Raw genomic sequence first — 55562 nt, forward strand, 5'->3', positions numbered from 1 at the left:
TTTTTCTATGATCCGCATATAAAAATCATGCACAAGTTATGCATATAAAATCAGTACAAGTTTATAATCTTTATGCAAGAAATAATATATGCGTGCATAATATAAGATAAACATAACATATCATGTCTACTCGCCTGGAAAACGATGACTCAAGTCCGTGATAGAATTGAACTTATATGACACACACCAAGAGGGGGGGGTGAATTGGTATAAAAAAAAAATTCTTTTGAGAAGCAAAGATACTTTCAAATGGTGAGAAGTAAAAATGGAATTTTATCAATAAACATTCTAAGTCAGTAGAAACAGAAATGCAAAGAAAGCAAAACAAAAAAATGGAAAACAGTGAAGACACGTATTTATAGTGGTTCAGCTTTCCAAGCTTAGTCCACTACCTTAGCTATCAACTAAGGATTTTTAAAACCAATCTTTACTCTCAAACCCCCTACTCAAAACAAGCAGGTACTCTAGTCCTTGACTAGGGAATTTACAACCTCCCAACTCAATGGGCCCTCTAGCTACCTCTAGGTAAAATACAGAGAATGAAATAGAGATTCTAAGAGTACAACTCTTAGTTACAAGCTCTCTCTTTAAATGTAAGATCGAGGCTTAAAAGTAATATAACAGTAAAATATCAAAGCCTCTTAAATGAAGATACAGAGAGAAAAGTTAAAGCTAGATGTAACAGTGAAGGCACGATCGTTCAAGATATTCAATATGTTTCCAGCAGCCTTCAATGCGACTTCAACCACCTATTTATAGTTGATGGTGAGTAAGTTGAATTTTGGACCGTTGTGGGTGGTTGGGCGAGCATTTAATGCGCCAAAAACTAGCCATTATAAGTTTCTGTGAAACACATAGTCGACAGAGAAAATAGGTTAGTCGACTATTTCATCAAATAAAACTAAACATAGTCGACAGACAGAAAGCCATAGTCGACTATCTTATAACACAAAAAACCCATAGTCGACAGATCCTGTTACATAGTCGACTATTGTAAAAATGTGAAGAAATTTTTGAATTCTAAGAACAAAAATAGTCGACAGATGAAAAGCCATAGTCAACTATCCTTACTTGATAGTCGACAGATGCCTCACATAGTCGACAGATCCAATCAGTATAGTCGACTATTCTTATACATAGTCGACTATCCTTAACAGCATAGTCGACTATTCTAAGGCATAGTCAACAGAATAAAAACACATAGTCGACTATCCTTTTGAAAATATAGAAAACTTTAACATTTCCTCATTTTGATCTTTTTGAAGGCAAGTTGAGATTATCACAAGTTTATTTTGAAAACAAATCACTCTCAAAACTTAGCCATTTATCATTCATATAGTTTTTCATATCTTGCTTCCAAACATATATACATAAAAATTCATTTTCTCATTCACATCATCCTCATAGCAATATTGATTTTCATATAGTCATTTATCAAAACCATTTCATTACAAGAGTGAAAATATCAGTCCGAGTCTGGGGAGAAGATCGAACAAAATCTTGGGAATCTAAGCCTACAATAAATAGAATAGAATGGTCACATTTGGGTAACAAAAGTAACGGCGAAATAAAATTACCGAAAATCCTAATCACTGCCTAACATCTTGAATCGGTTATTTTATACATTGGCCCGCGCAATATTCGAATTTTGTGTTATGGAATTCATCGAGCTTAGCCATCGACTACGTCATCATGTCTCGCATTGCATGCTACGCGTAAGTGTATAGTGGAACTACACACCCACTTATAGGCTGCAACGAAATAATATATATATATATATTTCTATATTCACCTAAAAACTAGTTTTCTTTTAATATAGATAATATATTTTTATTTAAATTTCTCTTTTTTTTCAAAAATACATATATATTTATATTTATAACTCAATTGATAAATTTTTAAAACATAATAATTAATTAATTAATAAATAATTTAATAAATGGCTTAAAAGAAATAGATTACAATATGTTGAGTTGAGAGTTAGAGTTTGGAAATCTTACAATTTTTGGAGAAAAAGTCATGTTGGTGCCTATGTAGAAAGCAATGTAAATCTCCCTCCTCTTTGGTTTATTTTTGTTGGTTTCAATTGGATTGTGGGATTGAGGTTGTTTTACTTCATAACATGTAAAGATTTGATGTATTTAGAGTTAGGATGAAGTATTTGAGGGTTTGGAAAGGTCTTGGGATGATTTTGGGGTGTGTTCGGATGGTTCTGTGCATTTTTGGGTTCATTAGTCGACTATTGGTGATCAAAAGTCAACTATTTAGTGGGTTTCGGAAGTTAAGCTCAGTTCAGTCGACTAATGAGCTTCCATTAGTCGACTATGTGTAAGTCAACTCTACATTGCGCACCCTATAGTATTTCGGCCATAATGTTTTGTGTAGATATCTGATTGACGAACCGTTTGAAGTGTTGTAAACTAGACTCGATAAGATTTGATTTGATATATTATTTTGGGTATTTTGACAAAAACTAGATGAGTTGAAGCCCTATGGACTAGCAGTTAGAAATCTAAATTTTTATTTTCTAATCCAACAATGCTTTGGTGCTTGGGGCATAACTACTTGTGGTGATAGCCAAATTTAAATCCATCTTTGGTGTCCTAATCTAGATGTTACAGACTAGGTTTTGATAAGCTAATTGAGTAATTTAGGCATGAGTTGAGTCCATAGCAACCCTATCAAACTCCATTTAGATACTGGAATTTTTCTACTGTGGGCGGTTTTCCTTGCACCGATTTTATGGAATAAATATCTTTCTTTGGGATATGATGAGGGTTATTGAGGGCTAAGTGGTGATGATTCTAGTTGTGATTTCCTAAATGGTTGGAAGGGTCTTATTTGGCATTTCTTGACGTGTCTTGTTTGTAATGGCCGAGTAGGGCTTGATCTCCCTACGTTTCTTTGTGGAATGATGCCATACCCTTGAGTGATAAGGTCCAAATGGTTTCTATTTGGGGTGGTGTTGTATTTCAATTTATTTGCTATTACACATTGCATGGTGATGCATTGGGACATTGAGCTATGGGTTACATACATCTGGGATCATGCTTTGTATTCAGTGGAGGCGTGAGCATTGGCATGGCACGGTTGGCTTGTGAGTTTCGACCTGTGTATTAAAGATGTGTATAGATGCATGGAGCACTCGTATGTGTGAATTCTTATTTGGGCGTAGCATGGCCTGATGCTTGGCTTATGGGGGCCTTGACATCACGTTTATGCTGCATGAGCCATGCATTTCTTTATTTGTTGCATTGAATGTTGAGGATATGGGACTCTGGGGAATGATCTGGTGTATACCTCGGGAGTCTTTGGATGTGGAAGTTATCTGGGACCGGTGGGGAATGATCTGGTGTATACTCCACGGGTGTACTTTTAGATTTCGGGGAATGATCTGGTGTATACCTCGGAAGTCTATGGTAGACTATATTGGGTTACAACAGGTTTGTGTGCGGGACTTGGGCGCCCGTGTGTGGCTTGTCTTATGTGGGCCCCAAGGACTATTTGTGTGCATTGGTGCATTTACGTTATGATTTGGCATCGTGGTACATGACATGACTTGATATGCAATCCCTATCATGTGTGGGTATATTTATGGGTCAGTCAGCTATCAGCCCTTTTGTTTTTATATATACACCTGCTGAGTCTTATGACTCACTCTTGCTTTACATTATTCCAGGTAAGCGTGGGAAAGGCGGTCGAGGGTGGGACCAAGCTTAGTTCTCCCTATGATAGATGTTGTGTACAGAGGCTCCCTAACTAGAAGATTCTTAGACGTTTTGTCTTGTTTTGAGTCCAGGAAGGATATTGTCTTGCTATACTAGACATGGTGTTTTTGTGTGTACGAGCATGTGATCCCTAATGTTGTCACCCAAGAATGTATATTATAAGATTTCTGCTTATGTTGTGTATATTAATGAAAAACTCCTTTGAGATGTTTTGTTGAAGTTCGCATCCGTATCCATTTCCGTGAGAGCTTCCTCTTGAAACTCCTGTGTTTACGAGACTTTCGGGAGCGGGTCCTTACAATGACATCTTTCATGTATTTTTCATGTTGTCAAACACACCCTAAATACTTCATTTAGGCTATAAAATATTTTACACAAAAAAATATTTTTTATCTTATTTTTTGATATTTGTTTGTATTGCAAAATATTTTTAAAATATTAATTACGTATATAAACATATATAGGTGTGAATATGTATGTGTATGTATGTATGTATGGATGTGTGTATATATATATGGGTGTGCACACATACATGTGTGCGTGTGTATATTTCTGTGTGTGCATGTACATAGGCTAAAAGCATATTTATGTTTCGCTTCTTAACCTTTGTGTCTTTTTCTTATGGAATTCTAAACTTTTTATGGTTTTAAATGTGTCCCTAAACTTAGTCCAAAAGCAAATTTTTGTCTCTAAATTTTTAAGTTTTTTCTTGTGGAACCCTAAACTTTTCGTGGTTCTAAATGTGCCTCTGAATTACGCAAAATCACTCATTTAAACACTTGGCTAGCAAGTAATATACATGTGTGCTAAGGTGAAAGTTTTTTGGCATCTCCTCATCTCTCCCTCTTTCTTTCTCTCTCTCTGACACATTTTCTTTCTCTAGCATCTCCTTAGCTCTCTCTCTTTCTCTCTCTATAATAACATCTCCTCACCCTTATTTCTCTCTCTAGTGTCTCCTTAACTCTTTCTCTCTCTCCGACTACATTTCCTCTCTTTCCAACTTTTTTTGTGTCTCTTCTAGTTTCGTTTCCTTCAACTTCGTCTCCTATAAGAAATGCTACCCCCAAACTGGCCACATCTTCGATCCCCTCAAACGATTGGGTGATCATCGACTCGGGCATGTCAGTGACCTGTTTAACCCAACTGACCCATGTAACCCACCCAAAAGAGACTTAGGAGACTCCGAAAAAAGATGAGATGTAACTGGATAGAGAAATAGAGTTGAGGAGACACCAAAAAATAGTCATGTTAGTACGTGTGCGTATCACTTGCTAGCCATGTGTTAAAATGAGTGATTTTGCACAATTCATAAGCATATTTGGAACCAAGAAAAGTTCAAGGGCATAAATATGTTTTTGGCATCAATTTAGGGTCACATTTGAAATCACAAAAAATTTAGAATTCCACAAAAAAAAAAGAAAAAGAAAAAGAAAAAGTTCAGGGGGGTATAAATATGCTTTTGGCCCATTTCATTATATGTGTGCGTAAATGGAGCCATGTAAATGAGGCCAAAAGCATATATTATGCCCCTGAACTTTTACGGGTTTTTTTGTGGGATGCTAAACTTTTTGTGGTTTCAAATATACTCTTGAACTTAGGCCAAAAGTATATTTATGTCCCTGAACCTTTTGTGGTTCCAAATGTGCCATTGAACTATGCAAAATCACTTATTTAAACACTTAGCCAAGCAAGTGATATGCACGCATACTAACATAGCAATTTTTTGGCGTTTCCTCAACTAATACTTTCTCTTCGGCTACGTCTCTTCTCTATCCAACGTCTCCTACATCTCTTCTAATTGGGCTACGTAGGTTAGTTGGTCTAGACAAGTCATTAACATGCTCGAATCAATGATCACCTCACCGTTTGAGGGGATAAAAAATAGGCCCAATTTGGGGGTAGCATTTATTGTAGGAGAAGCAGTCGAAGAAGACACAGCTGGAGGAGATGTGGAAGACACTGAAGAGAGATGAGACACAACCGAAAAGAAATAGAGAGTTGATGAGATGTTAGAGGGAAATAAAGAGAGGGAGCTGAGAAGATGTTGTCAGAGAAAGAGAAGAAGCTGAGGAAATGCAGAAAAACTACTATTTCAGTGTGGGTGCATATCACTTGCTAGCCATCTGTTTAAATGAGTGATTTTGCATGATTCATGGGCACATTTGGAACCATGAAAAGTTTAGGGTTCCATAAGAAAAAAACTTAAAATTAGGTTTGGGGGCATAAATATGTTTTTGGCCTAAGTTTAGGGACACATTTAGAACCATGAAAAATTTAGGGTTTTACAAGAAAAAAAGGCAAAAGCTTAGGGGTATAAATATACTTTTACCCTGTGTGCATGTGCATATGCATATGCATGTGTACTTTTATGTATGCATGTATGTATATATGTATGAATGAGTAATCATATATATGTATGTATACATATGTACATTAATGTATATATGTATATATATTATGGGGAGGAATTCATAATTATCCTGGGTCAAATGTACAAAACCGTTTTTATTCTTTTCACAAAAAAAAAAATATTTTTGACTATTCAAACAAACTAATTGCACTCTATAGTCACTTTTATGTAAGATATCAAAAATACCCTTAATGAGATTTTAAAATAGAAAGTCCACATTGCCCTTAGCCTCATTTATCAAAATACCATTGTCTCTTGCATGTAACATTTCCTCTCCCTCTCTCTCATCTTCCAACATTCACGTTACTCTCTTTGTTTTTATTGTCAAACTATCCAAACGCAGCCATTCTTCATACATTCAATCTTTTTGCTTGTTAGGTCATTCAATCTTCTTCATCACTCGCAGGGACCTTATTGAAGTCCCATTCAACAAGTTTCTTTCTCTTCATCAAATAATTTCACTCAATTTCAAGCTATTGATTTGATTTCTATTTGTTTTATTTTTTTAAAAAAATTATGTTCACATTGCTGATTAAAGTTATGTAGAATGATTGTGGTTGTAAACAGAACATATTTTGTTAGATATCATTCTAAATATGTACTAATTTGCGTTAATTTTTTTTTTCAAAACTGCACATTGTTATCGGGCTTTGTAGGCCACAAAATCCGCCTAGGTTTATTTCCTTGGTTTTGTGACCCACGAAACCCGAATCAAGTTTTGTGGCCCACAAAACCCGATATAGTTATATATATTATTTTTAAAATAATGAGTATTTTGTTAAATAATTTGATGTATATAATATATGAGTAAAATAATATAAAATATTTAATACAATATATTTAATTTTACATATTATTTAACAAAATTTGATTTCTTAAGCATTTGTGCCTAAATATGTAATGTTAAAATCCTCCAATAGATAAAAAAAAAAAAACCTAAAATTTAAAATTGGGTTTAGTGGGCAACCAAACCTGGTGACCGGGTTTTGTTTACCACTAAACTTGATTTTAATTTTTTTTATTTTTGTTATAAATTAGTGGGTTCCATTAGCACTAAAATGATTTCTTTTTACGATTCTCAGGTTAATTGAATGTATAAATCACAACAAACAACAATATCTTTGACTTGGTGTGTGTGGCCAATATAAACACAATCAATGCATGATCAAGTGTTCTAATTAATAACAACACCAAGATGATGCAAAGACAATAATAATAAATTTATTCAAAAAAAAAGTATAATTTTTAAATAATAATCTCTTTTTTGGACTATCGCGTAACTTGAAAAAAATCAATGAAAAAAAAGCCTAAAATATAGACAAAAAAAAGCCTAAAATTTAAAATTGGGTTTAGTGGGCAATAAAACCCTCCCGGTCATAGGGTTTGGTTGCCCACCAAACCTGGTGACTGAGTTTTGTTGCCTATTAAACCCAATTTTAAATTTTTTAAATTTTTTTCTATAAATTAGTGGATTCCATTAGCCCTAAAATGATGTCATTTTATGATTCTCGGTTTAATTGAATGTATAAATCACAACAAACAACAATATATTTGACTTGGTGTGTGTGGCCAATATCAACATAACCAATGCATGATCAAGTGTTCTAACTAACAACACCACCAAGATAATGTAAAGAAAATAATAATAAATTTATCCAAAAATAAAAGTATAATTTTTAAAGAGTAATCTCTTTTTGGGGCTATCGCGTAACTTCAAAAAAAATCAATGAAAAAAAAAAAACCTAAAATTTAAAATCGGGTTTAGTAGGGAACAAAACCCGGTCATCGGCCCAGGTTAAATGGGAAACCAAACCTAGTGACTGGGTTTTGTTTCCCACTAAACTCGGTTTTAAATTTTTTTAATTTTTTGTATAAATTAGTGGGTTCCATTAGCACTAAAATGATGTCTTTTTACGATTTGTTATGAGTATTTCCCACTCTACTCCATGTGGGCTGGACTTAATTCAGTGGGCCGGCCCAACCGCTTAAGATCCAATAGATGTCAAGTTGAGCTCGTTAAAGCAAGCTCGCACGGTGCTAGGGCCCAGGCTCAAATGGTGGGACCGAGTGAGCTCCCGGCAATGCGCCTAACGTATCAGCGTATTCGCGCGAGCTCTCAGCTACGTTTCGAGCGAGCTCCCAGTGATCCTTATAGTTCGCCGGCTCAGCCGATCAGCTCGCATAACAGAAGGGATGTATGCCGTAGTATATCAACAGGCTGGGGGCCGCCCCAGCTGGACCATTCAGGCCCATTTCCTCGGCCCATGCTGATCCCATCCTGGCCCATTCGCTACAACATCATTATAGCCGTGTCTGGGTTTTCGCACATTCATCTCAGATCCCATCCACATTAATGAGAGTCTCGTCGACGCCTTGCCGCTGCATGAACATCCTCGCCGATGCCGACTATTCTATCCCATCGTCTGTATACGTACAACGCACGCAAGAGGACATGCCCTCTTATATATATCAGCTAGCTCTTTTGAGAGCCGTGGTATGTTTTTCTTTAGTCCACAAAAGAATACCTTGCACACTTACTTGCTCGCTCACTGACTTGGGCATCAGAGTACTTTGCAGAGAATGGCCAGTGGGTCAAGGCGTTGGACCAAGCATCCTGTTTTCTCTCCCTCGAATCCACCGCACCAGAACGGGCTAACAGATCACCATCGAACAATTCCGAACGTCGACATGATTCTTAGGTTAATTGAATGTATAAATCACAACAAACAATCATATCTTTGACTTGGTGTGTGTGGCCAATTGATCAAGTGTTCTAACTACTAACAACACCAAGATGATGTAATGATAATAATAATAAATTTATCCAAAAATAAAAGTATAATTTTTAAACAATAATCTCCTTTTGGGACTATTGCATAACTTGAAAAAATTCACTAGACAAAAAAAAAAAAAAAAGCCTAAAATTTAAAATTAGGTTTGGTGGGCAAACTCGAACTGTTGTTATTGTGCCCTTCGTGTTATTGGTTTGAGTTGTTGAAGATGAAATCACAAATTTGCTTTACTTAGGCTGGTAATAACCAAAACTTTAATGCCAATTGAACTTCTTGTTGATAGGTGCTAATCTGTTGTCATTATTAATAATTTGATTGCAGAATGACTCTAGTTTGGGAATTGAGATTTAACCGTGGTAGCTATTGTATGTGAGTGTATGTGTGCTGAGTGTGTGGGAGTATATGTTGTTCGACACTACTTGGTGAAGAGGATTCCTAGTGAAAACAGGAATCGTGATTGGATATTAAAAAATAATAATATATAAGTTTAAATAAATTTTTAACAAAAAATATATTATTTTATTCCGATCCGATCAAACAGCGGCAACGGCGGAAGTGGTGTCGGTGTGAGTGGTGTCGACGGTTGGCTGCGTTGGCGATCGGCTGTGGCGGTTGGCGGTCGCAATAGGCAGGTTGGGCTTCGAGTCTTCTTCCTTCTTCAAAGAGAGAGATCGGGTTTGGTGGGTTGGGGTTTGTTGGGATTTGGGTTTAGTGTTTTCAATTTGTAAAGGCTATTTTGGTCTTTTAATGTTTTATTTTTAGTTTGATTTTTTAAATAAAGAGTGAATTTGACAGATTAGATGGTGGGTCATAAGTAGTAAAGTAGGTACAACATGCAATTAATTTGTTTGGGAATGACAAAAATGATTTTGTTTCAAAAAAAGGGTTAAAATGAATTTTCTATTTGATGGGTGGTTAGTTTGTGCAATTTCCACTATATTATGTATATTCATTATATATATATGTGTGTGTGTGTGTGTGTGTAAAGATGTTTTGATGAAAGAAAAAAAGACATTCTATTTGTTTTTGTGTAAATAAGAAAATAACTTATGGATTTTGAATTGGTATGTTATTTTACATCATTTGGTGTAAAATATTTTCATTATAAAAATATTTTTTATAATGAATATCAATTTTGTATCTCTTTACCTTTGAGGTTCATTCATGTGTTACCTCTAATTTGTCCCAAAATTTCTTGGTTGTTTTGCAAGCTGAAATCCAGTTGTATTCTTTTGCATTCAATGCACACTACAACATATTCATTGCAAATGCATTCAACTTGATTCTTTTTATGTCTTGCTCACTTCAATCTTTTTTTGGTTTTGGCATGACTTCATTGTTAAGAGAGACTATAAGCATGCTGAAACAAAATATGATGATCCTCCATGCTTCTACATCTCTTGATAGAATGAATATCTTTATTTTATTCTTTTAGTAGGCGTAGTTGTTGCCATTGAAGAATGGTTTGTTGTAGGATTGACTCTCCTAGAAAATCCCATTGGGTACTTGTGCCATCTTGATCTTGTCTCTTAGGATGTTAAACTTGTACTTTAGAGACCTACTATGACACCACTTGAAAAACAGTTAGGTTAAGGGGGGGGTGAATTAGCTTACCCTAAAATTAAAAACCCGTTGAATTAAAATCAAGGTAAAGAATGCAGCATACAAGATGTATAGTGGTTCGACCTCAATTGCCTACATCCACTATTTTAACTCCCCGTTAAGAAAATTTCAAACACTTACCATTTAGCTTTTATTAGGCTAAGCTAGAACCTTTTACATAAATTTTCACAAGCATAGTTGGAACCTTTACAATGTGTTTTTTATGACTCAAGCACCTAACCCTTAAACCTTAAACAAGCTAGAAAATGATACAAGTGAATGCTCAGAAAAACTAATATTGTTTAACACTCAACTAAAAAAAGCTTCTTATAAAGGATTAGAGATTTGAATGATATCACAAATGAATACAAGAACACTCTCTCTTTGATAATAGTGAATAAAAATGTGGTTATTAGTGTTGTGTGCCCTAATGCTAGATTTGGATAACATTTAGCGGGCGTGTAACTGGTCACATTTATTGTATCTTTATATATATTTATAAAAGACAAGTTTTCATCATTCATGAGCTCTCCAGTTTAACACATGAATGAGTCTCTAAACATTCTGTTTGGGAATCTTATTCTCAAGGTGTTGAGACTGTGTGACAAGATTCTCTAGTAACAGGATTTCTTAAACTATTCCTAGTCCTTAGATTCTTTGAATGGGGACTCCGGTTAGTTGAGTATGGACTAGCATAAGGGTTACTACCTTGTTCAGTATGAGATACTGATGAGAATGTGGTGTGTCACATGCCACGTGACATGAGATGTCGCTGGTAGACTTGTGGGTGGTTGTTGGGGAATAACTAGTCGAATGTGAAACCCGATGATAGACCACATGGCATGGTGGATAATGGTCTTGTTGTTAGGCACCAATAGTGTGTTGATCTTTGGACTTGAACCATCACAGTTGTTTTGTATATTGGTGTGTGAGATTTGCTAATGAGCTGAACCATCTAATTGAGAGATGAAAAGGTTCATCTATGTGGTTCCATATTACTTATATATGGAGATAGGTGTTGGGAATAGAATCCGTCACCGATAGTTCTCCAAGGGATTGTTAAACTTAAGAGCGAGATGAGCTTCCTACGCCACCAACAAGATGAGATATATGCTCAGCTTACCTAGCCTATTACACTCGTGACCACTATCCTAGTTAGGCTTCCTTTATTTGCTCCATTCTCTCCACCACACGATCCTTAGTGTTTTTGATATATTCAAATGTCGTTCACATATATTGTTTGATATGGTTTTCAGGACCCTTTCTGAGATTTGCTTTTGATGGATTTGTTTTAATGAACATGTGATGTGAAAATTATGAATGAGTTATATATGGTTGATATCTCATTATGTTCTTGTTGGATCTATGATTTTCATGTCTATTATTGTTGGATACATTGCCATATTTCTATTTGCCTTATGATTATAATGAATGCTTAATTCCTTCTATGTTTAAGGGGGAGTGTCTAAATTAAGGAGGTGGGGTCGAAGTAAGAGGGAGTGTTAAATCTTTTTGCAAATAAAACTATTGTTTTGCCCTACTTTTGCAAATGAAAAATTCTTTTAAATCCTTCAAACTTTTCCTAAATGCTCTTTTTGGATAATGACAAAAAAAAGGAGAATTTTGGGTTTCTCATAAAAGTTGTCATCGTTAAAAACTGAGACTGTTGATTTGCTTTTATTGATATTTTGATGATAAAAAACTATGTATTCTTAGAAATTGAAAATGAAGAATCAAAATCATGCCAAAGGATAAAATTATTCCAAATGTGCTTTAAATGGAAACAAAATATTTTGTGGCATGAATTTTCAATTGAAAGACAATATTATATTCTTAATGAAAGACAATATTATGTTCTTAATCGAAATCATAACAAAATCTTTTGTGGTATGAATTTTTACTTTTTATGAAAGGTAAAAAAAAGTACACTTACCGTAAGTGTTGAGGTTTTGCCTGATCTTTTAAAAGGCAATGGTTGCGTGTTGAGCCTTGAAAAACCATTATAACGTGATTATAGTTAAACTCTTAAAAGTTAATCTTTTTAGTGGATGTTTTAAGTTCTTTAGAGAAGAGTTAAGGGAGTGCAGCAGGGCGGTTGAGCCGAACCACTATATAAATCTTGTGTGTGCTGCATTTTTCTATCTTGTCTTTTATTTCAACAAGATTTAATATCTTTACATTTACTGTTTGGAATTACAGTAGCATATTTGAAACAATAAAAAACTTATTTTCCAATCAGCAGTTACAATACTATTTTAAAGACATAAACTCATTCAAATTATATTTACAGCACTGTCTTTCAAAGTAATAAATTTGGTTTAGACAACAACAAAAGCATAAATATTTAAAGTGGTTTACATCAGATTTTGTGGTCTAAATTAAAATATTTTAATTTAAAAAAATACATTTAATTCACCCTCACTTAGATGTACAATATTCCTCAATAATGAAGAAATATGCCAATGCTCCAAATTTAAAAGAACTAAAAATATTTGCTACAATCACATCCCCTTTATGCAATTCCACACCAATAAATCTTATGGAAAAGTTGAACAAATCAAAATTGTAGAAATTAAGGTTGTATCCATGTCAAAAAATTTCCTTTTTGACAAAATCTAGATTTTAGTTAGAAGAAATATGGGATCTAAAATAACAAAAGACTATAGAATTTTTGGATTCATAATCTAGGTTGGTCTACATGGTATTTATAGAATAGTCAAAATAAAAATAAAATCTAAACAAGATAATAATAATCACAATCTTATCTATCTAAATTATATTTGATCATATATAATCTAATATAAATCATGTTTGATTGTATCTAATATAATTTGTATAAAATCTTTAGTATCCCTTCTCAAACTCAAGTCGGTTTGATAGAACAACTTTAGTTTGTTAACAATAATAATAATAATAATAATAATAATATAAAATATAAAATATGAAGTTTGCAGTCCTTAAGTATTGAAGGTTTGAAGTTTGAAAAGTTTACCAATGGTGCTAAAATACCATGAAGCGAGATATCAGTATGGGGAATTCCAATGGTATTAAATTACAATGTGTTCAAAACAGGGATTAAATGAGTACTTCCAATGGTATCAAAATACCATGAAGTCAGAATAGAGATTAAAGTAAACCAACAAATTAAGGTAATTGATCAACGTTGACATGAGGAACAATAAGGAGCAACTGCGGAGGCCCAAAGCAAAAACTAGAGATTGATAGAAATCAAGGCCACAATATGAGAGAATGAACATGGACGCCAAACCTAGCTAGGTAGAGGAACAAGAGAAGTGACGACAATATATGATGATGGCAAAGGCAGTAATGGAAGTGGTGGTAATACCGATAATGATAGCTAGCTAGGGATGGTTGGTAGCGGTTGAGAAGAATGACAGTGCAGTGAAATTAAGGAGGGAAATTCTATTTGCAGCCAACGTTTTACTCTTCGCAGTCATAATTAAAATAAATTTAATAATTACTATTCGCAGCCATACTTATTACTCCTTGCAACCAACTATATTCCAAATTTACCCTCCTATACCCATACACCTCTCCGCCGCGACTCACTGCCGTTCTCAACCTCCACTTGCCTTTGACAGTTACCTACACCGCACTCCAGTCGTCGCCTTCTCTACAGAGCCGCGTCTCTTTGCTGTGCGCTCTTGAGGTGAGTTTTACTTACATTTTTTATTATTTGGGTTGTATCCGTGATTTTGGGTTGGATCTAATGTGAACAACTGTAATTTTTTTGGGTTCGATGGGCTGTTCGGAGGCGGCCTCGCCTCCGAAAGCCGAGTTTCGGAGGCGGCCCTCGCCTCCAAAAGCCAGCTTTCGGAAGGGGGCAGCCGCCTCCGAACCCTAGCTTTTGGAGGCGGCTACCCGCCTCCGAAACCTAGGTTTCAGAGGGTTGGGCCGCTCCCGAAACCTGGGTTTCAGGAGCGGCCCAACTTTCATTTTTTTAATTTTTTCTTTTTTTATTTTATATATTATTTTTTATAAAAATATTTAAAAAAACTTAATTTTTTAATTAAATTGTCCTAATTAATATTTTTTATACTTAATTTTTATTTTATTTTTTATACAAATATTTGAAAAAACTAAATTTTTTAATTAAATAGTGATAATTTTTTAATTAAATAGGGATAATTTTTTAATTAAATAGTGCTAATATATGCTAATTAATATTTTTAATTAAATAGTGCTAATTAATATTTTTGTATACTTATTTTTTTATTAAAACTTAATTTTTTAATTAAATAGTGTTCATTAATATTTTTTATACTTAATTTTTTATTTAGGTACTGGAGTTGAATAATTTAATTTTTAATACAAGTAAATATATATTTTTTTAATTAATTTTTTATATCCAATAATGGATTTTCCCAACTAACATATTTTATATTTTAATAATTATCATATTAACTTATATTATACATGTCCCGAACTCTACGTTTCGCGACAAATTGATTTTCCCGAACTCCAGAGTTCGAAAACGTTGGTGTTTCCCGAACTCTGGAGTTCGGGAAACACCAGCTTTCCCGAACTTTGGAGTTCAGGAACATTCGTGTTTCTCGAACTACAGAGTTCAGGAAACATGGTATTTCCTGAACTCTGGAGTTCGGGAAACACCAGCTTTCCCGAACTCAACACCAACGTTCCCGGAGTTTGGGAAACTTAAATTTTTCGGATGTTTAATAATTTTTTTATCGTAATTTTTTGTTTAATATTTTGTATTTTTGTATTATTTTTATGATATGATACGTGATATATTTGTCTGTTATTTTGTAGTTAATTGCTATTGTTTATTTTTGTGTTATTTTGTAGATATGGTACGTGGTAGAAGAGGTGATGCTTCCTCATCTCGACAGCCTTCTTCTCGCCAGCCTTCTTCTTCTCGAGAGCGTCCTACTGCATCAACTAGAAGAAGAAGGAGGATTAAGAGTTCCAATGAACCGCCTATTTTAGAACGAGTAGAAGAGCCAGTGACAGATTATGTGATACCAGTTGAGGAGCATCCCAACTCTAATGAAGGGGAAGCAACTGCTCAACCATCTTACTCTCATCACGAGTCTCACCACGAAGATGATATTTCTGAACCACTACCTGACGGACCTACTGATACATCTATTCTAAAAAGTTTTAAAAATCATGTTGCATTTGCAATATGGGCAGGAGAGGTAAGTAATATTACTTTTTTTAGTATTTATCTTTATAATTTAAATAATTAGCTATTGTAATTTTTTATAATTTAAATAATTAAGTATTTGAATTTTTTAACAAGAAATAGGCATATTAAAATGTAGAAATCATGGCCTCAAAATTCCTGAATGGCCATTGAATAATCAGCCTCGTGTTCGTGATATTGTTATGAGTTCTAGCTTATCACCCTTGCTAGAATGTACTTATCGAAATATAAATCATGCTCTAGTTTCAGCATTTACAGAGAGATGGCAACCTGAGACTAATACATTTCATTTGCCATTTGGAGAGTTAAGTATAATATTATATGATGTTGCTGCTATTTTGAAGATTCTAGTAACAGGAAGATCTGTATCTGTGCCTCATCATCTGACACCTAGTGAAGCTAGTGATTTATTATGTAGGTTACTTGGGGTTTCATTAGATGTAGCATCACAACAAATTAGAGAGAATTGAGGAGCATTTGTAAAATTAGATTGGTTAAAAAAAACATTTATGCATCTACCAAATGAGGTTTCTAATGAAGAGATTGAACATATTAGTAGAGCATATCTGTTATTTTTATTAGGTTGTACTTTATTTGTGGACAAGAGTGGGACATTAGTTTCAGTAGCATATTTGACATTATTAGAAGATTTAAGTATGATCAGTAATTATGCATGGGGAGCTGGGTGTCTTGCATATTTATATCGACAGCTCGGCATTGCTACTAGACGAGAGGTGAAGAGTATTGCTAGATATCTTACCTTACTTGAGGTAATTATTTTAATTTCATAATTTTATATCATATATTTATATATATTTAACATAATTATTCATATTAAATTTACAGGCATGGGTGTATGAGCATTTCCCTTTTACTAGAATTAGATGTAACTTGTTATATAGTGAAGATCAGCCACGAGCTCTCCGTTGGATACCTGTTCGCAATACTGATTCTTTACAATCTATTAGGGAGCAGCTTGATGATTTATCACCGGACGAGGTATTTATCATATATATGATTTGTAAGTTAATTAATATATTATAAAATTAAATTTTAAACTAAATAATATTTACAGTTGATTTGGACGCCGTATCGGAGGGTTCAGGCACACCATCCATTTCCAGAAATTACATTTTTCTCAGGTTGTCTAAAATGTGGAAATATTATAGAACCATATCATCCCGAGAGAGTTTTACGACAATTTGGGTATGTACAAACTATTCCTCCACCCCCATTATCACCTGTGGAAGCTAAGCGGGGTCCGGCTACGACTTTATATCAGGTAATTTATACATTTGTTGATGATATGTGGAATCGATGGGATATGCATTTATTACCACCACGTAGACGTGGTAAATATTCTAAATTTCCATGGCATTTTACACCTGAATATTTAACATGGTATGGAACTATTACACATCCGATTATATAAAATCCTGTACATCGATCCAGTTTTGATAGAGGTGTAGAAGATATGCTCTTGCTTGCTGAATCAGTAAGTTTTTAAATTATATTTAAGTTATTATTGAATTTAATTTATTTAAATTAAAAAAATTAATATAATTATTTTTATTTTTATTTCAGCATAATCGACTAGCATTATATGCTATCCAGTAGACGATTTCAAGTAGTGAGCCTGTATCTGCTGATGTATGGAGAGAGACATGTCTTGAGGTGAATCGCATTCTAGGCTCTCGGCATCCTTCTGATGATAATATTGAAGCGTCCACGTCTCGTACATCTCCGCAAAGATAGTTTACTTCGTACTATAGCTTGTTTATAGTTTATTTATAACATCAAGTTGCTTGTAGTTGTTATTTATAGTTGTAATTCGTAAACTATAATTTTGAATTATGTATAACTTGTGATAATATTTTATTTTAATATTTATTAGTAAATTTTATTATGATTTATGTAATTTTAATACCATTTACACAAAAATTAACAGAATAAATTAATAAAAGAAAAAAATATAACTTTGTACAATTTTCACACTTTTAACAACATAAAGAAATATTACAAACATATAATATAAAACATACATATTCGTCATTCATAGGTAAATCAAAAATATATAATGTAAAGCATACATATTGATCATTGCTAATTCATCATTCATCAGTTAAATCAAAAACATCTTTTGTAATAACATTTTTGTTAATAAGAGACATAAATACTTGAATTCGAGTTATATATGGTGTTTCTCATTCACGTGCAATATCATATCGATATTTATGCCAATTGCGTGTAACAGGAGGAATTGGTGAACCTGATTAAGAAATACTTGAAAAAAATATAATACCATATTATTAGTAACAAATTTATATTAACATAATTATAGAAACATATAAATAAATTATTAAATAATAATACCTGTACAAAATGACAATCATCCACAAATCCAATAGTAATAATTCTATGTTGTATAACTGAAGGTGCAGTTTATCTCAATGGAAGGTAAGTAAGACACTGCATTCGAGATAAATGAACCAACACAACATTATATTTTGAAGCAATCAAATGACCCATGTCAGGTAAAGTCATCCAATGTTGAGGAGGTGCAACACACTCAAAGCAAGAAAGTGCATGCATTAACTCATCTACACGCATAGCAGATTCATATAACTCTATATATTCATCACGAAAGGTATGCAACTCTCCAATCAGATTCATACGAATATCCCTCCAGTTCTCACTTATTCCAAGTAACGCAGCAATAGCACGAAATCCACAATGTCCATCCGACTCCACATTAACAATATTATGTATAAAATGACGTATTTTTGATGGGAATGAAGCATCATAGCCTAGCAATTTCTGTTTGACACTGGTACGATAAAGTTTACCTTCATTCAGTGTCTTAACTGAGTTTTGTATTGTTGGAGATATGCTATCATGAATAGACTGTACTATTTCAAAATATGATGGATCACGTCGAGTGGATGTATCAACTTGAATTTTATTTTTTGATGATGGCTTACCTTTTGTCCGAACATTCACACTTGGTGGGATCAATGAAGTCGTAGCTGGATCTATTAATTCTCTCAACTTCTGTTTTAATACGATTTTACCTCCTTTTGGTTCTGATTGAAATATATTATAAAGACTTTCCAACTCTGGATCAATTGTTAACACTGAGGACACATCAACAATATTCACTAAATCTAATTTTGTCCAATAAGGGTGCACAAATGATAAAGGAATTGGTCTTCCCTCCATCATTAATTCTGCAATTTCATGTGCACAAGGTAAACCATGTGTACTTCTTATCACACATCTACATGCAACTTTATCCACTCCAATTTTTTGTGCCATCTCTGTTTGCTTTAATACCATATTCATTGCATTTCTTGATATAATACCTCTCAATTCTCTAAAAATTTCTGATCTGAAATTGTGTTGTACCAACATTAAACTCTTCTCAAAAGACCCCTTTATCTCAGTATGTTGTAACTCAATAAGAGAATTGATAATTTTCCATGATGATTCAAAGTCACCTTGTGATGATCCCAGATATCTCTTCAGCTCCGCATGTGCACTCTCAGCCCTTTCAATAAAAACATAAACAGTATTAGATTAATAAGAGATTAATTAGAGTTATTATAATAAAAATAATAAAAACAACATTTGAGTTTACTAAAGAATACCTGTTAGTAGTAACATTGCCAAAATGTAATACTTTATTTGTCCACGCTGGAATAAATTTTTCTTTGTAATCATTCAGCCATGTATTTCTCACATAATCAAGTGCTCCTTCATATGCATGATACTCAACCATTAAGTCAGAAAGTAGACTTTGATACTCAATCTCAGTAGAGGCAAAAACAAGAAGATTCCATTGTAACATGAACTTCTCCCATGTCTCCTTTCTATCAAAGAATTTCTTACACTTAGCAAGTACATTTTTAGATATATGCCATCTACATAATAAGGTTGTGGTACTTGGAAAGACTTTATATATTGCATTCATCAATGCTAATTCTCTATCAGTCACAATTACTCCAGGACATGCATTAGATCCTATCACATTCTTTAATCTCTCCATAGCCCATGTATAGTTATCCTCGTATTCATGGTTCATAAATACAAATGCAACAGGAAAAGTTAACTCAGTGGATGTCACACCAACAATCTCAAGAAGTGGATATCTATATCTGTTAGTTTTGTATGTACAATCCATTATCAAGACATGTGGAAATATTTTTAATAAATCTATAGACATCGGATGCGCCCAAAATAAGTCTGCAATACAATTTGATCCATCAGTTCTGTGCCACTCCACATAATTACATTCTCTTAATTTCTTCATCAACTGTTGCATCTGTGATCTACCACCTTTCTCAATAAGTTTATATCTTTGACGCGCATTATATATAGTTTTGATAGTAGTAACATTATTCTCATCATCTGCCTTGAGACTCATCAAAATATTTCTAGGTTTCACCAGATTCTCAGACATAGTTTTCAAAATTCCTTTCTCTTTTTCTGTAAGTCTCCCTGCATATGAATGACCCTCCAATTGAACTGCTAGTGGATGATTGTGCACTCCACATATAACTTTCAACTCCCACTGCTCAAATTTCATACCAAGTAATTCAAACGGACAATCACACTTTTTTGAACCTGTGGATTTCCTTTTTAATTCTCCTATTATTTCTTCCTTCTTCTTGGATGGTCTATACTTTCCACTACGTTCACAAGAAAGACGAACTCTAGGTCTTTTTCCAGGACCCCCAGATTCTGAACTCTTGATCACAATCACAATTCCATTTTGTTTTCCAATTTTCTTAACCCATCCAATGAGTGCTTCTCTAGTATCAAATAGCCAATACAACAAAAAAAAAATAAAAATTTAGATATACTTTTTTCAATAATTCAAATAAAATTATTAAAAATCTATCATACCTCATTCGTAGTAAATTGTTGAATAAGATCAAATTGTTGGATTCTACAATTCGACTCCTATAAAAAAATTAATAAAATAAAATATAGATTAGAACTTGAAAATAAAATATTCCCCTAAACCTAAAATTCGGGAGAGTTGCTCAATGTGCGAATCCTAGCATTCGGGACACTAGCTTTTTCCCCGAATTCTAGCATTCGAGGAAGGTCGGCCTCCCCGAATGTGAGCCTTCGGGGAAAGCCATCTTTTCCGAATTCCAGCATTCAGAGAAGACTTGCCTTCCTGAATTCCAGCATTCGGGGAAGATCGGCCTCCCCGAAGGCTGGCCTTCGGGGAGGCCGATCTTCCCCGAAGGCTAGAATTTGGGAAAGCCGCCCTTCCCCGAATGCTGGCATTCGGGGAGGCCATAATTCCCCGAATGCCAGCATTCGGGGAAGGCTGCCTTCCCCGAAGGCTGAAATTCGGAGAAGGCCAGCCCTCCCGAATTCCAACTTTCGGAGAGGCAAGTAACCTTCCCCTAAAGGCATTCTTCCTTACATTATCTCTATATTTATTTATAAATACTCTTGCATTTCAATACAACTCATATTACATTTTTATAAACACATATTTTAAAACAAATATTTACAGATTATTTACCTGTGTCTGTGCGTCATATTCTTTTTCTAAATAGCTATCCTGTTCTTCCTCAAACTCGTCCCAGTTCTCCGTCAATAGTTTAGTGTAGTAATCCATAATCGATCATAAAATGTATGAATCGTTGATGAGAGAAAATAGATTTGTATGAGTGTGAGCTGAAAGTGAGTCTTTAAGTCTCTAAAAGAAAGAGATACAGATTTTAGGAGAAAAGATTTGATTGGGATATGAGCCACTGTGAAGAAAGAAAATTTTTTCGGCGAAAGACGTATGTGAAGTGGTGGTGGTTGAGTATTGAAGATAAGGGTAAAATTGAATTTTTATTTAAGGATATTTTAGGTATATTAAAAAGTAATTGCAATGAGTAAAACGTTTGCTGCGAATAGAATTTCCCAATCAAGGATTGACTCGCCTCAGGCCCTCAAATTTGAGGTACCACACTGGTCATTCCCAATAACTAGCAAGTTTAATCGTTTGTTAAATAATTTAAGAAATTATAATACATATTTTTAAAAGTTTCTCCTTGACGCAGTCCATCCAACTCCCTCCATATGGATTCCATGAACAGCCAATGAATGCCAAATTGTCATGGGCTTCCTCACTGACTTTTCTTTGCGTCGGATTGTGCTAAGGAAAATCAAACGGAGATTACAGTCAAAGCAAGCAGGCATCGTTGCTAACAACTACTGCATAAACTCCATTGCAATCGAGCTCACCACTTGATTTTTGGCACATTCATGAGTCCAATCGACTGATAGTTGGTGATCATGGTAATGGAGGGACTTTGCAGTATTGCATCGCTTATCACGTTAGAGAAGACGAATGGAAATTTTTTGGTGTGAGTGTCAACTACAAATCCCTGCTGACTTCTTCTAACAATTCTTCTTCACAGTTCCAGAGAGACACACACCAAAGGTACGATCCAATCTCACAAACCCTAATGATTCCTTACGACTCCTAGGTTTATCTTTCAAATGATGGCTGCAGAAATTCTCAGTGGCACCGTCCTTTTAATTTAATCATGGGTACTTGTGGCTTTCCTGCTTTGCATCCGGTTCATTTTGTTAAGCTGTTAATGTAGTATTGATTAGCATTTGATGTTGATTTAGTTTACTAATTTTCAGGACGATATCTATTTGTCGGAAATAAGGGATTGAGCACACTGAATTAGAACTTTGTCTTCAACATGACTGCGGTTGGATTTGATTTTGGCAATGAGAATTGTGCTGTTGCCTTTGCAAGGAAAACTGGAATCGAGGTTGTACTATGTAACGCCTCGTTTTCCCAAAACACGCATTATTGTAATCATAGACAAGAACCTACGAAAACTAAACATAACAGCTACATCTCGACGACATCCTTTCCCTTGGCGCCACTGCTTTCACCCGGAACGTTTGAATATTTCAGGGATATAGTCCAAATTAAATGCTGAATCATCTAAATGAGAGTTCAAAAACATTTTTATGAAGATATGCAAAATCATATATAAAACCAACAAATCCTGACATACCTCAACCTAAGAGAATCTCACACAGCATTTAGCCATAACCGGGGAAAATGCAATCTCTCTAAAGGCGACGCGACCATATCGACCCATTGGCAAACCCAATCCTGCTTAAGAGGGACAACCTCGATATATGAATCCGGGAATCACCCCATTGTCATTGTTAGGCATTACGCTCCTACTCAAAAGCATTCTGAAACCTGATACAACCCTAGCCCCAAGAGTATCACATCAGCACTATCGTCGGAATCAATGACACCTCGGTATTAATGCTATTGCTCAAAGGAACCTGGAGTGGTGTCCACTCTCAACCCCGCCACTTGAGCCAACAACCGGGGTGGTGTCCACTCCCAGCCCTGCTACTTGAGTACCGTAGGGTGAAATCCGTCTCAACCCCGTCCCAAGTAGGTCACATAATATTAATTCTTGGCACGTATCCCGAGTGCTATCACTCAGGGGCCACATCACAAGATTACAACCCACGTCCCACATGGGAAACACATAACATGACAATGCCAAAAATTATAACATGCATGACATAAAATCAATATCTCAATGTATGCAATTTACTGTACGAAATTTAATACGTGTGTACGAAATTTAATGTGAATTGAACAACTCACAGGAAACCATTCACATGCCACAAACAAGTTTTTTTCGGTAGAACCATTCACATTGGGCTAAATGCAAGATTCCTAGAAATGCGTGCCCGACCTCGATTCTCGTGCTAGGCGCCATATAGTTCTACTTTGAACTTCAACAATACCCTAGACATCATATACATTCAAAGGAAAGTAAATACCTAATTTCCTAATTTTCTCATAATTTTCTTTAATTTCTTCCTTTTTTTTCTCTTAATAATTTTCAAATAAATACATATTCAAGCATTTTTCCAACTTTTTCTCCATAAGAATTCATAAAATAATATTTATAAGCCTCTGGAATTTTCTGAAAATTTTCCAGATTTTCTCATATTTTCATAATTACTTTTCCTTGAGAAAATTTATTTCTCCTTGATTTCCTTCGAATATCCTCCAAGAAAAATCACCAAAACTCATAAAATAAATTCCCTATCCTTCTAGAATTTTCTCATAATTTTATAAAAAGCACTCATATTTATTTTCCATTTACATTTCCTTTCAAAAATCCAAAATAATTATCTCCTCAAGAAATTTTCAAGATAAAAATTCTTCAAAATAAAATATTCCTCTTTCTTGAATTTATGGATATTTTTTCAGAATTTTATTTCCATTAATTATATTTTTTCTCTAATTTCCTATATTTTCAGTATTTAAAAAATACAAAAAATACCTCTGGTCATCTTCTCCGGCGACGGCACACCGGAAAATCGAAGCGACGACACCAGGCTGCTTCCCTCTCTTAGTCGATCCAAATGGTACCCTTCTTTGTCGAAAAAAACCACCGAAAACCTCCGATTTGGCCGAAAACAACCCGCCCAAGTCACCCGCCACCGAATTCCGGCGAATCAAATTAACCTTCGATTTGAATTCTGATTGACACGAAAATTTCCAGATTAGCTGCCCATAGCCTCACGACTAAAAGCCCCTTATTAGATCCTTCGATCGATCACTCTACAACTCGATTTCAACCTTCCCTGAATATTATATATATATACATATATATATATGGCCGAATGCGAAAACACCCCTTATACCACTCCAAAAACTCTCAAAATCTCCAGAACTATTTCTCACAACCTAGGAAACAAAAGCCCCTTATCAAAACGCTCCAATTCTTTTCCAAACTCTCGATCTAAGTTTATAAACTTTGATAAAAATCTTCAACCAAAACTCGGCTATTTATAGCCAAATCCGAGCCTCTCTTAACCAATCACAAGGGGTAGCGTGAGCTAGAGACCCCCCATGTCAATGCCAGGCTCAGCCATGCCCTAGTCGCTGATTTGACAGCAACGATGGCAGCGCCATGCCTCACGCTGTAATTTTTTGATATTTTTTTTTTAAACCATAAGATCCTTTATATATATATATAAATAACTATAATCTAATATATCATTTCTTTTAAATATCTAAATTCCGAGACACTACCTACCGACAATTCAATTTTCGGCCCGAACTGAAACTGTATCGAAAATTAAATTCAATCCAATTTATTTCGATACTAAAAATCCTATCTCGGGAGACTTAGCAATGACATATTATTTTCTTTTGAAATCTTAGTCTCGGGACATTCCCTGCAGCTAATTTGGTAATTTATTTTACTTTTAAATCTAATTTTTGGTATTTTAAATTTATCTAAATTACGCGATCACCTCACACAAATATGGGGTATTACATACTAGATGACGAATTGAGGCTAGAAATTCCTTCTGTTGTATGCTTTGGCAACAAACAGTGATTCCTTGGAACAGCGGGAGCGGCATTAAGAATGACGAATCCAGAAAATACAATTTCACAGATAAAGAGACTAATTGGGCGGCAGTTTTCAGATCCTGAGCTGCAACAAGATCTGAAGGTATTGCCATTTACTGTCAGCGAAGGCCCTGATGGATACCCATTGATACACGCACAATATTTGGGAGAACCCAGGAGGTTTACACCAACCGAAGTATTGGGAATGGTGTTCTCAAATCTGAAGAGCATAGCGGAGAGGAATTTGAGTGCAGCAGTTGTTGATTGCTGTATTGGTATACCTATTTATTTCACTGATCTCCAAAGACAAGTTGTCATCGATGCAGCTACCATTGCTGGTTTGCGCCCTCTCCGGTTGTTTCACGAAACCACTGCAACTGCTTTGGCATATGGAATTTATAAGACGGACTTACCTGAGAATGACCAACTAAATGTTGCATTTGTTGACATTGGTCACGCTAGTATGCAAGTTTGCATCGCTGGCTTCAAGAAGGGCCAGCTGAAGATATTGGCACATTCATTTGACCAATCTTTAGGCGGCAGAGATTTTGATGAAGTTCTATTCCAGCATTTTGCAGGAAAGTTCAAGGAAAAATATGAGATTGACATCTTCCACAATGCTAGGGCCTGCCTCCGGCTTCGTGCTGCTTGTGAAATACTGAAGAAAGTTCTTAGTGAATGCTCGGAGGCGCCTTTGTCTATAGAGTGCTTGATGGAAGGGAAGGATGTTAGGGGCTTCATAACGAGAGAAGAGTTTGAGCGAATTAGCTCCCACATCTTGCAACGTGTATGGAAGATATTGGAGGAGGCTCTTTCAGAAGCTGGTTTGGGGGTGGGTAACATTCAGGTGGTTGAGGTTGTTGGTTCAGGCTCTCGCATGCCTGCCATAATCCAGGATACTGACAGAATTCTTTGGCAAAGAGCCTAGGCATTCAATGAATGAGAGTGTGTTGCTGAAGGCTGCACTTCGAAGTGCACAATTCTCAGCCCCGCATTTAAAGTGCCGGAATACCAGGTAAATATACTGTACCATTTGCGTTTGTTGTTCTGTAGATACATCTAATTCATATGGTTCCCCAATATCATATATCTAAAATACAGAAAATACCTAAAAAGCAGCTTTTCATTAGACTGGTTCTTTTTATGTTTAAACTCTACTGGTTGTGGGATGTCATTGTTTGATGACCAGCCATTTTTCCTTCTGTTCTGACTTCTAAGGTCCATGATTATTTTCCATTTCCCATTGCTCTATCGTGGAGAGTTGCCACTTCATATGCTCAGAATGGAGGAGCAGATAATCAACAAAGTGCCATTGTCTTTCCAAAGGGGAATCCAATTCAAGCTTAAAGGCTTTGACAGTTTATAAATCATGGAACCTTCATAATTGATGCTCAATATGCTAATCCCACCGATGTGCAGGAATGGGTAAAGATTAGCACGTACACGGTAATTTATCCACCAACTAGACTGGTATTTTATGTGTGGACTAAGACTTGGTTCTTGAGATAGATGTTGATGTCTATGGTTAGATTGGCCCTTTCCAACGGGAAAAGTTAAAGATGAAAGTTCGTCTAAATCTACATGGAATTGTATCAGTTGAATCAGCCACAGTAAGTCCTAGAAACAGTGCCATTTGTTATTATGGATTATGAAGCTTTATTAAACTAAATTGTTCTTAATTTTATTTGATATTCAAAAACCAGCTTTTGGAAGAAGAGGAATTTGAACTTCCAGTTGTTAAAGATCAAGCAAAAGAAGCTACTGGGATAGAAACAGATGCCAAGGTCAGTATTCTGTGCAGTCAGATGCAAATGTTTCCTTTTCCATTTTTTAAGTTCCCGATGTTCAATTAGTTGGTTTTCTTGATTGGTTTATAGTTTTCTTCAACTTTCACAGAATTTTCATGAACTTGTCTGTGATGTGCCCTGTTCTTCATTGCCAAATAATGTTTGTGATTCAAACATTTTATTATAATGAGCAACGTTATCCCTCAACTAATGAATAGTTTAGCTGAGAAAGGAAAAAAAGTTACTCCGGTTGTAATTATGTTTCTAGTGAGCAAACTATAAAGAACTTAAAGGTGAACCCTATGTACAAAAATCAAAGACCCACACTTTTTCAAGTGTACACTAGAGATTCCCAGAATGAGCTCTTTTTGGGACAACGCAGACATTTCTATCTTACTCATGTGATCGTACCTCTTGTGCCATAACTCAATAGCACCATCAGTCCCCACTACATTTACAATGCCTCTAGAAAGTTTAGCGGGCACATACAAAGACAAAGATTTGTTACCTCTAGCTACAACCATGAAACCTTTTGTAAGTTTCCATTGACCATCACTGAATGTACTACAGAAACCCTGATCATCAAGTCTCTTAGCTAGCTGAAATCAAGTTCAAATGAATATCCAAAACATGCTTGACGCCCTTAAGCACAAGTCTAATACCATTACTAGTTTTTAAGAAAACATCTCCCATGCCAACAACACTAGCCATATCATCGTTACCCATCTTGACAAAACCAAAATTACCTAAGGTATATGTGGTAAAGAATTCCCACCTCGATGTAGCATGAATAGAGGCTCCACTATCAATGACCCAACTGCTCTCGTGACATGCAAGATTCACAACATTTTCATCAAGAACAACGAGAAACTCTTTGGTAGCGGTTGCAACTCGTTCCTCATTATCTTTCTGATTCTTTTATTTTCCATTTTTATTGTCTCTCTTCATCTTCCAACAGCTCCTCTTAGTGTGCCTTTTTTTATGGCAGTAATGGCATTCTACATTGGCAAATTTGTTTGACTTGCCTCGAATTTTACTGTTACTCATTTCTGAATCCCGATTCAAACTCCTCCCTTTTGACTCAATAACTAGAACATCATATTATGAGGAACTAGCTTGTGACTTTTTCTCATTTCCTTATTCAAAACATTGCTCTTTGTTAAGTCCATAGAGATAACACCATTTGGAGCGGAATTAGAAAGTGAGATGCTAAATGTCTCCTAAGAATTTGGTAGTGTACTAAGAAGCCATGGACCTTGAATTTCATCATCAAATTTGATTCCTAACCAGACAACTAATTGAACAATCCCTAAAATGCATTCAAGTGATCTAACATCGGAGTTCTTTCTTCGTATTTTAAATCAATCATCTTCTTGATTAAGAACAACTTAATCATCCATCTATTGCCTAATCGGTTCACACACTTGGCGATGTAGTAAAGCCTACTCAACGTCAAATTTATCAGCGAATTTCTCTTCTACAAACACAAGTAAATAGTAATCTTTCATATAATAAAGATCCTCCATCTCACTTTTCTATAGATAATAATTTGTACCATTCAAATTGATTATTTGACTAGTATTTGTTTCCATAGTTTAACACACACATAAAAAAGAAAAAAGAAAAAAAAAAAAAACTTAACCCATGCTCTGATACCACTTTGTTGGGATCAATATACTCAATTCCTAACTTGTGAAAACCTATGAGAAAACAAAGTAACAAATCAAGTACCAAGTGCAATCAATGTGAGGAGTAAAAACCACGAGATCGAAATTCACTCAAAAATTCCATTAATATCACCAAATTTGGATTTCAAAATCCTCTCAACAATCACAAGTAGCAAGAGACAAAACACATAATCAAACTTATCTCAAATTAATGAAATAACAAAAGAGTTAGGGAAGAACAAGTCAAACCACAAGGTAGTTGAGGCTCAATTCCCAAGGATATCAAACTTCAAATTAGATCTTCACCATTCAAATCTTAGAACCATGAGTCTAGAGCGTACCCTCCAAATTTTAGCTCAATTGGACCACAAAATACTGTTTGATCGTCCATTTGATCACCACTACGTAGGCAAAAACTAAAATTTGAATTCTCTCCAAGAACTCTTCCGTTTTTCCTCTTGTTTCTTCTCTCCCTTATGCAAGACTTTTATAGCCTAAGAGGCACATAACCCTAATCTCATTGAGGAGTATTTTATTCCCATGGGATAAAAATATTAGTGACCAAAACTAGTCCATCCTTTAGGAATACCCAACTATTACCGAGCCATTCTTTTAGGAATATACAACTGTTATTAGACCATTATTTTAGGAATACCCAACCATTACTGGGTCGTCCTCTAACTAGGAGGGAAGCTCGACCCACCAAGTCTCTCAATTGATTTTAGGATGAGTTAATAGTATAATTTTTGAATTTTAAAATTTATTAAATTAATTTTTAAAATTTTCTAAATTAATTAGTTTTTACATCTATGTCACAATTAATTTTGAAAAAGATTAATTGGATAAATTTTAAAATCTAAAACTTGTCTGAGTCAAATACTAAAATTCTAAGGATATCTCATCCATTAATTCATCCTTGCTTTTATAATTTTCTTTTGTCTCTATATATCTTCACTATTTCTTTTTTACCCGCATTCATATTTAACATTTTTATTTTCATTTGTCTGAATCACTGATGATACTAAACAAAAACTTTGTTCCTTTCATTCCCACTTGAAAAAATAAAAATGATCGAGGTGATCAGGTGAGGTGTGGAATAGATATAAAGATCCTATTGATTTTTTTTATTTAGTTATTATGTGAAGCTGATGGATCAACTTCATGCTTAACAAATATGAGTCGTAATACAGTGTCCGAACGATTGATGCACAGAATGATCGAACGGAATGAAATTCGCTCGGTCAAGATTTGACGGACTTCATCTAAGAAGTCTGCCCAGCACACTGCTATTAAAATTAAAATAAAAAAATAATTAAAATTATAATATAAAAATTAACTTAAATTAAAATTATAATTATAAAATAAAATATAATTAAATTGAAATCCGTAGCAGCGGACTTCAATTTAAATGGAGAATGAAGTCCGCCCGCTGCTATGCGAGCGGATGAAGCCCGCCCGCTGTTGGGCGGGGGACTTCAATAGTTGAAGTCCGCCCGTTTAGTTTAGTTCAGGCGGACTTCATCGATGATGAAGTCTGCCCGATATTTATTTAAATGCGTATTTTGAGGTAAAATAGTAATTTCAAAGTGAATATATTTTGGTCTTTTAAGTAGCATTATTCATCAAATATATATCCTTAATTACCTTGCTAGCTAGTCATTGCTTTCTTGATGATCGAGACAAGTGTTTAGATTCATTAATTAGCTTTGTTAATTGCATATATGGCACCTATTTCACTGTCAATATATATATGTCATCCTCTTTTTCTCACCTTCATTTGGTATTCAGTCAACTTCTTTATTTGTTCCATATATAATAAACAGATGGAGTAGTAATAGTTTTCATTTGTAATTTCATGTGTGGTTCTTCCATGCATATAAATACGTCCTGAATGTGGATGATGTGCATGGCTCATGGTACGTACGTATATATATGTAATGGCACCACAAGAAACATCTGATGGGTGCAAATCATTAATAATGCAGTATATATATATATATGTGTGTGTGTGTGTGCGCTAATTAGTTAAACTGTCATATAGTGCAATGTCTAGGAATAAGTTGTTGACCGTAAGTAATAGTACTCACAATATTTGATAGTAAATTGTATTTTTAATTAATAATAATTACATGCATAGAATACACACTTTCCACCCGTGCGCATGACCGGTGGTTGCTAGTACGTTACATACGTACGATATATAGATCTTTCATAAATGAATACTTGGGTGCAAAAGGTGAATTTTTTCACCTTAAGAACCCCCACATATTGTCCCACGCACGTGAGAAGAGTTAATCACGGTACACAATAACGCACCAAATAGGAGGTACAGTGTATAGTACCTACAAGAAGTCACCCCCACGTGAGGGTAAAATTCTCACAATACGATTGCTATGACTTGAACCTACATCCTTGGATATAATTTACTTCTTGAGAACTAACCGTGTGGGGGCATTTATGAATAAATACTTTTACACACCAGAAGTTGTTTAAAGGCATATATATACGTACACACATTCCATTGTTCTTCTCTTCCTCCAAGACGTTCATTCATCACCACTGGCCAAAGTAAAGATTTTAGAGTCAGCATAACAGAATCAGGCTGCCGCCTATATATGCTAATACAGAAATTATATAGGAACATACCCTACTACCTATTTGAGCTGAGAAAAGGCACACACACACACACATATATATATATATAGATCATCAAATGAGTCTCACCGTGTGGTAACAGTTCTCATGTATAATTGTTTTGTTGCGAGTGTTCACATTGACCTGGCACGATACTTTTGTCTGCATTGATTAATTAGTGACAAATTAATTAGATGATCCAGCAGGTAATTGGAGGTAGAGAGAGAGAGAGGAGGGAGGGAGCCAAAGAATTTACCTGGAGAGGGAGCTCCAATAAGGGCACTCCAAATCGGCCACGAACTTCACTAACCGTTTCGAAGGGAACCCTACCCCTCGCCAAATCTTCAAGCAACATAATCACGTCAAGGAGAATCTCAGCTCCGTCCAGCTCAAGCTTGGCCTCCACGTAAGACGAATCCCTCGCCTTCACGCTGCCATGCCCGCATTTCTTGGAGCCCAGCTTGCTTCCCCTGTAACCGATCGACACCACGAGCCGGTGGTAGTCGATGGAGTAGAGATCCAAGTTTTGGAGCTTCACGATCAGGCTCAACGTGACGTCCATGGACACGGTGGGGACGGTTCGGATGTGAATCCGGTCGAGGCTGAGGCGGACGATCTTGATGTCAGGCTCCGACGGCCAGAGGCAGTAGATCCCGACGCCGAGGAGCAGGAGGAAGAAGGCGGCGCAGAGCGCGAAACGCCACCGGTGACGGTGGCGATGGTGGAGGACGGCGACGTGGCTGTGGAGTGGGAGAACGACGAAGTTTAGGTGGTGGGGAGGGATAGGGCTGTAACAGAGTGGCTCTGCCTCTGCGTCGTCGGCCACCGGGGAGACCATGGCTGGTTGAAGAAAGGGTTGTGATGTTTGGGCGGGAGATATAGCGCTGTTGGAGTTGGGCGTTGTACGTAGTTTCTAGGAAAGTGAGGTGGGCCCCTGTTTCCGCCCTTGCTGGGCTTACTGTTGTTTTCTTGCCTTGAATTGATTGTTTGTTTTTGGGGACTTCTTCCTCAAGTCTTTTATTTCTTTTTCTTTTTATTGTCTTGAAGTTAAATTGACTAAACAAAATCCACTTAAATTGTCAAATCAAAAAAGAAATGGTACCTTATAGCTAAATTAATAAATTCATAATTTTTAATTTAATAATTTGAAATAGTTATGATTTTTGTTGTTTCAAGCTAATTGTTATAGTTTACATGATCATTGCTTCAAATTCCTAATCTTTTTTCTACTAGACGTGATGGATGATGAGATTTGAATATATCCATTTGATTGTATTTTTATTTTTAAAATTTTATAAATAAAAATAGGGTTTGTTTAAAAAAATTTCAATTTTTATTTTATTTTCATTTTTGGTTCATCTTATTCTCCATCTTATTTGATAAGCTCAAGAATAAATAAATAATATTTTAACGGTAATAAAAATATTTTTATGATATAAATATATTTTTTATACATATAAAAAGTAAATTTATTTTAAATTAAAAATAAGTTATCTTTAAACATATTTCCTTATTTTGATCATTTATATCTCAAAAGGTTATGTATAATTTTTTATATTTTGATAAATATATTTTTTACTCGTACATTTATAAACATTTTAGCAACATTTGTAATTGGCGCTGGAACATATACAAGCATTTGTGGTTTGAAGGGTGTCAATGTTAACAAAGGGTATTAGCGGCAAAACAATTGATAGGGTAGACAACGACAATTCTATGTTGCCCACTGTTGGACAACATAACATTTGTTCGGCAGTGAGGGGGTGCTAGCCCTATGCATGTGGGGCCCGCGCCTACACATGGACCCCACGTGCATGGGGTTCGCGCCCCTCTCACTGCCGAGCAAATGCTATGTTGCGCGACAGTAAGCAACATAGCAAAGCCTGGGTAGACAAATGCTTCTAAAAGATAGACTTCTTTTTTTTACGACATTTATAGTATATGATTAGCAATATTTATAAATGTCAAGAATTCTTAGTAAAAAAATTCAAATGACTAATGATATGGCCATTTATAAATGGCTGAAACTTTTGGCCATATAATAATTCCAATAACTTATAGTGGCATTTATAAATATCATAAATTTTTTACCATAAAATAACTCCAAAAAGTTAAAATTTTGGCCGTAAAATAATTCCAATAACTTTTAGTGACATTTATAATTAACAGTATAGATCTACTTTTGACATATTTTTTTAGAATATCATTTACCGATATTTTAAAACATTAACATGAGTCATTATAATGATTTTTTGTCTATTCTTGCACCGGGTTTATATCGATATTATAATGTTATTTTTTTTAGAGTAAGTAATAACAAATAAAAGTACATATAACATAATTCTCAAAATCCGTGCGTAAATCATTATAATAACAAACCACAATCTTTACGTTAATCCCTAAATTCCTAATACATGTACGAATCTAAGACTTGCAAAATCACCGTAATAACTACAATAACAATTCCCAAAATCTCTAAGTTAATCTCTCACAAAGTGTAACCTATGAAAAAAATAAGAAGTTTAAGTTCAAATCGAAAGATAACGGCATAATCAAATGTAACATAGTTTCAAATAAATGTATTTCCAGTTAAGAATAAATGTATTTCTAAGTAAGTTATATATGCATTCTAAAATGATGCACCTACATCCTAACTTAATTTTGTACCTTTTACTGTACTAAAACTATAAGTGAAATTGTTGTTAAAAAGATCATACCCTAATAGCACACTCTCCAACAGTAGATAAGATGTAGAAAAATATAAGAAAACATGAATACATACTCAATATCAACCATGTCATTGATTAGTTGAACATGGATATCTGATAGTATCTTGATCTTAAAGATAAACCTATTACACAACACTTCGGAGATGAAATCAAGCAAATAATATGCATAGTTAACATCACGAGGACTTTTATTGTCACTTCTCTTTCAATATCCATCAAAGCTAATAATTTCATTACCTTTATTTTAAATATTCCTAAAGACAGTTAAGTAGCCAAAAGATGAGAACATAATAATAATAATAATAATAATAAACTTTCTCACTATGAGTGATGAGAGCCTTTTGCAAATAGAAAAAACAAAAAAGATGAACGAAAGGCGAGAGTCGATGTCAAAGCAAGTCAATGAAGGAAAAGTGGTCCAAATAAGTGATATTTGACAAAACAAAGAGATTGACGAAGGTTTGATGTCAAAAATACGCAATTTGATGAGGCATTCGGGCAAAAGTGCAGATTCTGTAAACTGCCCAAGAGAGGTCAAATCGAGAAGTTTTTCAGAAATTCTTGAGGTATATGAACAATTTGGAACTTGAGGACAGTAGAGGAATTAAAAGAAAGCCTAGGGGTATCAAGGATAGAGAGAAAATGCAATTGGGAAATATTTGGGGACGAAAATGCAAAACCTAAAAACTCCATAATGTGAAACCGACTAGCTGCACATGGCCGCCGGCAGCCGCTTCTGAGGCGCCGGGAAGCTCGCTTGGAGGCTTGGGGATAGCCTCCAGGTGATGATGAAGCAGGTAGGGGTCGCCATTGGCTACGAAGTGACCGGTTTTAATGGCGAAGGTGACCGGCATTTTGATCGAATTTTTTGAACGATCTAGTTCGTGATTTAGGGCTAGTTGATGGGATTAAAGGCTAGATTTGGGCTTAAGGGATAAGAACGAGCAAGATTTGGTGGGAAATCGCGTCGAAAATTAGTATAAATAGAGGGAGAGAGCCAAGGGTTTCAAAATCAAATCAATCGAAATTACTCCCATTTTGGCAAGAATTGAGCAAAGAGGTTAGAGGGCTTTTGTTCTCTGGGTTGTGGGAAGAATTTCTGGGAAGTTTGGAGGCGTTTGGTGTAGAGTAAGTGGGGTTTTAGCGAGTTGGCCGAAAAATCAGGGGTGGCCGGACCGCAACCTGCAACCGCCATTTAAGGCATTTTTCGGCCATTTGAGGGTGCCATCGAGGTCGCCTTGAGGAGAGCTTCAAGGCCCTGCTATCGTTTTGGCCATCGGAGACCATCACCGGAGAAGACGACTGGAGAAGACCAGCCGCGCATGAGCACGTACGGACTTCAGCCTCACCTACGCGCCAGCGCGTGAGGCCGCATGAAGCCCAGGTTTTCCCTGAACTTAATTTTATAATTTTTGTAAAATTATTTTAGGAGGGTTTATGCAAAAATATTTGGAAAAATTAGGTGTTTGGTATTTATTATGAATTTTTGAAGAGAAGAAATGTTTGAAAAATAGGGAAAATTGAAGAAATTATGGGAAAAGTAGAAATATTGATTTCTATAGTCATAATGGCCAACAGGAGACGACTGGGCTACTTGAGGTAAGGGTTGCACGATTTTTGAGGTACAACACATTTTTCGAGGCAAAAATTGGACTTTTTCGAATTAAGGTGAGTGGTCTGATTCCAGTCTTACCATTGCTTGGAAGTATCTTGGTGTGCGTTTAGTGAGTTCAAGTGAGTGGTTTTACCCTCCCGTGTTGTTGTACTTTTTGTACATTAGTTTTAATGATGAAAACATCTATTGGTTTAATCCTTAAATCATGTGTCAAGTGTGTGGTTTTCAACATATATTAATTTCAATATTAAGTATCACTTTGTGAAAATGAAAACCCTGTTTTGACTAAGTCTGGAAGATTAGCACCTTATAAGGAGACATACAAGAAAATGTTTTCTTTTTAGAAAACTATCTCTCAGTATTTTGATAGCTAACATTCATAAGTGCTAAAACAATTTTTAATGAATTTTTCATTAAATAGAAAGTATATATTTTGGAGGTGGTAAAATCACAAAATCTTGAGTTTGTACTAAAACCCAAAATCTACTTTCTTATTGATTTGGATTTTGATTTTCTAGATATTTTTATTGAATCGAAATAGGAGGTACTTCGTTATTTACATTTATGTATTAAAGTAAAATAAAAGTTAAAATATAAATAAAATAAAATGAGAACATTTACTTAAACTAAAGAAATGTAGATAAGCTCTGATGAATACATGCTGTGGATTGTGCTTTCATGCAAATGTTTCTGAAAATCTGTTATGTTTTGAAACCCCTTTGAAAAGGTTTTCAATGTTTTTAAGTGAATATGCTATTTCGAAACATCTATGTATTAACATTTGTTTCAGGTTTTGAACTATGTTTCGAAACCTATATATCATGTTTCTAAACCTCATTTCCAGATAGGTGTGTAGAGAGGTGTGTTTCGAAATCTATGATGGCATGTTTCGAAACCTTATTTCCAGAGAGGTATGTTTCGAAATCTATGATAGTATATTTCAAAACCTATGTCTCTGTCAGTAGAGATCTGAGATGCCTTTTGCTTTGCATTTTTAATATTTATCTAAAAACTTCTCAAAACATTTTTTAATGCATTCTCCATGGCTTGCAAAATTCAAATTCAAATTTGAAGTGGAGATCATTATTATGTGTTAGTGGGGAATAGATTATGTCTCCCACTCATTGCTGTCTCTTGGTGCATATCTAGTTGTAAAGGCTGTATGTTTCGAAATATGAGGAGTATGTTTTGAAACCTATGTGTAAAATTTTGATATTTCGAAACCTATTATGTATGTTTCGAAACCTACTTTTCTGTCTTGTCTCTAACGGTTATAAAACGGTCAGATTTCTATCTTTTGGTATAAATAGCAGGTATTTGAAGACAATAAAAGATTGATAGAGAGACAACAAGCAAGAACAAGTGAGCACACACTAGAGACACACACTCGAGTACAAGAGGTGATTAAAATGTTTGATTGAACTTTCAAGAAGATCTACACATATCTTATTCTTGTGCATTGCAAGTGTGAAAAGAAGAAGCAAGCTGAAATCCAAAGTATCATCCTTCTAACTCTCCTCACCTCAACTTAAGAGGTTTGTACAACCATGTGGTAAGGCATTTATTACTCTTTGGGTTGTAAAGATAAATTTGATTATCTTGATTATTGTAAGGTTTGAATTTAGCCCAAAACTCATTGTGGTCTAAAAGTTTGAGTTGAGCCTAAAACTCATTGTGTTAAAGGTTTGAGTTGAGTTTAAAACTCATTGTATCAAAGGTTTGAGTTTAGTCTTAAAACTCGCTTGGTGTAAGGTTTGAGTTAAGCCCGTAAAAACTCACTTTGTGCTAAGTTTGAGTTGAACTCGTAAAAAACTCACTTTGTAAAGTTTTAGGGTGAACCGTGGTAAAACCCTTGTTGTGGTGATCACTAGTAAAAAGTGATTGGGATTGAAACATCCTTCAAGTGGGTAAGCTTGAAGGTAGTGGAGTAGGCGGATGCCAAACCACTATATATCTTGTGTGCAAGTATTCTTTAGTTTTCATGTATCATTATTGCATATTGCACATGCTTGCATAAGTTTTGTTATCAAAGACTAAAATAGTTTTCTTGAGAACAAGTTTATACATATACATAGAAAACATATCTTTGATATACAAACATCTTTGGTATACTCTTAATTACATAAATCATCTTTTCCAAAGATCGTTATTTTGGTGCTTCGTTTGTTAGTCGTTGTATCACTTTGGAGATGTTAGTATTTATTTTGGTATATGTATGAGCAGTTGTATGATGGTGATGTTATCATTTGGTAGATTGTATTTCGTATTTTGTTGTGGAAACACTATGTAAGAACCACGATATTTTGACGTTAATTTATCCACTGCATTACAATATGTCTCGTTTAGTTTTTAAGATTATTGGTCTTGATTAGTTAAACAGGCAATGCTGGGGTTTTTGGGATTCTATCTGCATGTGAAGATTGTTCTCATGGCACCGTGTGTGATGGACTTAAAAAAAAAAAGAATTCTTGGAGATTCCCTTATAGTGACGCGCCAGTGTAAGGCCGGGTGTTACAATTGGTATCAGAGCCCTAAGTTAAAACCCTAAGATAGTTAGGCTAGGTTGTTGAACGTAGCATTGTTAGAACTATTGAATGAGAACTTAGAATAAGGTTATGAATTCTAAGAGACATATGGAAACTTTAGAAAACACATGTTTGAGGTTTCTGAGTAAAATTTTATGTGTTATTAGCAAGTAATGGTGGATCAAGTGCTATTGACACACTGGGCGCAAAGGATCGAAGCCTGAGGGAACCAACCCGATGAGGATGTGATTGTGTTCCTGAACGCGATGGAGGAAATCATTGACGATGTACCTCCGAGCTACCGACAACTGATGGATTTGGCAGACTTTCAGATCAACCACCTGATCGACACAATTGGAAAGGGAATGGAAAACGTATGCCCAGTGGATATGGGAGCATGTGGATTTTCTAAGCCTAAGCGAATTCTGCGAAAGGATTCGGGATCAGCATGGGGAGTTGCACGGGGAAGCCATGGAGGAAGAGAATCAGAAAGATGGTGCTACGGAATCTGATGCAGAGAATGATGTCATTAACATCAGTTTTGATGAGGAGTCCCAAGAGAATGACAAAGGACCCCCGGTGGAATCGGACGATGATGAGGATCACAAGGAGTCGTGGATCTGGAGGCCGAAGGACTAACTGGAAGGGGCCAAAGGGATAACTGAAGAAAAGAGAAATAAATATATAATATAATAAGATGTTATGCTTATTTCCTTTTCTGTTGTGTTAAAGTGTTATGTTTTGCAGGATACTATTAAGAAATAAAATTGTCCCTCATTGTAAAGAAATGATCTTGTCTTGTGCATAACTCATTTTTGTGATTCACTTTAGATGGTGAATACACAAAGACTCCGAGATGCAGCCCACGATGGAAATGGGAGAAGAGAGGAAAATAATCTCAGAGATCAGGGTGATCATAGGAATCACATGGGAGGAAACATGAGGTATGTTGGGGAATTGAGCTCTAGCGAGGATTGGTTTGAGCGAATGGAACGATTCCTAGAAAACATGCTAACTTATGTGAGTCGAGAAGAGCCTACTCGGCACACGACCACAACATTGGAATGGTACTGACATTTAAGGCCCCCTGTGTTCAAAGGTAGGACTTGCAATAATCTGAGCTCAGCCGAGTACTGGCTTGAGTAGACGGAGAAATTACTTCAACACCTCCAGTGCAGCGATGAGGAGAAAGTAAGGTGCGCAACCTACACATTGGAGAAAAAAGCAGGTCGGTGGTGGCAGTCTACTGAGCCTTCTATAATAAGATCTCACCAAGAATGCGAGGATGAAGATGAGGATGCGCAAATCTATACTTTGGCATGATTCAAAGAAGAATTTAACGACAAGTACTTTCCTAAGAGATGGAAGGAGGAAAGGATCTGGGAGTTTATGAGACTCAAGCAGACTGATGAAATGTCTGTGAACTAATACGACAACCGATTCACTTAGCTAATTAAATACGTGCCCATGTACAAGACTGGCAAGAGTCAGAAGGCACAGAAGTTCGTTTTAGGGTTGCAAGTGAGTCTCCAACAAGTCCTAAGTGGGTGGGACATTGATACCTACAAAGAAGCGTTGCACCAAGCCCTAACCATTAAGAGGAACTTGACGCCGGTAAAGATAATCAAAACTGAGGAAGGGAGCAAGGGTGGTAAACCAGGAAGTGCAATTACTTAACCTAAGGATGAGGGGAAATGCCCTCGATACAAGAGGAAACACCCTGGGAAAAAATGCATCGTAAAATGCTATGGATGCAGCGAGGAAGGTCACATCGAGAGAAACTGCCCAAAGAGCAAAGGAACGCCCCAAGTTAGGTACCAGGGAAAGATTGTGTGCTACAATTGCGGGCAACCGCGGTATATCTCGCAAGAATGCCCGAAGAGGCAAAAGATGGAGCTGCCAAGTGGAGAAGCCCAGAATGTTCGTCCAAGCCGAGTGTACAATCTGACTTGTGAGGACCCTGAGGCTGATCCTGCAGTTATTGAAGGTACACTGTTTTTTTCGAATATTCCAGTTCATGCTTTAATAGATCTGGGTGCTACGCATTCATTTGTTTCGCATGCATCGGTAGAAAGTCTAAAGCTAAAACCTAGAGAATTTGGTTACCAAATGGTAATAGCTACCTCTATGGGTTTGACCCTAGAAACTGCGGTAGGTTGCTAGGGATGTATTGTCAATATAGGAGGGGAAAGTTTCAAGGTAAACTTAGTGGTATTAGATATATAAGATTTCGACATGATCATAGGAATGGATTTCCTATCGATACATAAGGCTAAAGTGGATTGTAAGAATAAGACAATGAGCTTATGCAAACCTAGCAGAGAATAGATTTCGTTTCAAGGCTAAGGTAGAAAAAGTAAGAGAAAACATGGCGTGACTTTGCAAGCATTACAATCATCCAAACCTGAACCAAGTAAGAAAAGTCTCAAGTTGGAATCAGTGAGGGTTGTGAATGAGTACCCTGAGGTTTTTCTCGAAGATTTACCAAGATTACCTCCCCATAGAGAGATCAAATTCTCAATAGACCTTGTACCAAGTACGCAGCCTATATTTATACCTCCATACAAGATGGCCCCAGCTGAGATGAGAGAATTGAAGGAGCAGTTACAGGACTTGACTGACAAAGGATTCATTAGACCAAGTGTATCACCTTGGGGAGCTCCGATTATGTTCGTAAAGAAGAAAGATGGTACCTTACGAATGTGTACTGACTACCGACAATTGAATAAGCTAACTATAAAGAATAAATACCCGTTACCTAAAATTGAGGAACTGTTTGACCAACTATAAGGAGCTAGGGTATTTTCAAAGATAGACCTTCAGTCAGGGTACTATCAAATGAAGATCAATCGAAAGATGTACCCAAGATCGCTTTCCGATCTTAGTATGGTCACTACGAATATTTGGTGATACCAATGCACCTGCTGCATTCATGGACTTGATGAATCGAACTTTTAGACCCTATTTGGACAAGTTCGTGATAATGGTCATAGATGATATCTTGATATACTCTGCAAGTGAAAATGAGCACGAGGACCATCTGAGGATAGTGATGCAGACCTTAAAGAGTCCAAGTTGTACGCTAAGTTCTCAAAATGTGAATTCTGGCTTACTCAGGTAGCATTTTTAGGACATATAATTTCTGCAGAAGGAATAGTTGTCGATCTAGCAAAGATTGAAGCAATTCAAAATTGGCAAGCACCCAAGATAGTCGGAGAGATTCGAAGTTTTCTTGTACTAGCTGGATACTACAAAAGATTCGTGGAAGGATTCTCGAAAATATCTGCTCCACTTACTCGATTCATGTAGAAGGAAGTCAAATTTGAATGGGACGAGAAGTGTGAGCAAGGCTTTTAAGAGCTTAAGGCATGATTGACTACGGCACCGATTTTAGCAATGCCAACGGAGTCGGGAAAGTATGTGGTGTATAGTGATGCTTCTGGGATAGGTTTGGGATGTGTTCTAATGCAAGATGAGAAGGTAATCGCTTACAGATCTCGACAACTGAATAGACACGAGCTGAACTATCCAGCTCACGATTTGGAGTTAGCAGCCATAATCTATGCCTTAAAATTGTGGAGACATTACTTATATGGAGCACAGTTTGAGATTTTTACGGATCACAAAAGTTTAAAGTATAAATTCTCTCATAAGGAGTTAAATATGCGACAAAGAAGATGGATGGAGTACCTGAAAGATTACGATTGTACCATCTCTTACCATCCAGGAAAGGCAAACGTAGTTGCAGACGCTCTTAGCTGAAGAAGTTTAGAAATTGTGGCTAGCATGATGATTAAGGAATGGATAATGATCGAAGAATTCGGTCATTTGACAGTAAGTGTCAAGCTTAAACCAATAAAAGGGTATTTAACAAATCTAACAATTCTACCTGATGTGGTGAATCAAATCAGGTCAGCTCTTCAGACAGACGCAAGAAGTCAATGGATAGACAAGAATGATCAAGTAAAGGCACTTAAATTCAGTTACCATGATGGTATACTTCAGTTCCAAGGAAGGACATACATGCCAAAAGATCAAGACTTGAGGCAAATTATCTTAAGAGAAGCTCATCGAGCTAGGTACACCGTACATCTAGGGTCCACAAAGATGTATAAGGACCTTAGGAAAATTTATTGGTGGCCTGGAATGAAAAAGAATGTGGCACGGTATGTGGCGCAGTGCGATACTTGTTAGCGTATAAAAATTGAGCATCAACGCCCAGGTGGAATGTTGCAACCTCTGGACATTCCTGAGTGGAAATGGGATTGTGTCACTATAGACTTTGTGACCAATCTGCCTCGAAGTCCCAAAGGAAACAATGCTATCTGGGTGACAGTGGATTGATTGACCAAGTCGGCACATTTCTTGCCTATTAAGATAGGGCAACCGACTCATGCTTTAGCTCAGCTATACATTGAGGAAATAGTTCAATTATATGGAGTCCCTGCAAGCATAGTGTCAGATCAAGACCCATGATTTAAGTCAAGATTTTGGGAAAGTTTCCACAAATGTATGGGAACACAGTTGAAGCTTAGCACAGCTTATCATCCCCAGACCGATAGACAGTCCGAGCGAACAATTCAGATGCTTGAGGACATGTTAAGGGCATGCATCTTGGATTTCTCAAGAAGTTGGGAGAGACATCTACCACTGGTGGAATTTTTTTACAACAACGGGCACCATAGTAGTATTGGAATGGCCTTTTACAAGGCATTATACGGGTGAAAATGCAGAACTCCACTTTGCGTGGTAGAAACCGGAGAAACGAGATTGATTAGACCCGAGATAGTGCAAGCTACCACTGAAAAGATCAAGAGAATTTAGGAGAAAGTGAGAACAAGTCAAAGTCGTTAGAAGTCGTATGCCGACCAACGGAGATGAAATTTGGAATTCTCGATCGGCGATAAGGTATATTTGAAAGTATCTCCGTTTAAATCTGTGATTCAAGGAAAAAACAAAAGGGAAACTAAGCCCAAGATATATAGGTCCCTACGAAAGTTTGGAGAAAATTGGGTTAGTGGCTTACATATTAGCTTTACCAGTGGCATTATCAAACATCCACAACGTGTTCCACGTGTCTCAACTGTGGAAGCACGATCCGGATCCCACGTAGGTACTTCGAAATGAGACCATAGAGATATGAGATGATCTAACTTACCTTAAAGAGCCAGTTCGAATTTTAGATCAAAGGGATCAGGTCTTAATGAACAAGGTTATTTAGTTAGTAAAAGTGTTGTGGAATAACCATGACGAAAAAGAAGCAACCTAGGAACGAGAAGAAGAGATGAAAATTTCTTATTCGCATTTATTTAATGTTGAGAGAGAATGATTTTGAGGATGAAATTCCTTTTTAGAGGGAGAGGATGTAATATCCAATATTTAATGTTAAGAGTATTTACAGAAATTACGGGGTTAAAATGAAATTTAGCAAAGTTTCGGGCCTACGCATAATATTCAAAACATGAATGAAGGTGAGAGTCGATGTCAAAGCAAGTCAATGAAGGAAAAATGGTCCTAATAAGTGATATTTGACAAAAACAAAAAGATTGGCAAAGGTTTGAGGTAAAAAAACACACAATTTGGGGTATCTGGGCAAAAGTGTAGATTTTATAAACTGCCCGAGAAAGGTTGAATCAAGGAGTTTTTCAGAAATTCTTGAAGTAAATGAATAATTTGGAACTTGAGGGCAGTAGAGGAATTAACGAAAAGCCTAGGGGTATTAAGGATAGAGAGAAAATGCAATTGGGAAATACTTGGGGGCGAAAGTGCAAAACTTGAAAACTCCATAGTGTGATACCGACTGGCTGCACATGGCCACCGACAACCGCCTCTGAGGCATTGGGAAGCTTACCTGGAGGCTCGGGGATAGCCTCTAGGTGATGATGAAGTAGGTAGGGGTCGCAATTGGTCAGAAATGGCTGCAAAGTGACTGGTTTTAATGGCGGAGGTAATCGGCGTTTTGACTGAATTTTTCAAATGATCTAGCTTGTGATTTAGGGCTAGTTGATGGGATTAAAGGCTAGATTTGTCTTAGGGGATAAGAACGAGTAAGATTTGGTGGGAAATCGCGTTGAAAATGATTATAAATAGAGGGAGAGAGCCGAGGGTTTCAAAATCAAATTGATCAAAATTACTCCCATTTTGGCAAGAATCGAGCAAAGAGGTTAAAGGGCTTTTGTTCTCTGGGTTGTGGGAAGAATTTCTAGGAAGTTTGGAGGCGTTTGGTGTAGAGTAAGTGGGGTTTTAGCGAGTTGGCTGGAAAATCAGGGGTGACCAGACCACGACCTGCAACCACCATTTAAGGCATTTTTCGGCAACGTTTTCAGCCATTTGAGGGTGCCATCGAGGTCGCCTTGAGGAGAGCTTCAAGGCCCTGCCATCATTTTGGCCATCGGAGACCATCGCTAGAAAAGAAGGCCAGGGAAGACGACCAAAGAAGACCAGTCGCGCATAAACACGCGCGGACTCCAGGCTCACCCACGGGCTAGTGCGTGAGGGCGCGTGAAGCCCAGGTTTTCCCTGAAATTAATTTTATAATTTTTGTAAAATTATTTTAGGAGGGTTTATGCAAAAATATTTGGAAAAAGTGGGTGTTTGGTATTTATTATGAATTTTCGAGGGGAAGAAATGTTTGAAAAATAGGAAAAAATAGGAAAAATTGAGGAAATTATGGGAAAAGTAGAAATATTGATTTCTATAGTCATAATGGCCAATAAGAGACGACTGGACTGCTTGAGGTAAGAGTTGCACGATTTTTGAGGTGAAAATCAGACTTTTCCAAATTATAGTGAGTGGTCTGATTCTAGTCTTACCCTTGCTTGGAAGTATCTTGGTGTGCATTTAGTGAGTTCAAGTGAGTGGTTTTACCCTCCCGAGCTTAGGTTGCATGTATTGAACCAGTTCAAGTGATCAGTTGTACCCTCTAGAACTTGGGGTGTTATGCATAAGAGTTTTACTTATGTACTTATGGGATCGTATGCATATTGAACATGTGGTATATTGCATCAACTATTTTTACTTATAAATGAGTCGGTGCATAGCGTGTGATTTTTCATATTATCGAGGTATTGGTTTTCGTGTCGTTGTTATGTACATGGGGATGGAATAGGGTCTACTTGGGAATGGGATAAGGTTAATCCAGGTGAACGGGTGACACGGTAGGGCACCTAAGGATTAAGTATGCCGTGGCAAGGTCAACCCCAATGGTGTGTGAAATGGATTTTCCACGGGAGGTTGAGTATGTCAGGGAGATTTCTCAAGTTAGACGTATTGTATGTTGTCGTTGTTTGTTTATGCCATGCTCATATGTCTTTTATGCATTCAGTAAACTGTTTCATGCCATCACTTAAATGTTTTATCATCTAACCTGGATTATGCCCCTGGAACATTCAACGTTCCATCCAGGGACTACTGTGAGGGCGATGACATGGCCAATTGAGGGCCAATGGTGCTTAGTTTGTTAGTCGTTGTATCACTTTAGAGGCGTTAATATTTATTTTGGTATATGTATGAACAGTTGTATGATGGTGATGTTATCATTTGGTAGACTGTATTTTGTATTCTGTTGTGGAAATACTATATAAGAACCATGATATTTTGATGTTATTGTATCCACTACATTATAATATGTCTCATTTAATTTTTAAGATTATTGGTCTTGATTAGTTAAACGGGCAAGCCCCAATCCACACACTCTACCATATGGATCATTTTCTATGACTAGAGAGTATATGTCACCCTTCCAAGCAACATTTTCTTCAAAATGCTCATTTGATCAAGAAGTTAACTCATTTTTTTCTTTCATCAATTCCTACAATAATCTCATCAAATAAGAGAGGCATATATATAAGCAAGCAACTCAAATAAAAATTAAATAAATAACATACATGTAAGTTTTCTAGGCATCCTTGCATTGCCTATGGGTTTCTATAGAAACTTGTGCCTGAGTTAGCGGAATGACAAACTTGGTCTGCATGTCATAAATAACATTGTTAAAACGAAACAACAATTACTCTAAATGAAATTAAAAAAAAAAAAAAGAAGAAGCAAATAACAATAAACTATTTTTAACCTTCTCAAAATCTAGTATCTTTTCCTTGTCATTCTCAAGAAAATTCCTCCAGTCAGGAATATCTAAAGGAACCAAGCTTGGTTTCCTAGTAAGTGTTCCCAAGAAAGTAGCAAGTGCACATGCTTCTTTCTTGATGGCTTGATTCCTTGCATTAAAGTGCACAACAATTCTATTTTCTATTGGCATGGTCAAATGCCAATTGCAAGAGTTGGTCCACATTTTACCTTTGTGGGAGGACTTGAAAGAAAACATAAATTAGATAAAGAAAATACACAATATGAGCATACATTTACACAAAAAAGATATTCTACATGCAAATACAAATGCAAGGTGGTTGAAGAATGAAACCAACCCATTATTCATTATGCAAACGTGTACTAGTCATATTAGCTTCAGCTTCTTTTAACACTTGACTTCTATCTTCATTTTGTTTTTGAGATTGATTTCCACCTTCATTTTAGACTTGAGACTAATTTTCTGATGGATTTTGAGCAACTATATGCAAACCTCTGCTCTTCCTTGCCATTATACTACAAAAAAAAGCTAAACCATAAATTTTCTCTTCATGATTAGTATTAAAATATAAAAACACTAGCTTTTATTAACCATTAAGAAAATGGGAAAAAAAAAAAGAAAAAGACTTTTTGTTGTCAGAATATAACAATTAACATTTGTTTGTTTCGGGAAAACTCAATAGACAGTCAGCAAGGCCTAGGAGAAAATAGAATCTTATGCCAGGGGAACCATAGCACAGAAGGAGATAGATAGTTATTCAAGGAAGGCTCAATCCATTGTCCGAGAAAGCTAGGATGAACCTTGAAGAAAGCTCGATCCACTCTTTATGAGAGCTGGTATGGAACCAGAGGGAGAGAGGGAGTCATCATGGTTCGAGGGAAGTCTCCATTGTTTGGGAGAGTCGATATATCCCTTGAGAGTGGTCTCCAAGATAGGAAGCAGTCAAAAGGCATGCAAAGATTTCTCTTGCGTGGGCCCTCTGATATTTAGGTCAAATAGTGTCATGGAGTCTGGAGTGCAACATGCAGTATGCAGTGTTGTGCAGAATATTCAAGAAAAGAGGTGTCCCCGAGAGAGATAGTGTTATTAGGTGTCTAGGATGCGAAAGATCACCTATAATAGAAGAGAAATAGAGAAAAGGAGAAGAAGTTGGAAAAAAAAAGATACATGAATATGAGGGGTCTAAGGTTATTTAAAGCTGTCAGCCATGACTGAGACACATGACATGTAACACCCCATCTCCTTAAACTGCCCGAGAAGAGGTGTTACGGATAAAATAGATAAAATAAATTAAAACTCTCTGATAAACTGGAATCTGATACGACAACTGATTTTCTTAATCAAATTAAAATAAAAACTCCGAGTCAACATAAATTGGAAACCATAAACTACATCTAAGGGAAAATCCCTCAACTGAAATATAAAATAATCCTAAATTAATAAGACTCTATAAGCTAACAAACTAACAAAACTCCCAGACATCTTTGGTTTTGAGCGGCTCCACGTACACACACTACTGACCACTGCTGCTAGGCCCCACATCTAGTACTCCCCCACTAGGATCTGGAATGGTAAAGAGTACAAGGTGAGTTACAAAGCTCAGTAAGTAATAAGCTAGAAAGAATAACTAAAACTGAATTGAAGAATATCGATATTGATAAATTACTTACTGAACTTGTACTGAGTATAATCACTATCTGTTTGCATCACAAGAATGTAATGCACATAAACTATAAACTAAATGCAGGCATGCAACTTTGGCACATAGGCCCACATAATCTGTAATACGTACCTGATTGATTTGAATCCTGTATACATAAAAACTGTAAGCACATATTGTAGGCAATAAGCCCCTAGCCCCCTGGTCGTCACCAGGCGAGCAACTCATAACTAAGTTGAAACTGATACTATGAGATCCCCGCGAACTAAGCTGCCTAGCGCGCATAATGCAATGCAATGCTCACATACATGCATTTGGATGTGAGCTATCCGGATGTACGAAGAACCATCTGGATATCACACGCATAGAACTTAGAACTCATCCGGATATGGGAAGACCCATTTGGATATCTGCAATAAAAGTTGACGAACATGAACGCTAACAGAGGCTGAAATCTGTAACAAAACTTAATAATTCTACACCATTCTAAATAAAATCTTGGGAAAACAAATCCCAAATGATATGAAACAACTTTAAGGATGATTCAAAGATAATATTTGATTGAATCACTATAAAGGTCATGCATATATGAGAACTTGCCTCTAAAAGAAATAAAATGAGGAAGGAACTTGCAACTCAAAAGAAATAAGAAATAATAGGACTTGCACTCCAAATGGGAGAAAGAGTAATAGAACTCACAATCCAAAATGGAGAAAAAGTAATAGAACTTGCAATCCAAAATGGAGAATGAGTAATAAAACTTGCAATCTAAAATGGAGAAGGAGTAATGGAACTTGCAATCCAAAATGGAGAATGAGTAATAAAACTTGCAATCTAAAATGGAGAAGGAGTAATGGAACTTGCAATCCAAAATGGAGAATGAGTAATAGAACTTGTAATCCAAAATGGAGAAGGAGTAATAGAACTCACAATTCAAAATGGAGGAGTAATAGAACTTGTAATCCAAAATGAAGAAGGAATAATAGATCTTGCAATCCAAAATGGAGAATGAGTAATAGAACTCATAATCCAAAATAAAGAAGGAGTAACAGAACTTGCTCATAACTTCACTGCTATATGCATATATATATATATATATATCTCTGATTACTGATATAAATCTGAAAACTACAACGAAGAACTTGAATAATCTGAAAATGAAACTAATATGAACCTGTAATGAAAGGGATTACAGGGAAGATACTAGCCTCGATAAATCTTGATCGACTCACACGATCTCAACCAGAAATCTCCTATGCAAAGCAACTTCTACAACTCATAGACCTCTTGGCTCTCTGCTCCTCATGCAGCGTGAAGAAAACTATGGCTTATGTGCCTTTATATAGATAAAGAAATAGCCTTAGAAGTTCATCTCCTTCTCATTTTATAATTTGGAGTCCTTATTCTTAATTAACTTGGAGACTTCAAACCTAAACCTTCTCACGTATTAATTCCCCCATTTACATAATATCTCTAATTTAATAATTCTTAATAATAGGAAATTATTATTTAAAACTCTAAAATTACCTTCATGCCCTTGCATTTAATTTTCACATAATTAAATACCATTTAAATGTTATACTCTCAATTAAAAATTTTGAATTGCCACATTAAATAATTAATTGGCAAATTCTCTTAAGCCAAAAGTTAGCTAAATAATTCTCAATAATTCTAGGCCCTTCTGACGGGTCGTTACATGACACACACATACAGGAATATGAAGCTCTTTCAGTGCATGTGGTGTTGTCCCGAGGTTAAGTTCAGAAGAGGGCCTTCGTAAGAAACCCCCTAGAGTAAAGGTCATTCGGAGGAAAAAGAGCTTGAGGCCAATGGGCCACGTTGTGTGGGACAACATGGGGTGAAGTTGTGCGGGAGACGAGTCTTCCTCGATCCTTCGTGGAAGCTTGGCTCGATCAAGTAGATTGTTAACTTACAAAGTGCGTCCTAGGAGACTAGCCCCGAGAAAATTCTCTCATGGTCTTTCAGGAAGAATGACTTGGGAAAACCGTTCTAAAAGAACTATTTCTCTCGAGGATGTTACCTTCTTAGGGAGGACTCCCCTTGGATAAACGGTTGGCTACAACAATGGCTCTCTAATCTTTGCTTCGACTAAAAGTTGAAGGTAGGGGTTGCTTTGGATATGATCTTTAGCTGAGAGAGAAGGAATATGAATTGTCAATCCAGGAGAAGCATACAGAACGATTGTTTGGGAGAGAGGCATATATACCTAAGGTGATTGGGAGAGTTATATGTGTAGTAATTATGAGTCAATTCTCTTTTTAGGTGCTAGGACCTATAAATAGCTAGTGGTCCCCTTGTGGGTTCATATTCTCTATTTACGCCTTGCTGAAACTCTTACTCATCAAACTCATCCCAGAGACATCAAATAGTTTTTCGACACAACTTGACCCCAAAGAGTTTTCCTGGAAGCATCATCTCAAAAGAAGTTACCTTAGAGAAGTTGGCATTTTCTTGGACAATCTTGAGCTTTAATTTCGCTAAGGAATGGATTGCGTAAGGGTGATTGCCAAGGAGAAAGTTGCTGAGAAACGGGCTCACGAAGCTAAAGAATGGGAGCAATAACAACTTCAATAATAGTGGTAGCAGCAACAAGAGGCTGTTAAGGGCCATGGGGACGTTGAAGTCCCCTTAGAAAGAAGTAAGAGAGCAAAGGGTGAGGTTGGTTCTTCGAGCCATCCTTCATCGATACACTTTCTTCCTCTACTATCATTCCCTTAACTATCGAACTAGTCATATATGTCGGTAGGGGATGTGCTTTTTGCCTCTTCTCTTAATGCCACTTTCATGGAAGAATTACATATGGCCTTGGAGGATAAGATGACGGTACAACCCGGCGCTGCTACTCTAGATAAACTACCATACTAGGCTACAAGCACCTCGCCAATTGGAGCACCATGAGAGGAAGACAAGGACTCAGAGCAGCTATCCATTCGTCCAATTTTTCCAAGATTGCCCCTATGTAAAGGGATATGACTTTGGAAGATGGTTGCTGACTTTGTGGATAGAACTTTCAAATTAACCCCTGGTTACTAAATACCAACACAGTAACCGAGCTCGAGGTCAGAGCGAGTTTGATTTATGCACTAGTCCTACCTTGAGATGAGAGAAGACTCTTTAAGAAAGTGTATGAGGACATGGACATAGCTGAACGATTAATCGTCAAGGTAAGGTCTTTAACTTTCTTCAAAGCTTTGCTTGCTAATTGTGCATATTTATTTAGGATTTGCCCTTAACACTTTGCTTGCCAGGCGCGTGCAAGCGATGCTCGCCAATGCGAACAGTCTAGCCTGCTGAGCTCGAGATGCAACTGAGGCTAGAGCAAGGGCAAGGGAAATATCGGAATGGAAACGAGAGTGTCTCCAGTTTCAAACCCGTTTCCACGACTTGGAGAGGGTTTGCTAGAGGAACTGCAGCCTTGAGGGGGAGAACAAGATGTTGAACGTGAGGATTTCCTATGTGGAAGATGAACTCCATAGAGTGAGAAGTGGAAGAGGAGCAGCAAAAGGTGTTGGATGAAGTGCAAGAGTCCTACATCACCCTTGGTAAAGATCATAATCAAGTTTTGCAAGCTTTGGAATGACTGCAAAATAAGAACTTGTATCTTCAAACCTGGCTTCAAGAAGCATGTCATTTTTTAAGGGGATGGATATAGTAGCCACTTACTCGCAAGACGTGAAGAAATACTAACTTTTGAATGTCTAATAACTGATAGAGACCCAAGAGGGGGCGAATTGGATTTAAAAAAAAAAAATCTTAGATTTTTAAAGACTCCTTAAATAAACACAACTTGGCCTTTTAGAAAGTTTGAAAGATGAAAAATAAGATATTGGATTTAAAAAAAAAAAAATCTTAGATTTTTAAAGACTCCTTAAATAAACACAACTTGGCCTTTTAGAAAGTTTGAAAGATGAAAAATAAGATATTGTATTTAAAGCTTAAGTTCTTGGCTCTTTAAGAAATACTGATGCAAATAAAAACATAACAATGAGCTTTGCAAAATCAAAATAGATTTTTGTAACAACAAACTTAGAAAGCTAGAAATAAGAAGTTATCTTACTAAAATAAAACACAATGTTGAAAAATAAGAAATAAATGAATGCAACACATACAAATTTTATGGTGGTTCAACCAACAAGTCTACTTGATTCCCTTGGTTCCTCACCAAGGATTTCACAAATCCACAATAACTTTTGTAGACTTAGCTATAACCTCAGCTTTTCATAGGTGCAGTTGTAACCTCCATTTTTTACAGGTTCAATAGTAACCAATACAATCGATTTTTCAAGGCTCAACCTAAACCATTACCTTTTACAGGATCAAGCGTAACCTCTTGCCTTTTAGGGATCAGACGTAACCACAACAAGATAAGATAGGATTAAAAATTAAGCACTTAGAGAAGCTTTTACAAGATAGAGTACAAATTACAAGTTTAGCTTCTCATAAAGAAAAAAGAGATAGAAAGAATATATAGATAATAAGCACTCATCTCTTTTTCTATTTAAGGATGTAAGTTTAAAGAAATCTTTTGCTTAAAGTAGTAGAAAGAATTTCAGAACTAGCAACCTTGTATCTTCAACTTCATCTCCTTTTATAGTTATTGTCTAAAGAATGAAAATCTGTAAGGACAGTTTTCATTTTTCTATAAAATAATCAGTAGAATATTCAAATATCATGCTAAATGATTTATGAAAATTTTAGAACATTTTTAGAGTTTAAACGGTCGAGATAGTGCATTAAAAGCACTTGCAATGGCTAGTTTTTAGGCTTTAACACACTGTTTACTTGAGTAAATGTGGCCCTTACTCGACTAACTTTGGCTCTTACTCAAGTAAGCCTTAACAGCACTCGAGTAGACTCGTTGGCTACTCAATTGAACTCAACAGTTACTTGAGTATATATGCATTGCATGCAACCAACTAAGAGATACATAAAATACTCAAGTGTTATAAACTAATAGTAGATTGACCATCAACATACACTTGATTGCTCATCAAAAATACTCGGTTAAACTCTTATCACACAATCATACTCAACTAAGGAAGAGATATACTCGACTAATACAAGATTATACTCGATTAAGCTTATCTCCTAATCGATTAACAAGGTATACCACTCAGTTATCACTTTAATCACTTGATTACTTTTGATATAGCTGGAACTTTGCAATACATACTCGATTAATGAGAGCATTCACTCTAGTAGTATCCAAACATATTCAATTATACTCAATGCCTTAATCATCTATCATTCAAACAACATATAATGTTTTGAATATCATCAAAACATCTAAGATATCACAAACATTGAGCTTAAATATAAAACTCAATTTTCTTATAGAGAACAACTTAACATAAACATTAAACTCAAATACAAAACACAAGTGTTGTTTGTGAAAGTTGAATAAATCGAACATTTTAAATACATCCACTTGGTTATATAGAAATGTTTAATTAGAGGATAAATGAGATATTCTCGAGACACATGGCTTTGATAACAAGTTGAGAACAATATATGTTACTCAACTAAAATTATTCCTTTCTTGATCAAAGAAAGATTATTCTACTTAGCACTCAATATGACATATTCCATATAAATGTTATTATCCAAATAACTATTTATTCACAAATACTTTAACAAATCCAAACATATGAAACACATATAAGTTAAATAACTTACTTGCTACTTAATTGAGACAAAATATATAATATATTGAGCACACTATATGTTATTCAATAACAAAACACAACTTTCAATCACAAAGATGCACCATACATATTCATAATAACTTTATGAAGTATACTCACATGAACCATTCATAAGTCAAGTAATTTACATTTACTTGATTAAAATAAAACATATAGAACATTGCAAAAATGTTAAGTACAAAATATGTTACTCAACAACAAGGGACATCATTTAGCACAAAGATACTATAACTTGAGCATTATGATGACTCACTTATTTAATAAAAGTAAGAGCACATATAAGCTTAACAAAGCATATATGACGTCTATTCTATAAGCTCTAAGCCATCTTACACAATATATTAGTAATGCATACTTGAGTAATTCTTGAAAGATAAAAATTTTAGAATCTTATTACTCAAATGCATTAAACCTATACAAGAGCAACACTAGAAAGAATTGTTTGGAAAATATTTGGCATACAAATTCTTTTAAGAACTATTCTAACTATGACTAGATGCTTTAAGATAGCACTACTTAATTATATCTTCATTCTTACTTGAGTGACTTACCATCACTTGACTACAAGCCAGAGAAGATGGATTTTCAGTAACTTAACCAAGTGCTGCTTGAAATCAACAATCCTATATTCAACTAAAAAAAAATCTCAAATGTTCTTCCATTAAATTTCAAAACATTGAGAGCCTTAAGAATATGATATTAAATATCAAATAAACAACTTAGGCTTTGTGAGAAAGAACATAGGATCACTTGCCTAAGTACATATATATTTACCCAAGAGAAAGAATGATAGAAATCAAATAAAACACATTACTCCTAGATTTGAAAATGTTTTTACATATTTTGAGCATTTAAGATATTTCTCAATCTTAAGTTTACTCTAAATGTCATGAGGATATATGACATTTATTCATAACACTAATGCATTAGGATACTTAGGATATCCCTTGAAATCTTAGAACAAACAACTTATTAACATATTAAGCACATAAGCAAGAGCGAGATTAATCACACATATACTAAGGTTGTTAACACAACCTTATCGTGAAGAATAGGACAATTTAAAACCTATGAATCAAAGCTCATGTATCATCACTCGAGTGCATGCACACTTATTTAAATATTAGATATAAAAACATAGAACACATTACTCTTAAATTTTGAATAATGCTTCCACAAAAAAACATTTAGAATATCATGAGCTTCATACTTATGCATTATCTTTAGGATGACCCTAAAGACTTTAAGATAATCTTAATATTAAACTACATATCAATAAAGCTTATGACTGAGACAATTTTAACACATAAAAATCATTAATAGATAAAACATACTAAAAGATAAACCTATCAAGATTCTTTGACCTTATATATTCTCAAGGCAACCTCAACATATATAACCTCTCAAGATAGGCTTAATATATCCTTAAGCAATAAAAGAATTTCTATATATATACAAAACATATTAATAAGCCCATAATAACATATCATAAGAGAACATTAAAGTTTTGGCATAATGCAGTTGTCATCAAAACATTCATGTCATAAACTCAACAGAATAGTTGCCATTGAATGAATGAGGCATACTCCTAAGGGTAAATAAAATAAGGGTTTCACATGGCCCGTAGCCTATTAGAGTTGCAACATTCTAGGGAGTTGTTCCTTGAACTGGCTTGCACTAATAAGGTTTCGACGATAGAGGTTATTGACTGGAGAAGGTATGATCCAGATCCTAGTGCTCTTAAGGAATTTTTAGAATTGCTTATAGCGAATGACTTGGCCAACTTATCAAGGATATGGAGGACACATATGCTGAAGCCTGATCTAATTTAGGAGTTGATAGAAATTTTTGAAGAAGGCTAACTTAAGGCCACCTACCATGGCCTCCAAGCCATTTGATGCACCTCCTTAACGCCTCTAAGGTAGGGCTTTTTTGACTTCTTACTTCGTATATTCATGCTCGGATTAAAAACACAATTTG

The 55562-nt window shown here is 35.7% G+C and overlaps 3 protein-coding genes across 5 annotated transcripts; 2 read left to right on the top strand and 1 right to left on the bottom strand.

Moving 5' to 3' along the window:
* Positions 1-18162: 18162 nt before the first annotated feature.
* Positions 18163-20630, bottom strand: LOC127790925 (protein FAR-RED IMPAIRED RESPONSE 1-like). Its single transcript, XM_052320657.1, has 3 exons — positions 20626-20630; positions 19368-20531; positions 18163-19267 (listed from the first exon to the last, which is right to left on the bottom strand). Exons 1-3 carry the CDS (start codon positions 20628-20630, stop codon positions 18163-18165), a joined length of 2274 nt encoding a protein of 757 aa, XP_052176617.1.
* A 1220-nt stretch (positions 20631-21850) lies between these two features.
* On the top strand, positions 21851-26098 carry LOC127789691 (heat shock 70 kDa protein 14-like). The gene is made up of 3 exons (XM_052318641.1): positions 21851-22174; positions 22384-22527; positions 25084-26098. The coding sequence occupies exon 3, from the start codon at positions 25170-25172 to the stop codon at positions 26079-26081; it is 912 nt and encodes a 303-aa protein (XP_052174601.1). The 5' UTR covers positions 21851-22174; positions 22384-22527; positions 25084-25169; the 3' UTR covers positions 26082-26098.
* A 47-nt stretch (positions 26099-26145) lies between these two features.
* Positions 26146-32365, top strand: LOC127789692 (heat shock 70 kDa protein 15-like). Of its 3 annotated transcripts, none has more exons than XM_052318642.1 (3): positions 26146-26763; positions 26857-26937; positions 31436-32365. In XM_052318642.1, exons 1-3 carry the CDS (start codon positions 26713-26715, stop codon positions 31649-31651), a joined length of 348 nt encoding a protein of 115 aa, XP_052174602.1. In that variant the 5' UTR covers positions 26146-26712; the 3' UTR covers positions 31652-32365. The 3 variants fall into 3 exon arrangements, with proteins under 3 accessions (XP_052174602.1, XP_052174603.1, XP_052174604.1); XM_052318643.1 differs by having other exon boundaries at positions 31445-32364; XM_052318644.1 differs by having other exon boundaries at positions 31448-32364.
* Positions 32366-55562: the final 23197 nt, after the last annotated feature.

Source organism: Diospyros lotus, chromosome 14, assembly GCF_014633365.1.
Source record: "Diospyros lotus cultivar Yz01 chromosome 14, ASM1463336v1, whole genome shotgun sequence".
NCBI lineage: Eukaryota > Viridiplantae > Streptophyta > Magnoliopsida > Ericales > Ebenaceae > Diospyros > Diospyros lotus.

Excerpts from the sequence above, each read along its gene's own strand:
- LOC127790925 (XM_052320657.1), bottom strand. Across the intron at positions 19,268-19,367 it reads GGCAATGTTACTACTAACAG|GGCTGAGAGTGCACATGCGG; the intron begins GTATTCTTTAGT and ends TTTTATTGAAAG.
- LOC127789691 (XM_052318641.1), top strand. The coding sequence starts at position 25,170 with ATGACGAATCCAGAAAATACAATTTCACAGATAAAGAGACTAATTGGG.
- LOC127789692 (XM_052318642.1), top strand. The coding sequence starts at position 26,713 with ATGAAAGTTCGTCTAAATCTACATGGAATTGTATCAGTTGAATCAGCC. Across the intron at positions 26,764-26,856 it reads TATCAGTTGAATCAGCCACA|CTTTTGGAAGAAGAGGAATT; the intron begins GTAAGTCCTAGA and ends TTCAAAAACCAG. Across the intron at positions 26,938-31,435 it reads GGATAGAAACAGATGCCAAG|ATGATCCAGCAGGTAATTGG; the intron begins GTCAGTATTCTG and ends CAAATTAATTAG.